Genomic DNA, 72089 nt, shown 5'->3' on the forward strand with positions numbered 1-72089 from the left:
TCTCTGTCCCAGCACTCATGGGAAGCTTTCCTTCCACTTCATAAGGTCATGTTCATGTGTTATAGGAGCAGAATTAGGCCATTTGACCCATTGAGTCTACTGCACCATTCAATCATAGCTGATCTATCTTTCCCACTCAACCACATTCTCCTGCCTACTCCCCATAACCTTTGACACCCTTGCTTATCAAGAACCTGTCAAATTCCACTTCTCTGAGTGGTTCCTGATTCACTATTCAACTGTGGAACCATTGGTTTGAGAGCTGCAGCCACGTTGGTGAAATGGCTAGAATTTTACTGACGGGAAATCGGGTGGTGAGATCAAACTGCTCGCACCAATCCCGTGCTTTGGTGACAGAGATGGTTCCTTGGACGTGAGGTGGTTCCGATCATCAATTGGCCGGTTTGTGTTCTTCACCTCTGCGCTACCTCCTTGCGTCCTCTCCCTTCTGTACCCAGGTTCTAACCCTATCAATAATTGACCTAAAACCTTAAATGTTTCATTTTCTTTGAAGTTGTTGGTCATTACTTTACATTTTCTGTTTTTAATTCAGATTTCCAGCAAGTGCATTTTTTTGTTGATTTTCGTTGTAATACATATCATCTTAGCATGTGGTATGGCTCAAGTCCTGAAATTATGCCCGGGTATATGTGCAAAAGGCACGTGAATTACCCCAACACACCTTTAACATTGTTTATGCATCAGAATTGCTCCCTTCTCCATACGGGTGGGCCTTGCATAACTCAATTACCAGCTAATACTGCCATCTATTGTTCATTACTATGCATTTCATTCTAGATGGGAATGTTTGCAAATACATATCATAAAGAGCACAAATCTAAACGACTAAAAATGAATAAACTCCAGCTAGTACAGGCTCAGAGATTTCAAAGGCTCCTCTGCATCAATGAAGAAACAATGACTTTTCCTCATGTCAGGATGATGTGCTGCTTGAAGGGAACATGGAGGCAGGGAGGATGTCCTATTGTTAATAATTAATAATCCTGTGAATCATTTACACTACACCATTAACATCGGATGGTAGAATTAAAAAGGGAGATATATACTGAAAATCTAAATAGAAAATGTTGGAAATAAGCAGTACAGTAGATTAAGGAGCAATCATGGAGAGAGAAAACATTCCACTTTCTATTTATTGGTTAATCTGCATCTTCTGTACATCCATTTTATAAGAAATGCACCAACGTAAGAGCAAATATTTTTCTTATTGTGTGCATATAACACAAACATTTTATTGAGAACTTCTGTATAAAACTATTAATAATAAAATATAGTGACATTGTATTTACAAAGAACAACTGCATTTCTTTATTTAGTTGCAGACAATTATGCTTCATATTAGTTTTGTTTACAGATAGAGCTGGAAACAGGCCCTTCTGCCCAGCGAGGCTGCGCTGACCATTGGTCACCTGTTCATATTAGTTCCATGTTTTCTCACTTTTGCATCCTCTCCCTACACACTTGGGGCAATTTACAGGGGCCAATTAACCAACAAACCGGCACGTCTTTGGGGTGTGGGAGGAAACCGGAACACCTGGAGACAACCCACGCGGTTACAGGGAGAACATGCAAACACTACATAGACACCACCTGATGTCAGGATCGAACCCAGGTCTCTGGTGCTGTGTTGGAAGACAGTTTGGAAAAATAGAGAATGTTTACATAAAAAATGATCTTCTGATGGATTCTTAATATTCAGTCTCAAGTACTCCCTCTGAAGAAATATGTAAGGGGGAACTGCAGATGCTGGAGTTAGCCAGTTGGCTGAGGCATCAGTTCAGTCTCCACTGTTGGAAATACAAACTGGGAGCTTTCTTCAGTCCTCACACGATTAGGATCATTCCCCATACCAAATTACAGTAAAAATAATTATGTCAGCATTAATTTTCTGAAATAAACGTTAATAAGTATGCTCAGATTAATTAAGGGTTTTTCCAGGAAATTGACAGGCATTTCCTCCCCATTATTTAGCCTGAGTTATTGATTCGTCCTGCGTGAGAGTTCCTGTATTAATCTTCCTGTTATTCCACTTGGCAAGCCCTATCCTAAACCCACTTAGTGACTCCCAACGATCTTCCCAGTTATGGTGAGGAATAACAGCAAAGTGTTTGAGCAGGAACCCTAGCTGCCTTGTGATGCGGTCTCCTGTGTCATGAAGCCAATTTGAGGGTCCTACTTCTTGATGGATAAACCCAGTGATATCCAGCCTAATCTATGGCTGGCCGGGGACTTGAGACCGAAGCTGGGCTCTCCTCATCCAAAAAAAAGATTATTCTGATCTTATGCCTCCTGAATGTAAATCTTGTCAACAAACCATTTGCTACCCCCACCTTGTAGAATTCATGCATCTAATCCCTCTGATGATTAACCTTTTTCCCCTCACTATAACATCCCCCCCCCCCAAAAAAAAACCCATTCACTTGAAGAACAGAAGGTTGATGCGTCTCCAACGGTACAAGCTGCTACCTCGAGACTAAAGGCAGCATCTCATCACCATGAGACACCGTGTAATGTCCATGCTTTTTTCATGTATGTTGTTTAAATTCAGCATTCACTGTTGGTTCTGGGCATGAGGGAAAAGTCGATGAACTATCACTTGGGAATGCCATGTATCTGCTCTTGAGCAGCATTGTTCTCTCCAGTGCCTGGAGGCTGGCAGGGACAGTGCTTATGATTGGAAGCCGGGCAGTTGCAGGAACCTGGACATTCTATGCAGTGAGGATTTGGAGGTGTCTGGCTCACTGCTTCGCCTGTGAGGGATGTCTTGCTGTTTCCTTTTCCGCGCAAGCTCTTCTTCCAGGACCTGCACAGACGGAACAACCACAGTCAGCTTCAGCGAAGGTCAAGAACTGATCAATGTTGTCATTTAGCTCCTCAAGCCTGTTCTGATAGTCAGTGACATTTTAGCCAAACAGTAACCTACATATGGACAGGACCATAGCCCATCAAGTCTACTCCATTCAATCATGGCTGATCTGTATCTTCCTCTTAACCCCATTCTCCTGTCTTCTCCCATAGCCCTTGACACCACTACTTATCAAGAATCTATCCATCTCTGCCTTAAAAATATCCATTGACGGCCTCCACAAATAATTCCACAGATTCACCACCCGCTGACTAAAGAAATTTCTCCTCATCTTCCTAAAAGGGAATCTTAGATTGTCATTCCATTTGAACAAAGACTCTTGAATCATCGTTAGATCCAGAATGAGACTTTTTATTAAATAGCATTATTCGACAACGGTTGAGACCAAGCCATATAAACAAAAGAAAAATTGTACTCAATATTGAATTCTGACTGCCTACCCTTTTTGTAAACTATTATCTGTAGTCCCTTATTTCTCCATTGAATTCTACAGCTTCAGGAACTTAATTTCTCAATCTGCATCAGACATCCATTGTATTAGTAGTTTGGTGTGAGAATGATGAACCAAAGAATGGCTTTTTGCAGATTCTTTGGCGTGAATCTTATGGAGGTTGGAAGTGGGATCCTGCAGCAATCTCCAACCCAAAAGCTACATCCCTCCATTCAACATTTACCTCTTTGCGAGACGTAAGACGATCCTTCCATTCCTTTAGCTCCATCGTGTGTTCCTCATCAAGTGCCTTTAGTTTTTCTTTCTCACAATCCACCAGAAGATGTAATTTCTCATTCTGGTAAGAGATAAAATAGTGTAGTATCTCAACATTTATCTGGTTCACATACAACTTTAATTTAAATGTAGTTAATTTTTCGGAAAAGTTAGGAATCAGTAGTTTATACTTCTATCTTCCTTGAGCATGGGTTAGATCCTGATGGGGTCCGGAATGCCACTGAGCTCCCAAATTCCAGATGCCAACAGTTTGGGGAATTTGGTCACTTTTAATTTGCAATTCAAGTATTGAAACACAAAAGCTCTCCAAAAGATGCAGTACCAATGTTTTGTCACTGCCAAGGCTAGTAACTATCTTTCAAGCAACAATATCTGTCTTGAAACAGTGCAGTCCTGGCAGTGAAGCTATTTTCACAGTGCTTTTAGATAAGGAGTTCAAGAATGTTGATACAGTAACAATGAAAGAACTTCAAAATACTATTCAGAAAATTAAAATTATGATAGAGTGGGTACAGAGAAAAAGTGTTTAACTTGAAGCCAAAAATATACAAGTTTTGAGGAAATCTAAAAGGGAGTTCAGAAGAAACCGCCCTAGGCAAAGAGTGATGAGCAAGTGGAACTTTCTCCCAGAGGAACTGGTTGAGGTGATTAGTATAGACGCCCTTCATGGGAGACTGGATAAGGGAAAGGGAGATACAGTAAGCTAGAGAATTCACATGAATTCATACAAATGGGGAGAGGTTCAAGTGCATCATAAATGCCAATATACTTTGGTTGGAGTGAATGGCCTATGTGCCTTCTATCTTATGTCAACCTGTGTAAAATTGTGTACAGGAGTCTGTTCCTATTCTGACAGATTCTTTATCCATTTGTTTTTCTCAGTCATATTTTGGCTCCCTCCCCTTCTTATCCCGCACCACACCTGCTTCAGCCTCTATCTGACTGAAGTGCGGGACCTGGAAGAAAAGTAGATGTGAAGATGCTGCAGGCCTCTGGCCAGACCTAGACTGGAGGTGTAGATAATTCAAAAAGGTGGTGAGCTACCTGGAGCTGCTGTAGTTCTACATGGTTGTTTTCACACTGCTTCAGCCGATCCTTGAAATGAGCTTCGTGTTTTTGCTGCTGGTGCTGCTTTTCTGCTTTCTGTCGAGCTTCTTCCTGGGCCATGAACTGGAGAGAAATCACCACCATTAACTAACAATGTTTTTAGTTCAACAACATCAGAATGGAATCAACATCTTATGGGTACCCTCCAACTGTGGATTTCATGTTTATAAGTTATAGGAGCAGAATTAGGCCATTTGGCCCATCAAGTCTACTCTGCCATTCAATCATGGCTGATCAATCCTTCCCTCTCAACCATATTCTTCTGCCTTCTCCCCAATGTCATAACCCCTGATCATGACATTTGTATTCACATTATAAGGCATATGAGTGCAAAGTGAACTGAATAACCTGTTTGATGAGCTCCCTTTGCTCCACTGAGCCAATTGTTCGGTTCTTCAGGCTCTGTTTGAACATATTCAGTCTGATCTTGGCTTCGTTGCGTTGTATTTTTGGCAGTCGAGCCCGCTCCTGTGCTTGCTGGCTCTTCAAATCTTCTATGAGGCAGTGGTGATCGTGGGACATTCTCTCCTTCTCCTGTGAAAAGGATGGAGAAAACAGCTTATTGCACAGAGAAATCTAACATTATGGAAATTAAGAAAAGCTTGATAATAGAACATAGAACAGTACAGCACGGCAACAGGCCCTTCGGCCCAGTGTTTGTGCTGAACATGATGCCAAGTTAAACTGATCTCATCTGCCTGTACAAGATCCATAGTCCTCTATTCCCTTCACTTCCATGTTAAAAAGCCTCTTAAACATCACTATCGTATCTGCTTCCACCGCTATCCCTGGCAGCGCATTCTAGGCCCCCCACTACTCTGTCAAAAAACGTGCCCAACACATTCTCCATTAAACTCCACGCACCCCACCTTATTAAATGTCCGCTAGTCTTGAACATTTCCACCCTGGGAAAAAGATTCTGACAGTCTACCCTAGCTATGCCTCTCATAATTTTCTACACTTTTATCAAGTCACCACTGAACCTCCGACAACCATCTCTTCATTTTGATGTCTTCAACCCTTTTTGTTACCTGCGTGGGCTGCATGAAATTCCAATTCCAAGGAAACCTAATTTCCTTTCTGGTCTGGTCATAATAGGAATAGGAGAGATGGGGCGGGAGAAGATCATTCGGCTCCTCATGGCCATCTGCCGTTTACATATTCTTGCTGAGCACATGTGTTTCCCCCAGGAGCTCTGCTCCATCGTTCAGTCAGAACATGGCTGACTATTTTACCTCAGAGCTATTTCCTTCCAACACTTTTTGTTTTGACATAGGTAACCATTCAGGTTTAAACTGATCAATTAGCACACGCAAGCACACACGCACACACACAAACATGCATGAACGAACACACACACACACACACAAGCAAAATACACTGCATGTTGAAAACAAATAAAATGAAGAGAATGTTGGAAATATCATTTGTCATATAAGCTCTCTTTCATGCCATCTTATGGCACATCCCTTTTTCTTTCCTTTCTCCCCCATACGTACAACTCTCCCCTCATCTCCTGCACCTCCTCCCAAAAGTTTAAAATCTTGACCCTCTTAGGGTTTTGACAAGATGTGATCAACTGAAACATTAATTTATTTTCTCTCTCTACATGCATTACTTGACATGTTGAGAAATTCCAGAATTTTAAAGTGTTATCACTAAGACTCACAAACAAACAAATGTACAGATATACATACTTAGGAAAGGTGACCTTAGCATGGAGATTTACACCTTAGCATGTAGATTTTTAATGTGATTTTCACTCACCTTTTCATGTCTTTTCATCAGCTGTAGTCTCTGTAGTGAGAACTGCTCCTTCACTTGCTGCTTGAACAGGTAATATTTTTCATTGAGATGTCGCTGCTCAATGTCCCAGACCACTCCCTCACGGTCTAATGATGAGACCAGGGACCGAAGGTGCAACAAAAGACAACCAGCTAGTTAAATGGTGCCTTTGACATGGCGACATTTTACAGTGTTGTTGAAAAAGTCACAAAATTGAGAGAGAGCAGTAGTAATCTAGTCTTGATGTTTTAGATCTGTGTGGAGGTGGTGCTGATAGAGAAAGAAGGAGGATTTGCACTTCCAATGTTATGTGTAAAAAAAAAACCAGAAAATGTTAGCAACATTGGCAGATCAGTCAGCAGAAACAATTGGAGTTTCATGTCTGGAATCCTCCGTTGGAATGCAAAAGAGCGAAAACAAGTTAGCTGAGAAGATGAGGCAAGGGGTGGGTAGAGCAAAGAGAACATCTCTGGTAGAGTGAAACCACATGAGTATTTGAAGCAGTATGATTAGCAGATAGGAACAGATTATGTGTAAGAAGAAACTGCAGATGCTGGTATACCCCAAAGATCGACACAAAATGCTGGAGTAACTCAGCGGGACAGGCAGCATTTCTGGAGAGAAGTAACAGATTGTGCTTCTTTATCTGTGTGATGTGCTGTAAATAGCAATTCCATGAGATATCACAAGCAGGCCAGGCTATATAAATTGAAAACGAGAAACTGAGCTGAAATGAAGTCAAATTGTGAGAAGAAATTAGTTATCATAAATTGCAGAATTTGATCATGAATACTGAAGGCTACGATGTTGAGGTAGTGGTGGAAGATGAGGTGATGTTCCTCAAGTTTGTGGGCCTTATTGCAGATGAAGATCAGCGTGGGAGTGAGGTGAGGAACTAAGGTAGTATGCAACAGGCAGTCCCAGTGATCAAACGCACGTACTCAGTGGAGCAATAACCCAACTTGAGTTAAGTCTCTCTAACGTACAGGCACCAATCTGTGAACACCAAATGCAGTACACTGGACTGAAAGAAATCCAAGTGAATCAGTTCTCCTGGAAAAAAAACTGTTTAGCCCTGGATGGTGGGAAGGGAGGAGGTGAAAGGACAAATGTTGTATCCTCTATGGAGGATATCTATCGTGTAATCAGATCTGATTGTGGATTAGATCAGGTGCATGCGTAATGTCACCTCAGGTCGTGGTTCACTCTCTGAACCCATGCTTAACCAAATTCATGACAAAGCTAAGAATTGCTGTTTCTTGTGAAATACGCAAGGACAATGATGAGGAAAAGAAAAACTAAATGGATCTTCAATTACCTGCACTTTCATGTTTTTCTTTAATGTCCCAGAGGGTCTTCGAGAACGACAACAGGTCACGAAGCAATTAAACTACATTAATTTTGTAGCTGATTTGAACACCATAAAAGGCATTTAACTGCAAGATTTTGAGCCAAGGCTTTACAGAATACATAACAGTAGAAGATATATATATTTATTTCTCTCATAGAACCTAAAACCAAGCCATGATGAAAAACATCTGAGGTTTTTGTACAGGTGAGGTTTTCAGACTGGGATATTGCTTTTCTAACCATGACTACCAACTGTGTCATTTGTCTGTGTTACAAGGGCAGATCAATAAAAGCTCTGAAGGTCTATCATGCAATGTTCACTTGGCGTCAGTCAAGGAAGAACTCATGGTTTCAAGGCCAAGTTCTATATTCATTTGTTAATGCAATGATGTTAAACCTCAGACTGGCAATATATGATGTGGATTTACACATGGTCTGAATGCAGTTGAACTTGAGCTCTCACCTCTCTTAAGTTGTTGCACTTTCATCAACCGCTCAAAATCAGTGGAGGCTATTTTTGATTTCCGCTGCTGAACAATCCTTTGTAAAGCCTCGTTGAGCTTCTGCTGTTGTTTCTGGATGAATTCCTGTTCCTGGGTAAGAAGGAAAGATATCCCAAAGTATTTACAGTGTATTGTGATATTAGTTACAGTCATAGGGTGGAGAAATAGTAACACAAAATGTGCACAACTATCAATATTAAAGGTTTCACACTTTAGGTTGCTAGTGAGAACAGAGCAAGGTTGTGGTGTGAAAAATAAACTGAATCACAGCATAAGCATCAGTATTCAGTAGGGCGGTCACGGTGGCGCAGAGGTAGAGTTGCTGCCTTACAGCAAATGCAGCGCCAGAGTCCTGGGTTCGATCCCGACTACGGGTGCTGTCTGTATGGAGTTTGTGCATTCTCCCCATGACCTGCGTGGGTTTTCTCCGAGATCTTCGGTTTCCTCCCACATCCCAAAGACGTGCGGGTTTGTAGGATAATTGGCTTGGTAGATGTCAAAATTATCCCTAGCGGGTGTAGGATAGTGTTAATGTGCAGGGATCGCTGGTCGGCGCAGACCCGGTGGGCCGAAAGGGCCTGTTTCCGCAGTGTATCTCTAATCTAAACTAAACTAAACTATTCTGTCTCGTTTAAAACTCTGGGGTAAATGAATGGAATTCTGGCCCAGAAGACCCTTCCTGCTGTATTGAATCCTGACCTAAATAAATGGGTTTACTGATGATGATGAAAATGTTCTACAGGACCACAAACACAAATGAAAAGCAGTTTCCAACTAATCTGATGGATTAATAAAGCCACTGATTGTCCATTCACAATAAAATCCAGTTATAGCTTGAATATGACAGGCCTTGATGATGGTTGGAAGTATTTTGTTAGTCTTTTAGAATATCAAAAAACTTAAGTTACTGCTAATAGTTACACTTGGGAAACATCAGTGTATGTCAGACACTGGAGACATTGAAGAGGAGGGACACTAAACAGAAGGGAGCATGTTATGCAGAGGGTATACAAGGAATGAAGGGATGTGGATTATGTGTAGGCAGATAAGAGTTAGTCTTAGCATCTTGTTTGGCACAGACATCATGGGCCGAAGTACCTGTTCCTTTGCTGTACTGTTCTATGTCTCATGGTAAGAGAGAAAATTGTAAATCATAATCATGCTGAAGGCTCTTTGAATAGAGACCAAACAATGCAATGTTGAGTGGATCTGTACGCTGTAGGAAAGGGTGGTTGGGGACACATTTCGTCATGACTTTCAGAGGGGAATATCCTGGACAAAATGTTTTCAAGAATGTGAGGGAAATGCTAGGGAATGGGAGTGACTGCATCACTCTTTTGGAGCCTACAACACTGATAAAGATCACAAAGTCTGTGCGCTGGCACAGACTCCACAATGACTGCGATGGCGGTGGCCTTATCATGCCATAGGACTTGATCACGGCATGGGCCTGAATATGGCACAATACCCAATCATGGCACCCTCTACGTTTTGGCATTGGACCTGTTCCTGGGAAGAGGCTCAAACATTAGCACACAGCCCCAACCCGGCATTTGGCCCAAACATGGGGTCTGATGACAGCAAGGGGCATTTTATCAGGTTGTTTCACACCTGGGAAGCCCCATTACACAACCATTTGTTTCCACAACACTGATTTCCTCCCCAGCTCATTACCTTAATAATAATAATAATAATAATAATAATAATAATAATAATAATAATAATAATAATAATAATAATAATAATAATGCATTACATTTATATAGCGCTTTACAAGGTTTACTAAAACATAAAAGAAAAGAAATAGATAAATAAGTAAACGAACAGAAAAGGAAAAAGAAGGTGAAGTGACGGTCAGTGATTGAAGGCAGTGCTGAACAGATGAGACTTCAGTGATGTTTTGAATGTGGTGAGTGAGGAGGAGTCCCTGACGGTTTGGGGTAGTGAGTTCCAGAGTGTGGGAGCAACGATGGAGAAAGCCCTGTCCCCCCAGGATCTGAGTTTGGTCCGGATGGGGGGGGACAGGAGGTTAGCAGCAGCAGAGCGGAGGTCCATTCTGTCCATGGACCTTCTGTCCATTGCCCGAGTCCCTCTCCATGTCCCACCCTCCCAGTCTTGCTACGTCTCTCCACAGCCACTACTGAGAAATTATGATCATGGGTTTCTGCAGCAGCACTGTTTGTAGCATAATAAACTGGTAAAGCTAAAAACAGAATAACCCTCATTAATGGCAATAACTCTTAACTTAATGGCAATGTGAGGATACAACAAAGCATCAGGAAATATACCAGTTTTAAAGGAACACCACACATACATACAATCTTTAACAATACTGACCAAAAGCAGCATGAGAATTAAAGATAGTAACCATAGCTTGTGTGGCTGCTGAATGTTAACATGTAAGTTATTCTCTACCACTTTTCAAGGAAAGACAACTGGCGCAACAATTTCATAAAGTCAGACATCCCACCGTAGCAATTATTTTAGTGGTCCCAAAATGGATGAAATCTATTTCCAGGAAAATTCTACATGCCTGGAAAGTTTTGAGGGGGCAACAATGAACTCACAGTGCAGCTAGCCTAGTTACTGTTGATGGCTGTTCATAGTATACCAAAACAAAAAGAAACTGTTTTTAAACACATCTTACTTGCTTCTTATCCTTCATTGTCCGGCGCTGCTTTGCTAACTCTTTTGCTTGTTCTGCTTTTAGCCGTTTTGCCTCGGTTTGCAATAGGTTTGTGTATTCCATTTCCAGACGATCAATGGTTTGAGTACAGTTTCGCTCCAAGTTCTCGATCTCCTGATCATAGTATTGTTTCTTGTTCTACTCACAAATTAATGACACAGGTAATTTACAGAGGTTTCTTGAACAGTTTTATATGGTAATGTTGAACAGTTTTATATGGTAAGTATACACTGTACCATCATTTCCCTATTTTTTCCACAAATAATGATATTTTAAGGGCTGGCCCCATCAATATCAACTGCCCTCAACCTTCCAAGTCTAATCAATAAAACTTAATATGTACTTAAAATGTGATGTACACTTGGGATTTTGTTGCACTTTCCCTTGTCCCTTCCCTTCGTGAAGCATGGTGGAGTACATGTCCCAGTCAGTATCAATGGTGCAAAAATGGAAATGGTTGAAAGATTCAAGTTCCTTGGCGTTAATATTACCCATAATCTGTCATGGACCAACCACATTGACACGGCAGCTAACACATCTACTTCTTGAGGAGACCGAGGAAATTCGGCATGTCTCCAATGACTTTTACAAATTTCTACAGATGCAACCCTTCAGAATGCAAGAAACCATACTGTCAGGTTGCATCACAGCTTGGTTTGGAAACAGCTCTGCTCAAAACTGCAAAAAATTGCAGAGAGTTGCAGATGTAGCCCAGTCTATCACTCACACCAGACTCAATCTACATTTCATACTGTCTCGGAAAAGCAGTCAACATAATCAAAGATTTGTCCAACAACGGTCATTCCTCCTTCCTGCTCCTGTCCCGCAGAAGATGCATGCACCTCCAGACTTCTTCCACTCAGTTATCAGGATTCCGAATGGTCCATCCATAAGCTAGGGTATTGTTTGATTCACCTCAACCCCATTGCGGATATTAGATTGTCTATAGTCGAATATCCTGATTTATGGTCTAATATAGTCTGATGTGCTACAATGCTGAGAACTACATTCTGCACATTGGGTATTCCCCTTTGCTCTGTCTATTGTGTTTGAGTTTGACCTGTTTGCATTTATGTATAGTATAATCTGATCTAATGGATAGCAAGCAAAATAAAGTTTTTTCACAGTATCTTGATACACATGACAGTAATAAACCTAAAACTAAGGTGACTGGATAGTATTTGGTCATTCCAATTACTACCCTAGAATTTAGGTTATTGCCTAAATTTAGCATAAAAGACTGGTTACTGATCATAGGATTTTACCCATTCCTTCTCTCCAGAGATGCTGCCTGTCCCGCTGATTTACTCCAGCTTTTTGTGTCTATCTTCAGTTTAAACCAGCATCTGCAGTTCCTTCCTACACATAGGATTTTATGATTTTTGTTCTTATCCCTAATTCTTATTATTGTGTTTGGGATACAGTGGAGTTATTTTCCAACAACTTAGGCTTGAATGCCAGCATAACAGTGTGGACTTTACCTTCTCTTAATAATTGGAAAAAATCCAAATCAGGTTCAGTAATGATGATTACAAAATTACTGCATTATTGTGATAACCCAGTTAGTTCACAAACCCAGTTTAGGTGCTGGGAAGGTGTATGTCAGAATGACATATTGATTTGACACAATATGTGTCAAATATATTTGATGCACAAATATACAAGCAACTATAACATGGAAACAGGCTGTTGAACCTTAGTGATGCTGGCACCCATCTTCCATACAATGAAATACTTCTTAACTCCTTTATTTATTTTGTTACCCCATCCTTTCACTCCTGATATAATACCATCCTTACCATCATTTCTAGTTCGATTTGTCGGAACATTTGCTCCCTCTGTTGCTGCAGCTTTAGGTCGAGCTGAGTCTGTGCTCGCTGTTCCTCCTTCTGCAGCAGTCGAAGTTCCCGGAGTTCCTGACGCCTGTAGAAAATCCCTCAGATCATTCAAGCCTCACTCATTGTAACACATATCCATGTCTGACAGTGAGGGCGAGGAAACACCATGGTGTGGGCGTGTGATACAGGGTCTTGTTTAAGTTGACCGGCCAATGGCATCCAAGTCAGATAGGTGGCAGGAAATGAGTAATGATGTGAATTCTAACATTTCCTTTACTGATGAAAATCACCTCAAAATCCAAACAGAATTACAATTGTGGGATATGTGGCACAGAACAGGCCACTCGGCCCAACCACCCTGTGCTAGTATTTATGCTCCATTCCAGCCTCCTCTCATTCATTATCTTACTCTACCCCCCTTAACTTCTCCCTCACACTCACAAACATCTCCACATCATGGGATACCCATCACTATACAAAAGAACAGCAAGTGGACAAACAACAGCTTGTTGAATGAAATTCAAGATTTCCACCTCCCTTTGTGTGAAGAATTGCTTTCCGAGCTCATTCCTAAATCACTTGGCTCTCATTTTAAGATTATATTTGGTTTTCCTTCTCTTCTGAGTCATGCAAGTGAAGGTGGACCACTGGATTTTGGGGAAACATAATAACCAAACCCAAGTCCTGGTCACTCTCTGACATCTGAAGGTATGAGCGATGAGATGAATGACCTCGTTCAGAGGTGTAGGGTTCTATCTCTGGATGGTTCTGGAAAGAGGATGTGTGGAGGATAGGGATGGAGAGAAGAGTTTGATCGATGATGAAATGGGTGCAATTGGAATTGCAGTGAACTCTTACCTGGCTGACCGTATGTCCTGGTCTTTCTTGTCATCCTTGCAGACGACCTTTGATGTTGTGACACTGACTTCCACTCCATCTACCACAAACTTTCGGGTCTTCTTTAATGTCATTCGCTGTGCTGGTCTGGCCTGGAATACAAACAATATTCTTATAAGCATTATGAAACATTCCTGTTATAATAGTATTGAGTGACTTTATAACCCACTTTATAGCTCTCATGCACCTTATTTTAGCAGGGAGTGCAAGAATTGGTATTTGCTCACTTTTACCATATTTTATATAAGCCCATTTGCTGTAAATCTCAACAAATCTCATTATAGAGAAGCAGAGTGATAGAAGGACAATAAATCAACTATAAAGAAGACACCAGAGAATGCAGACGCTGAAATCGTGAGCAAAACTCAAAGTGCAGGACGAACTCAGCTGGACGGAATGGACAGACGATGTTTCATGTTGGGACTCTTTTTCAGTCTGTGTCTCCTTTGTAGCTGATTAATTGCCTCCTCATCACTCTGTTTCTCCATAATGAGAGCATTTGTTGAGCTTTACAGAGAGGGGTTTAGATAAAATCTTATGATAAAAGTGTGTAAATACTACCCCTCACATTCTGTGGTGAAGTAAGCTGCAAGGGAGGAGAGCAAGTGGGCTATAAAGTCTGAAGATGGGTCCCAACCAAAAACATTGCCTTTCTATTCGCTCTACAGATGCTGCCTGACCCGCTGAATTCTTCCAGCACATTGTTTAAAAAAAATATCAGATATAAACTTTGTTTATTCAGAAAAGGCACATGTACAATGTCAGGAAATGCTTGGTAATGTGGTACCACTTGAAAAAATTGACTTAAATCAGAAAATATTCCTGGAATGTAAATATAAAAGTCAGGGAAATTGTTCAGTAAGGAAATGAATTGTTTATGTTTTGGTTCATCGATATGCTTAAAGATACAGACAGAGTGAACTCTGATGAAAAGTGGTCACCCAGAAACCATAACTCTGTTCCTCTCACCATAAATGTTGTCTGACAGGCTGAGAACTTACAGCACATGTTATTGTTATTTAGGATGCCTACTGTTCATAGTAATTAGCTTTGCATTAACCATTGTATTATGTATTTAATGGTCTGCTATGTTCTGCGCTTGCTTTCTCTCTCTTGTAAAGTGTGTTACACTGAACCTGAGTAATAGACTGCAATGTTAAAAATGAAATAGTCAAATCAGAATATTACTTACCCCTTCTTCATACTCTTCAAACTGCCCCTGGAAATAAGCAAATGAACGGCATTCAAGGTGTCACCAAATAGCGCATAAAAAGGCAATACAAGGTTAAAAATGTAATTTAAGGAATTAAAATGTATTAAATTGAGGTACCTGTTTATGAAATACATCTTCTGTGCAAGGATGCAATGTATCTGATTCAACATCTTCAATGGCGCATTGAACTCTCCTTTCTCCAATCTCACCCTCCAGTGATTGTTGCTCTAAAGGTAGTCCGACGTCAAAAGAATGACATGTTGTACTCTCCACTTCTTGCAGCCTTATGGTTTTTGTGCAAATGTCTGGCTCTGTAATCTTAAAAAATAAGAGCAAATTATTTCTTGTTTTGTAATTCCTCGATCCTTTTAAGTTCATTTGCTGACTCGGCCCATTTACAGCCCTGATGGAAGAGAAGTGGGAGATGGGATAGTTTACTCTATGGCAATCCGTTTCAGTCATAAACTTCGGACAAGACCAAAGATCCATAGTTCAGGACACTGTCACTGTCAATGAACAGGAAGATAATTGGTAAAAGGGAAGATAGAAAGAGGAGATACAGAAGACTACAGATGCTGGAATCTTGAGTCTGAAAGAAGGTCCTACCTGAAATGTCATCTATCCATTTTCCTCTGGTGACTCTGCCTGACTTACTGGAGTCCTCCGGTGCCTTGTGTTTAGAGGGAAGACAGGTAGTTCCTAATTGTGGGCAATGGCAGTTAGAAAGTGAGATTTTGCCAAGATGTTTGAATTTGATACCATGAGAACACGTATGTGTGTGTGCTTGTGTGCGCGCGTGTGTGTTTTTATGTCTAGGGGCGGTTGGGCGCTGACTGGCTGGTGAAGAACACTGAGAAAGAGAATAGGAAAGTTCAGAGGAATGCTAGCAGTGGAATAAAGAGAGGACTGAGGCAGAGGAAATTATCATTGATGTACAAGTTGGGGGGCAGAATTGTTTACCATTACTCAGTGACAATATGCCTGACTAGAACTAGAAGATTATGGGTTCCAGTCCCATTCACTAGCACCCAGCACCAAATCCAAGTGGACTCTCCGCTGCAGCACTGCAGAGTCATTGTACTGTCAGAGTTGCCATCTCGTAGATCAGATTAAACCCTGACCCCATTTGCTTGCTTAACTGAAGACTGCATGACATATTTCAAAGATCAGGGAACGCTTCCACAAATTGTGAGCAACATTGATCTCTCAACCAGCATCACCAGAACAGATTATGTAGTCATTACCACAATGCTGTTAATGGGAGCTTGCTGTGCCATGATTATCTGCCCCATTTCCAACATATGAGAGGGGATCTTATTGAAACATATAAGATTTTTAAGGGGTTGGACACGTTAGAGGCAGGAAACATGTTCCCAATGTTGAGGAGTCCAGAACCAGGGGCCACAGTTTAAGAATAAGGGGTAGGCCATTTAGAACGGAGATGAGGAAAAACTTTTTCAGTCAGAGAGTTGTAAATCTGTGGAATTCACTGCCTCAGAAGGCAGTGGAGGTCAATTCTCTGAATGCATTCAAGAGAGAGCTAGATAGAGCTCTTAAGGATAGCAGAGTCAGGGGGTATGGGGATAAGGCAGGAACGGGGTACTGATTGAGAATGATCAGCCATGATTACATTGAATGGTGGTGCTGGCTCACCGAATGGCCTACTCCTGCACCTATTGTTTATTGTCTATAGCAACAGTGATCTGTAGACACAAAATGCTGGAGTAACTCAGCGGGACAAGCAGTATCTCTGGAGAGAAGGAATGGGTGATGTTTTGGGTCGAGATACATCGGGTCGGGTATGAAGAAGGGTCTCAACCCGAAACGTCATCCATTCCTTGTCTCCAGAGATGCTGCTTGTCCCGCTGAGTTACTCCAGCATTTTGTGTCTACCTATAGCAACATTGACCATGTTCAAAGTAAATCATACAAAATTTGAAATCGACAAAAGTGCTATCAATAGCATTTTCTATCTATTTTCTTTCAAACTGTTAAGAACAATCCGGATCTAGTGAATATTAGCTGTTTCCGTTCGAAAATATGTTGCCTGGCATTAACTTTTCATTCATTTGTATACTCTACCTTATTTTGAGGAACTGTGGATGTATCATTGTCCTGGTCACCAGCAACATCTTGAACAGATGTTCCTGACACATGATTGCTGTCTATCTGTTCTCTCTGGCTGTGCACCTCCTGTCCTTTCTGGTTTTCACATGGTTCTTCCTTCTCCTTCCCAACATCACCATTTGCAAAGCATTTCTCTAAAGGTTCACTTGGAGGTTTCAGCTTTTCAGAGGTGTCACGTTCATCTGCAAATTGAACAGAACCTTCTTTGGTGAAAGAACTATCTCCTTGCGGTTGGGGTAGTGTGACATCTAGCTTGTGATCTGTAGCGTTACTGACCTCACAAACCTTTTCATCTGCTACTATCAGGTCGATCAGTTCATTTACAACACAGATTGCTGTGGCAACCGTATCATTTATTTCCTTTTCTTCTACCAAACAGGTAACTGTCAGCAGTGTGTTGTCCTTGCTGACTGCTTGAGTAGTGTTTCCTGTATTTCCAGCAGTGTGTGGTGCTACAGTTTCTTCATGTTCTAATTGCTTATGTTCTTCAGTCTTGCTGCTTTCTTTATTAGTGTGTAGAACCTCTGTCCTCTCTATTGATGGCCTTGTTTTATTCACTTCAGGAGATTTTATCAAGTGGTTTTCTGTTTCTCCGCACTGCATTGAATCTACAGAATTTCCATCCCTCTCAGAAGCAGGTTCCCCATTCAGCCTTTCTGACTGATTCTCAATAAAATTTGTTGACTCGTCATTTAAAATCACAAAGTTGTATGCTATTTCCTTTGACTCTACCTCTGTGCTCCTGGATAGTGATAACCTTGAGTTTTCATCGACCTTTATTATATTTTCAGATATCTGTACAGCACCATTATTAAGAGGATAATCAATAGTTGAATAAGATTGAGAAATTGTCTTATTTTTCTGAAGATCCTGCTTATTTTTTGTGCACAGTTTGGAAGTATCCATTACTTCCACGTCAGAAGAAATCTCACATTTCATCTCACAAATCTTCTGATCCTTCACTACAATTGCATCAACCTCTATGGCTCCCAGGGAATGGACAGCAATTTCTTGCTCTGTTGACTCAGCATTGGTTTCTTCAAATGTTTGACCCATTTCTGCTTCTGCTGGGCTCTCCTCTGGAAGCACCGTATTTTGTTCCAGTATTGTGGAATCTTCCATTTCTACAAGCTTTGCAATTGATTCTGTGTTTCTAGTTAATGGGTCGCCCAGTGTCCTGAGCACTTCAATCCCAGCGTCTTCAAATGGTGGCACAACTTCAGTTTCTGTCGGACCATCTTTACACAAAGGTGATGCATCAGTGGATTCTGACCCTATCTTCTCATTGCTTATCTTAATCTCATCTTTTGGTGTCACACTAGGCACTATAAGACTACAGTCTTCACACATGGAATGTACCTGCTCTTTCAGATCAGTCTCCAGGTCTTTGTTCTCCACAGGTTCACATTCATCAGTAATAGTTTCTGGTTGATCATTATTTTGTTCCTTTTCACTTATGTTGACATTATTTTCCTCTGGTTGTATCTCTGTCGGCTCTTTCAAATGTATCAGCAGCTCATTATTTGTGATTTCTTCACCTCTATTAACATTGGCCACGAGGTTAGATCTTGCATTTGGTGTTTCTAAATGAGTCCCGTCATCTACCACTGCCAGTTGCTGTTGCTTAAATGCTTTGCTACCCACAACTACACCCACTCCCTTGCTATCATCAAAGTTCTCTATTGATTCAGTAGCTTTGGTTTTATCTTCTTCTGCACTGCTAAAGTCTGCAGTGACACCATGGTTATTATCAACATATCCACCAACGTTTGGCTCTTCCTCCAACAAAGCCTTGGTGAATTTAATTGACTGTTCCTCCTCCTCATTGAGCGTATTAATGGAACCGTGATCATCTGTGGAGACCTGACAGAAAAATAAAGTCAGCACACCACTTGAAGTAGCAGGAACCACATTCCTGCAAATGCACAGCACAGCCATTAACATCTGAAACATTACCCAAACATTTGGCTGGGTGCCGTTTAATAGAAAACTACTGGGTGCCTTCAAGCTGGCATCAGTGGCGGATGAAGGAGAGGGACGGTGCTGGTGAGCAGGCTTGCGGCTCACCTCTTGCGCCTTTGGTGGCAGTCTGCCTATTCCAAGGGTGGCTGCAGGAGGTTCCCAGTGCACAGAGTTTGGACCGGTGGCTGTGGGAGGTGAGGGATGGCACCTTTGCAGGACGTTATGTCCTGTCGATGTATTGGTGGAGTAGGCCACTGGAGGCCCTGCAGCAGCCGAGGTGATCAATTGGATTAGGTGTTGTTGGAGCCCCTCAGAGGTTAGAAGAGTGCACAGATCAGATGTAGCCTGCAGCAGTACGGAGCAGTGGTAAAGGACTCTGACATCAGTACCTGGCCAGGCCAACCCTTGCAACTCTGACCCAGTGCCATCACCAGGACAATGGCCCTTTAAGGCGAAGTTGATAGTCAACATTTTTAAGAACTTTGAAACTTGAAGGATACAAGGTGGCACTGGAAATGTGGTGATTTTTGCGCACTGCTTTAGTGTAATCTACTATTCTTACACTCTTGGTCTTAAGTCTGATTGTGCTTATGTAAGATATTTCTGAATTGTATGCAAAAAAAAGGAATTCCACTGTACCTAGTTACATGTGATGATAAAGTACCAATGAACCATTGAACCATTTCACCTTTCAGATCTTGTTTTTTTTTAAATTTGGCGTTCTATGTTTTTGTTTTGTGAAGAGAGTAAAGGACAATTGAATTTATGGTGTTGGTGATAGTTTAATGAGAACTGTATATTAAAGCAGATAAAGTGGTTGGATTTTGGGCTATTTTGGGGCCAGAGATCTGTGATGGCTTTTGCCGTAGTTACAGCATAAGGGTCACATTCCCTACTGTAAGACAATAACTAGAGAGCAGCTGCCACCAATCACTCTTGGACACTTGTTGGCATCCAAGTTTGGAACATGTTGAACTTGAGCTTGGTCTCCTGAATGGCCTTGTGGTTATAGACACAAAGTCAGGTAACGGAGATAAGGATACATTTTATATTTCATTTGCAAGCTGGGAAAATTGCTGTATGTAGCCAGGAACACTCAGTAATAGTACCTCCTGATCTTCTTCCTTCCTTTCTTCAATCTCCTCCATTACTTCTGCCTTGGCTTCGGCAATCAGTTCTCTGATTGGTTTGTTGCTCGAAACGGAAGCCACAAATGGATGCTGAAAGAAAGACACGTTTTAATGGACAGAAGACCCAAGGAGCTGAAGCCGTCCAACTGCTCTGCAGAATCCTTGACTATCATGGAGAAAGTAATTTATTCACAAAATGCTGGAGTAACTCAGCAGGTCAGGCAGCATCTCAGGAGAGAAGGAATGGGTGACGTTTCGGGTCGAGACCCTTCTTCAGACTGATGTCGGGGGGGGGGGGGGGGGGCGGGACAAAGGAAGGATATAGGTGGAGACAGGAAGATAGAGGGAGATCTGGGAAGGGGAGGGGAAGAGAGGGACAGAAGAACTATCTAAAGTTTGAGAAGTCGATGTTCATACCACTGGGCTGCAAGAAAGTAACAACCTTTGGATGCTTGTCCTTCACAAGATAGCCACACAATCAGGGTAATTCACTATGTGGGACATTTGTCAATGTTAGATTCACAGCAATTATTGGGTGCAATGATTTGTGCTCAGTGCCATGCTGAGGAATATCTCAAGTTTTCTTTAATCCCTCAGGAGCATGTCCATATTTATGCCCATGGTTTTATATTTCAGCTTTTCCTCTGTAACTTCTTATCCTGTCTTTGCTCTGTTTCATGTTGTCTTTATTTCCAAGTGTGCGCTCTGTATGTACTGGCCTCATGACACTTTACTAAACATAATAATATTGGGTTATTATTGGCACGTGTACTAAGATGCAGTGAAAAGCTTCTGTTTGCATCATGACAATCAAATCAGATAATACTATCCATGAATACAATCAAGTCATACACAAGTAAAAGTACTTAACTGGCAGGAGGCTATTTAAGGAAAATAGAAGACGTTATTAAGTTTTCATATATAAAGGAAATGTGTGTTTCATTGATATATTTAAGATGAAGCCAAATGAAAAAGAAAGGAAGAGAGGGTCACATTAACAGTATGGGAGCAAGTTTGCACGGAATGTAAATATTGGTATGGATCAATTTTGCTAACATTTTGAGTTGCCAAATGTCACAATAAATTATTAACTTCCCTCTTATCTACTTCACAAAACAACTTAGGTGCTGCATTAAATGTGGGGAAAGCTAGTGATTGAAAAAGTGAATCATTTCCTGAAATTCTGTCAACTGAGGCCAGCTGGTCTGCGATCAGTGGTGACCATTTTGCCTGAAGAAAGTCAAGCTGTACAGGGTGATGGACATGCACACATGTGGGGAATAGTAGGTGACTATGTGACTCAACCCTATCAATAACAAACCCAAAGATAAAACATGGAAACACTCAAAATCTAGTGATCACCTGTAGAAGCTGCTTCACGCACCATCGAACATCTGCATTTTTTTCCAAAGCCTTTCTTAAGAAGTCTTTAAAGTTCAATGACCTGAAAATTGAATAGTTGAGAAGTTCATTTTTAACCCATTCAGAAACTGAGAAATTGGTGAGAAGCTGAGTCAATATTGCCCCTTTACACTGATGAAAATGTATTCCTTCTCTCTCTATATAGTTTAACACTATCACTTTTCCCAAGTGTGAAAAGCTACAATATATTAAAACTCTGGTAATTCAGCAAGCTTGTGTCGCCAAAGGTGCCAGTGGCAGATTTTCTAGATTATTGGATGTTATTTTTACAAGTATTCTGATACATTTTAAAAAAAGATTACACAGTATTATAATATAATACAAATGAACCCGGTAAGTTTAAAGGGAGCACAGCGGGAGACAGGGAACTGGGACCAGCTGAGTTGAAAGGCCAGATGGCAAACATCACCTGGTGAGCCAGATGCCAAAGTATCACTATTTTAGAATAGTCACATAACGGATTAATAGAGTTTTATTGTATTACCTCCTCTGCTGCTCGGAATTGTTAGTGAGAAAAGATGCAAAGTTGATATAATTTGCCAGTTACCATTGGGAGGGGAGTGCCAGAGTCGGAGGTGGAGCCTTTGTGATCTTGAGGAGAACCCTCATTGGGTTCAGTTCATGGTGAGGAGGTTCCATCTCAGCCAGCTCTAGGAGTGTAATTCCCAGAGACCAGATATCAGCCTTGTGATCGTATGGTGCATCTTTTGTGGTTTCACACCGGATCACCTCAGGAGCCATCCTAAACGACAGAAAGACAAATTGTGAGTGTAACATACTGCTCACGTTCATCATTGGCAACTCATTCAAAACAAAGTTCAATTCAGTGAAGAGCTCTCAGATTTCTTTGTTATTGCAACTCCATTGCAGATCAAGTATAGCCACAACCATACACACATGGTGTGGGACTAGTGTAGATGGGTCATGTTGGTCGGTCTGGGCAAGTTGAACCAAAGGGCCTATTTCCACGCTATATGAATCTATGACTCTATGAAGGCAGATCGGATATCGGTGCATTTCGTCACCATCCAGGAACTCGGCTGACAACAATGAACAGTGGGAGGAGTTGGCTGCGCCTAACGGCTGCGGCTCTCTGGCAGTCTGTTGTCTTTTTTTCTTTTTTTTTGTTTGTGTCGGTGTTGGGATGGTTTTTGTTTCTGTTTTTGGCTGTGTATGTGTGGTGGGGGTGTGGGGTGGGGTGGGGTGGGGTGGGGCGGGGGGAAACCTTTCTTTTATTAGGTCTCTTCCCCGGGGCGCAGCTCGCCCGCGGGGCCTTCCATCGCCCGGCGCGGCTCGGCTGCGGGACTTAACATTGCCGGCGCGGCTCGGCCGCGGGACGTTTCAGTGCCCGGTGCGGCTCGGCCGTGGGACGTTTCAGTGCCCGGTGCGGCTCGGCCGCTGGACTTAACATCGCCCGGTGCGGCCGCGGGACGTTTCAGTGCCCGGCGCGGCTTGGCCGCTGGACTTAACATCGCCAGCGCGGCTCGGCCGCGGGACGTTTCAGTGCCCGGTGCGGCTCGGCCGCTGGACTTAACATCGCCCGGTGCGGCTCGGCCGCGGGACGTTTCGGTGCCCGGTGCGGCTCGGCCGCGGGACGTTTTGGGTGCCCGGTGCGGCTCGGCCGCTGGACTTAACATCGCCCGGTGCGGCCGCGGGACATTTCGGTGCCCGGGGCGGCTCGGCCGCGGGGCCTTCCATCCTCTTGCGGGGGCTGTGTGTGTCGGTTGCCGCGGTAGGGGTCGAGCTGCCTGTCCGTGGGTGCGGGGGGAAGAGAGGGGAAGTTTTGTTGCCTCCATCACAGTGAGGGGGTGTTTGGAGTCACTGTGATGGATGTTTGTGTTGGGGTCGGGTGTCCTGTGTTCTTTTCTTTTTTGCTGTGTCTTGTGACTGCTGAAATTTCGTTCGGTGTTGTGCCGAATGACAATAAAGTGTTGTTATGTTATGTTATGTTATGGTGCATCCTACAGCAAGGATCCATTGATATTTGAAGCCTAGTTTTATATTTGAAAAAAGACCACAGGAATCTTTAAGGTTATCCCAAATTTTCAGGAGCAATGGGGAGGCAGGGACTTGGGGGAAATGGGGAGAAAGGAATAGAACCTACCAATAAGGTGTCCCAATAAATGATGTTCTCCGTTGGTTGGTCTGGGTATTGTTTGCCGACACTCCAAAATCAGCTGGGAAGGAGAGGAAAACAACAATAATTCAAACCTCATTTTCAGCGTAGTTAGCAGTTTAGTTTAGTTTAGTTTAGAGATACAGCGTGGAAACAGGCCCCTTTGGCCCACCGAGTCCGCGCCAACCAGCAATCACCTATGCACTACTTCTACCCTACACACCAGGGGAAATTTTTACAGAAGCCAATTAACCTACAAACATTCACGACTTTGGAATGTGGGAGGAAACTGGAACACCCAGAGGAAACCCACAGGGTCACAGGGAGAACTTACAAACTCCGTACAGACAGCACCCGAGGTCAGAATCAAATCCGGGTGTCTGGCGCTGTAAGGCAGAAACTTTTCTGCTGCACCATTGTGCCACTGGTTAGCAAAGGTTACTAAAAGTTAACTACATTTTGGGTCTGTCAAGGTCGGACATTATTAAACAGGCACTTAGTTTGATGAGGAAATAAAACCAATTTGATGAAAGGACTTTAACGTATAACGGTTCAATGAGTTGCAAGGAATGAGGAAAAACACCCATAGACTATCCCAAAGTTTAAGAAACATTTAGACAGTTACATGGATAGGTCAGGTTTGGAGGGATATGGACCAAAAGCAGGCAGGTGGGACTAGTGTAGCTGGGACATGTTGACCGGTACGGGCAAGTTGGGCTGAAGGGCCTCTTTCCACGATGTGTCGCTCTGTGGCTCTAGATTGTAGATTGTAGGAAATGGAGCTACATTTGAACCACTCATTGATTTGTTTTGTATCCATCACATTTCAATATTGTCTTTAAAAGCCAGAGGAAAAGCGGGATTCAGTAAAACACGGATAATCCTGTGCCCTTGGGACTTTTGAAATACTGGACTAGCAAATGTTCTGCACTATTGGATGTGACTCCACTTAATACCCAAACACACTTTTATGTCACCTTTTCTTTTAACATTTTACATGGCAGTACGACAACATCTCCCAGTGGAGCTGTAAGTTTATAGGAAGTGGAAAATTTATCTGGACTTCGGCTCCGACAACAAACCTACCTACTTTCCAGATATCTGGTGCTCCAGACCTCAACACACCCGACCCCCAACTCCAGACACACATCATGCTTGCGTTCTGGACCCCCAGCTCACACTCTGGGCTATCGACTGAGCCTGATGAGGAACCATCTGGATTTCCGAACAATCAGATGGCAGCTTTTCAAGTTTTAGTTTAGTTTAGTTTATTGTCACGTGTAACGAGGTACAGTGAAAAGCTTTTGTAGGACGATCCATGTTCGCAAGAGATGCTGCCTGACCTGCTAAGTTACCCCAGCACTTTGTGTCCTTTTTGGCAAACCAACATCTGCAGTTCTTTGTGTCTACATAACTCAGCCCTTTCTACTCTCTCATTCTTTATTCTATTTCCTTTTTCTTACCTAGTTTGATGTCTCCCTCCAGAGTCAGAAGGACATTCCCGGCTTTCAGGTCGCGGTGTATGATCTGGTTGGTGTGGAGATAGTCAAGTGCTTCAAGCATCTGCCTGCAAATAACACGAATCTGTGGCTCCGTCAGTCCTCTCTCCAACTCTGCACCGAACCAAACCAAGGTGAGACCAATAGCGATCATTAATATTTCAACATAAATGAACGCCTGCCACTCATTGGAATCTTCCTCTCCAAATTTAGGCCAGATCAGAGTAGCAGTGTTGCATCCTTACAACCAGTTTCTGATGTTGCTTCCTACCATGCAACTGGTACCCCTGCCAAAGTTAAAGGTTTACGGTACCCTACCATATCTCTATTTTCCCCCTCCCCTGACTCTCAGTCTGAAAAAGGGTCTCGATTCAAAACGTCACCATTTCCATCTCTCCAGAGATGCTGTCTGTCCCGTTGAGTTACTCCAGCATTTAGTGTCTATCTGAGATCATGCCCAGATTATGCCATGAGCATCTCTAAATGGTGACATGACCACACAGTGGAACTGCCAATCCAATAACCGAGCTTATCTATGTTGCTGGTGCTTTATTAAATATGCAGAGCCCATGGAACTCTTTCCAGGAATCCCCCACGTTTAGGATTAGGAGGCATTAACTGGAAGTGGGGGGAGAGGTGGGTGGCAAAATAATTAGATTTCATTTCTAACTTTACTCACCCAACATTATTGCATCTATGGCACCCCCAGCGCAAAACTCAGTCAGAATCTGCAACGTAAAAGAGTGGGGTTAAGAGATTGTGGTGTCTCACATTGCTCACATTTACATTAGAATGCAGGGCTTGGGAAGCATGTGGAGCTCACCTCCCACTGGAAAGGCTGAAATAAGTGTTGCCTGCATGGAAATTAGGTGCTGGACCTGTCCCCAATTGGAATCGTTGTTCACGGTCACCACACACCTGGTTGTGTGCATATGGATGGTCTACTGTGCTGGGTCTAGGAACATTTACTAGTCTAAGAGCATCTCTCAGCTTGGTCTCTAGCACTGCACCCTGGACAACCCTTGGAAAGCCTTCAAAGCTAGAGTTGGATCTCTTCATCTGTAGAAACTATAATTGAATATTTAATACCTTTGACCTTTTTGGGCAGCACAGTGGTAGAGACCCGGGTTCGATCCTCACAATGGGTGCTGTCTATATGGAGTTTGTACGTTCTCCCCGTGACCTGCGTGGATGTTCTCAAGGTGCTCCAGTTTCTTCCTACACTCCAAAGATGAACAGATTTGTAGGCTAATTGGCTTGGTATAAATGTAAATTGTCCCTAGTGTGTGTAGGATAGTGTTAGTGGGTGGGGATCGCTGGTCGGCGCGGACTCGGTGAGCCAAAGGGCCCATTTCCATGCTGTATCTCTAAACTAAACTAAACTAAATCTGGCGCAGAATCCAATGGGTAATTTGTCAGCAATATACTGTGGTGTCCTCACAAGACTGAGCTCCATGGGGAGACTAACAGCAGAATGAATTGTCAGATGCGGCCTGCTGAGTCTAACACTCTTAGTAGAGCCAGAGTCATACAGCATGGATACAGTCCCTTCATCACAACTTGCCCTTGCCAACTAACATGTCTCACCTGCGTCCATTTGGCCCATATCCTTCTAAACCTATCCTATCCATGTACCTGTCCAAATGTTTTTTTAAACATTGTGATAGTACTTGTCTCAACTACCTCCTCTGGCAGCTGATTCCATATGCCTACCAACCTTTGTTCAAAAAGAAATTGCCCCTCAGGTTCCCATTAAATCTTTTCCCCCTCACTTTAAACCGATGTGCTCCGGTTCTTGATTCCCTTACTTTGGGTAAAAGACTCTGAACATTTATTTACCTTATCTATTCCTCTCATGATCTTGTATATATCTATAAGATCTTGTACACCTCTATAAGATCACCAGCGCCAGAAACCCAGGTTCGATCCTGATTACAGATGCAATCTGTACGGGGTTGTACATCGGCCCTGTGACTGCGTGGATTTTCTCCGGGTGCTCCGGATTCCTCCCACATTCCAAAGACGTGCGGTTTGTAAGTAAACTAGCTTCTGTAAAATGTCCCTCATGTGTAAGATAGAATTCGTGTACAAGTAACTGCTGGTCAGCACGGACTCGGTGGGCCGCAGGGCCTGTTTCCACGCTGTATCTCTAAACTAAACAAAACTAAGAACCTGCATATTAAAACAATCCCAGTAGAGGGAAGAGCAGCCCGAGGTGCTTTCACAGAATGTGAGCTTCTGAAGTTTCATGGAACAGAGTGTGACTGTCTTCTTTATTAAGCATTGTTTCCTCGAATTGGATGCAACATAGTTAAAAAACCTGCCGTGTTTTTCCACTAATATATCTGCACCCATAATGGTTTGTTGTAGTCACTAGTAAGTGTACCAAATTAGACTGAATTAAACCTTGAAAATGAAACAAAACGATGAATTGGCATATCTCAGCGTTAGTGCTGGAGTATTTCTGATACTGTAACAACTGGTGCTTATCTACTTTAGGAAGCTGAGGGATCAGTAGCTTTTATTTTGTAGCTCCCTCTTCCATTTATAACTCACCCAAAGGCTGTTGTCATAGTAGAAAGAATCGAGCAGCTTTACAATGTTGGGGTGATCACAGGAGCCCAGGATGCTAATTTCCACCATGTAATCTTCCAGCTCTTCCTCATTCAAGGGGCTTATCACCTTGGCAGCTGCGACAGTCCCAGTCTCCTTATTCAGTGCCTTTTAAGCAGAACATAAAATACAAGAAACGTCACACTTTCAGCCACACAGTACCAAGCCAGTATTTCACATGTGAATGCATGAACTGCTAGGTGAACCACCAACTTCCGAAACGAACTCATCATTATCCAACATTTCCATCAGCTAAAATGCCATTCCACCACCAGTCCCATCTTCCCTTCCCCACCCCTTACAGCTTTCTGCAGTGATCACTCTCTCCAGAATTCCTTAGAGGTTCACTCATTCCTCACCACCCATCCCTCCTCCTCCCCAGGGACTTTCCCTGCAACTGTTGGAGGTATATCACCCGTCCCCACACCACCTCCCCACCTCACCTCCATTCAGGGACCTAATCAGCCCTTCCAGGCGAGAAAGAGATTCACCTGCACTTCCTCCAACCTCGTCCATTGCTCTTGTTTTTTTCCCAATGAAAACCAAGATGGGACATCTAAGCTAGTCCCATTTGCCTGGGCTTGGCCCATATCCCTCTCAACCTTTCTTATCCACCTTTTTAATAGAAATACCAGAATGTGCTTTCTCCATTCTTGACTTGTTACTATGATATTTTTTCTTTTTTTCGGCTCAAATAAATAAAAAGGTTTTAAAAAATATGTTGATGAAATTGAAATCAAATTTATGGTACTTTTTCATTGTTAGAACCCAACAGTGTAGTTTAGGTTGCATATTGAGTAATAGAGGAATCTTCTCCAAAATGTTTGCAGACTAGGAGAGCGGGGAACTGACCTTGTCCAGCTCCCTGCCGCAGGGCAGCTGCTACACCTGTTGTGTTGTGAACAACAGGCTGCAGTCAGCCTCTGCTTCTGATGTTGTCCTTCCTGCAGGTGTGTGGGAGGGAGGTGTTTAGTTTAGTTTAGTTTAGAGATACAGCACGGAAACAGGCCTTTCGGCCCACCGAGTCCACACCGACCAGCGATCCCCGCACATTAACACTATCCTACGCGCACTCGGGACAATTTACACATATACACGCCAAGTAACCTACACACCTGTACGTCTTTGGAGTGTGGGAGGAAACCAAAGCTCTCAGAGAAAACCCACGCAGGTCACGGGGAGAACGTACATATAGCACCCGTATTCGGGATCAAACCCGGGTCTCTGGCGCTGAAAGTGCTGTAAGGCAGCAACTCTACTGCTGCACCACTCTAACCACCACTCTGAAGAGATGGTTGGGAGTGTCCACTCTCCACCGCTCTGATCATGGAAGGAAGCACAGAGAGTGAGCTCTGTTCACACTGATGTGGACAAGGGGGTCTACTTGCAAATCACAATTTCATATAGCTTCAAATACTACCTCAATTGTCACTAGGCCGGGAAATCAAACACTGCTCAATGTCTCCACTATCAGCATTTAGTTGTGTTTACTGCTTGCTGTTTCCACTGCCCTTCCTCACTCCATTTTAACCCCCTCCGCATCTACTGAGGACCAACCCCTAACATTGCCGTCAAACCTGTTGACAAGGCTGATGTTGTTGTGGTTTGGCGAACTGACCTCTACCTCACAGAAGCAGAATATGAAACCTCCTCATTACTTCCTCTGGGCCATGAGGCCACCACAGAACATCAGGCCATTGACTCCCACTCGGTCACTGATCTCATTTCCTTTGAAGATCTTCCCTCCACAGCCACCCACCCCACTCACCCCAAATCTGCACAGCTCACTTCTACCTCTATCCTGTGATCCACAAACAGGATTGTCCAGGTATTCGAAGATAGACACAAAACACTGGAGTAAACTCAGCGAGACAGGCCGCATCTCTGGAGAGAAGGATTGAGTGACGTTTTGGGTCGAGACCCTCCGTCCAGGTACTCGATTGTTTCAGTCTCTTCTTATCCCAAAGAACTCCTTCCGTCCCACCTTGACTTTCTTTCCTTGCCCAGTCTTCTCCTATGTTCATCTGCAACACTTCTCGATGCCCTTCATCACCCAACAAGGGGACTTTCATGATGAATGTCCAATCCCTCTGCACCTCCATCCTACATTCAGATGGTCAGAATGCTTTTCACTTCTCTGTTGATCAGAGGTCCAAACAGTCCCCCTCCATCACCTTCTTTGCCTGAACTCAATCTCACCCTGAGAATGAGTTTAACTCACTCACTTTCTGCAAAGAGTGTAACTATAGATACACTAGATATTAATCCTACACAAATCCCATTTTCTTCCAACATTCCCACTCAATCTATCATCCATCTAAACATCAGGAACAATTTACAATGACCAATTAACCTTCCAACATGAACATCTTTGGGACGTGGAATAAACCAAAGAAGCCAAGGAAAGCCAAATTTTGCCATTTGTATAAACAACATAGAAAGCATTGCTGCAGGAGTAACCAGCATCACATTCACTCACTAAGGCAGCAATTATATATCTATTAAACTAAAGAACTGAAAAAAAAAGTTAAATAACTTTTCTCTACTAATCTCATCAGCACCCAAAGAACCAAAGTGGAAGTAAGTGATCAATAAACAATAAACAAAGTGCTGGAGGAACTCAGTGGGTCGGGCAGCATCTGTAGAGGGAACGCACAGCCAAACTGTCAGGTCAAGACCCTTCTTCAGATCCTTGATCTTGTGGGACAATCAGTTGAGAGGAGATCTGGTACAAGTATATAACTTTATGAGTGGCATAGATATGGTAGACAGTCAGAACCTTTTATCTCCAGGATGGCAATATCAAATACTCAAGGACAGATATTTAAGGTCAGAGGGGCAAAGTTTAAAGGAGGTGTGAGGGGCAAGGTTTTTACACAGAGGGTGGTGAGTTGGCTGGTACTGCCTGGGGTGATGGTGGAGGCAGATACGATAGTGGGGTTAAAGAAACTTTTGTGTAGGCACATGGATATGCAGGGAATGGAGGGATATGGATCATATGCAGACAGATAAGAGTTGTTGGTATCATGTTTGGGACAGCCATTGTGGACATAAAAGCCTGTTCTTGAGATGTACAGTTCTAAGTGTACTACCTACCAGGAACAGGCAGGCAACTTCCCTACAAAAAAGATCAACTTTCCAGCACCTCATCGCTAAAAGGTTTGGCAGTAAAAACGCAGGGTGCTGTTGGTTGCACGTTGTAAGATATGTGCTCAATGTTATATAAGACAAATGTGTTGTAGATAAAGTAATAATAAAGAGTAATAGAGTCTTATGGCATGGAAACGGACCCTTCAGTCCAGCTTGCCCTCACCAACCAACATGCCCCATCTACACTAGTCCCACCTGCCTGCACTTGGCCCATATCCCTCTAAACCTATCCTATCCATGTACGCATCCAAATGTATTTTAAATGTTGTGATAGCACCTGCCTCAACTACCTCCTCTGGCAGCTCGTTCCATATACCTACCATCCTTTGTGTTAAAAAATTGCCCCTCAGGTTCCTATTAAATCTTGCCTGCCCCACCAACTTAAACCTATGTTCTCTGACTTTGATTCCCGTACTTTGGGTAAAAGACTGTGCATTTACCCAATTTATTCCCTTGCAAGATCATCTCCACCTCTATATGATTACCCCTCTGCCTCCTGCACTCCTAGGAATAAAATCCTAGCCTGTTCAACCTTTCCTAATAGCTCAGGGCCTCGAATTGTGGTAAAATCCTCGTAAATTTTCTCTGCACCCTTTCCATCTTAACAACATCTTTTCTATAAGTGGGTGACATAAACGTGAACTCTGTGCAACTGAGGCAAACTGTGCGGTTTAGTAATGGTTGTCCACACCCACAAGGTTTAGCTGCCTTTGTGCATTTCAAGGCTCTTTTGCAATGGTCTAAAACACGTGAACATGAAGAGGAGTGAATTTATATCCCAATTTCTATCTCAATGAAATCACTCAAAATCAATAATGCAACTTTGAAAATGGGGCTGCCAACCATTTTATGCCCTTACAGACAAAGTGAGATGGGATACACTGAACCCTTTTGGCTGTTACTCAGAGACATTTGCAGCACAGGAAGAGGCCAGTTTTGGCCCACCATATCCATGCCTACCAAAAATGACCTATTAGCACTCATCCCACTTTGCAGATCTCTGTGGGTTAGGCACATCAAGTGGTTTTCCAGGTAGTGTTAAAATTAGGGAATGTTTCTGCCCTCAACTAGCAAGTTTCAGATCCATACCACTCATTAAGGTTGAAATAGTTTTCTCAATAGTTTTCTCAATTCTCCTCTATCCATCACATCACGTGTTTCTCGAGCCTCCTTTCATAAGTCCCCAGTTGAGTGAGCACCAGTGGAGGAGGATGGGGCAGTGAGGTGAACTCCTTATTGGGAACGGGTTGAATGGAAGGTGCGGCAGGGTCGCACAAGTGTGCTGACACTGTTTCATGAGCCCTGGAACATAGGTCATATTTCCTTTGAAGTCAGACAGAGAGGATGTCGCAGTGCGTTTTAGTATTATGACTGAAGACAAGCAATCTTTGCTTCACTTCCTGCCCTTGAGCTATGAACGTGTGGCTAGGTACTCCCGAGTGCCACTACTCCTGCACTCCAACCTAGGTCAACTTTATTAACAGCTGATGAGTCCTATAAAGTGATGATAGCAGAGATAGTGGTTACATGGGTGATTATCATCCCAAATTTCCTCAACTCAGGAACAATCTCTGCAGATGGACACAAAATGCTGTAGTAACTCAGCGGGACAAGCAGCATCTCTGGAGAAAAGGAATGGGTGACGTTTTGGGTCAAGATCTTTCTTCGGAATGAGAGTCAGGGGAGAGGGAGACTAGAGATATGGAAGGGTAGGGTGTGAAAATTACAGATCAAAGCAAACGCTGGTCAAGGAAATGTAGAATGGTTCAAAGATAGACATAAAAAGCTGAAGTAACTCAGCGGGTCAGATAGCATGATCGACCCATGCATTGTATACTTGTTTTTATATTCATGCATTTTAAATATGTATGATGCAATGTTCTATACTTTGGCAATATAATGATGTATCTTATCATGCCAATAAAGTATTTTAAATTGAAAAATTGAAAAGAATTTCCGGAGAAAAGGAATAGGTGGCGTTTCGGGTCGAGATTCTTCGGACACCAGGTTCAATGTTAGTTGAGAGGAAGATCACAACGAGGCATACAATCAGTAAAATTAATCAGGAGGACTATAAAACTAGTCGGAGAACTAGGGTGGAGGAGAAATGGAGAAAGAGGCAAAGCAAGGGTTACTGGACATTAGAGAAATCAATATTCAACAATCCCTGCAGTTTGGTAGGAAGTAGGTGCATGTCAAAGAGGGAAATAAGGAATTATAGATTGGTTTAAGATAGATAAATACTTGAGTGCATCATTATCGATGTGCTAACATACTACTGTACTTAGAAAATAATAATTCGGTAGAGTCAGCATCATTTTATAAATGAAAATAATGTCTTAAATTACAGAAATTCAACAGACTTTGTTGACCAGAGTAAATAAAAGGAAACTAAAAGATGTAGTATATCTAGTTATACAACTGAAACCTGATAATGTATCATACAAAAGCTTGTTACATAAAGTAACACACAAGATTAGACATAATAGCGTAGGAAAGAACTGCAGATACTGGTTTAAATCGGATAGACACAAAATACTGGAGTAACTCAGCAGGACAGGCAGCATCTCTGAAGAGAAGGAATGGGTGACGTTTCGGGTCGAGACCCTTCTTCAGGCTAAAACGTCACCCATTCCTTCTCTCCAGAGATGCTGCCTGTCCGCTGAGTTCCTCCAGCATTTTGTGTCTATAGTAGACATAATAGATTTGCCTGGATAGAAGATTGCCCGAAGATCAGAGAACAAATTATGTTCTAGGACTTGGCTGTCTGGTGAGTTTAGAACTAGAAGCCATTGACTCACAGTGAAGGATCGCCCATTTTGTACTAAGATTCATTATTTTTAAATCCAGAGATGTAACTCTTTGGATGCTGGAGTAACTCAGCAGGTCAGGCAGCATCTCGGGAAACGTCACCCATTCCTTCTCTCCCGAGATGCTGCCTGACCTGCTGAGTTACTCCAGCATTTTGTGAATAAATCGATTTGTACCAGCATCTGCAGTTATTTTCTTATGTAACTCTTTGGAGTTCACCACCCCAGGGGCAGTCGGTGCTCAGTCCTTGAGCAGATTCAAACCGAGATCGATGGGAAGTTGAAGGGAGCTGGGAATGAAGAGAGGACCAGAAGTAGAGAAACCTATCTGGGCACCAGTTTCAAGGCACTGACGGGCGGCCGACTCCTATTGTGACCACTCTGCGCGCTTGCCCCAGACATTTCATGAACAATGTACATGGCCGAAGTAGCCATGCACACAGTCTCGACCCGAAACGTAACTCCAGGGATGCTGCCTGATTCGCAGAATTACACCAGCGTTTTGTGTCCATCTTCAATGTACATGGCTTCCTGAGTCTCTTAGACCTTCTATTGCTACTAGCCATTCAGCAAATAGAAGTCTATGTTTTCAGCCCAACACAATTCCTCGCCAATTGAACTTTTTTTAAGCAGCCACTCACGCACACAGACACCCGCTCTTTGCCGCCGTGATGCTGAGGATGTGGTTTTGACTCCATTATCTTCAAGCGCAAGTGTGGCGCTTGTTCCGCCTTCTTACCTTGAACACTTTGCCAAAGGCTCCATCCCCCAGCTCCCCGACGATCCTCCACACGTCCTCGGGGTCCACGTCTCTCCTCAAGTTCTCAAACTGTTTCACCTTCTTCTTTTCCGGACCCAACTTGAAACGCTTCATGAAACTGAAGAAAGCCATTTGGATCTCGAGGTCGCCCCAGATCCGCCCCGGCGGAGGATCGAGCCGAGAAGGAGACCCAGAGAGATTTCAGCAACAACCGAGGCAACTTGAGCGAAACATCTCTGGCAGGTGTATCTACTCCATGGTCCAAGAGTAATGTTGCGTCCACTTCTGAATTTTCAACAAACCTAGCTGAAACCAGATATGTTTGGAGATAAATATATCAACAAAACATAGTCGTGAATCTCAAGCAGATTTCCGCTTGGAGATGACAGAGAAATATCATCTCCGAGTCCTGGCTGCGCGGTTTGCACGAGTGCTCTGCTCAGCGCAACTGCACATTCGAGCTTGCGGCCGGAAGAGATCAATTCACATCGACAAGTAACGAGCGACGCGTTTCTGACACACGGCTCTTAAAATATGTAGTTCTCCAGAATGAAACTTCATCCCCTCTCCAATGCACGTATTCAACCCCAAACAGCTCAACTTAAAACAAACTGGCAGCAACTCACATTCAAAGAAGTATACTTTAATGATAATAACAGGTTTCCCCCACCCCCACTCCTTTAAGTTGCAATTACTGATGGCCCCTTGCATGCTGCAGTTACATTTGGTGTTCAAGGGTTTTCACACGAATGGCCCCAAAGTTAATGTTCACAAAAGCTGGGCATGTGTATGCAAGGGGCGAGTTGGGTACAATTGGTTCAAAAGTGGTGAAGACCATCACAGGCTTCCATGCAGTCCATCTCCTTGGTGTTTTGCATCAATGGCTGGAAGTATTTTCTATGATGCCTGATTTTGTGGCATTCCCTATTCTCTCCCATGGTTCTATTTGAGGGCTGCATATGCTCTTAAATAAATGCAGTGAATATACCTCCTGAAAGATACAGGACCTTCTGTGCAGGGTATGTGCACAAAATATGCATATGTGCATATATGTGAACGTTTCCAGATGAGAAATGTAAACGTTTACAGGTGAGAAATTTAGATATATGCACAAAATATGCATAAATGCACATATCCACTATGCATTTCTCACCTGTAAACTTTCAAATTACATTTTTAAATCCAACTTAAAGATACAGGGTAGGCACATTAAACAAACATCAGAGGGTTGTTAAACTTCTTTAATTTGATATTATATACACTGGACAGTTAAATCAACTCTAAACAGAACAAAAAGCTGCATGAAGATTTCACGGTACATCTATCAAGTTTACTTTCTTATCACATAAATTCAGTCAAAAGCAATGTAGTTTTTAAATGGAGACACAAGAGACTGCAGATGCTGGAACCTTGAGCAAAAATAATCAAACTGCTGGAGGAACTCAGCGATTCAGGCAGCATATGTGGAGGGAATGGACAGATTAATTTTTGGGTCAGGACCCTTCTTCATACTGATCTGTAAAAGTCTGAAAATAATTCTGACCTGAAATGTCATCTGCCCATTCCATCCGCAGATGCTGCCTGACCCACAGCACTTTGTAGTTTGCATGTAGTTTTTTTAAACTGGCCTGTACCCAGCTGGAGGCTTTTTTAGAAGTGGTAGGGTCAGACATAATGTGGTTCAACTGTGGCAACGGGCAGTGCTGTCACCCAAGTTAGGAGCACCAGGCCCACTCATACAACAGCCCTTGAGCATAGCAAAATTAGCAGCTGATTTAGCTTTTCCATGAAACAAGATATAAATTGTAGAAGGATCATAATTCTTTCAGAATATCACAACAGATTACAAAATGAACTCCTCATCCTAAATGTCCAATTGATTTTGGGTGGTGGGGTAGAACAGCAAACCAAAGACTGAGGTTTGGACAGCAGCAGATCACAACAGTTCAATCAACTACATAATCAGAGCACTTATATTTTATCCAGTCAAGCTGTGCCTACAATGCACTACATGTGGGAAATATTCAAAACATTCTTACTGAGATTCAACAACAGAACTTCATTTTGAGGCAAGTTACAGTAAAACTCAGTTAATCCATGAACCAAATAGTTGGAAGTCACACCAAGAAAGACATAAACTGCTAAGAGTAATTCAGCAGGTCAGGCAGCATCTCTGGAGAAAAAGGATGGGTGACGTTTCGGGTCGGAACCCATCTTCATAAGCTATAGGAGCAGAATCAGGCCATTCGGCCCATCAAATCTACTCTGCCATTCAATCATGGCTGATCTCTTTCTCAACCGCATTCTCCTGCCTTCTCCCTGACACCCGTACGAATCAATTGGAAGTCTTCAGTTGGAAGTCACCTTGGTTTAGCACTGCTCTGCAGGTGAATTGGCTGCATTCCCTCGCAACACACTAGAGCCCAGAACTTTTTGTGTTCGATTATTAATCAAAATAACTTTGATATTCCTGAGAGTCTGCCAATTCAGCACCAGAGTTATAAACACACGGGATTATCTGAGTTTTACTGCATGTACAAATAATAATCCTGGGATAGAAATCTTGGAGGGGGAATTCTAAACCTTGAGTGCCTCCACCCCACACATATCTGCAGCTCTAGCTGCAAAGACACTTCAGGGCATAGGGAAAGGGAAGGGAGGACACTCCTGTAATACTGCTCAATGCTTGGCATCTTTTCTGCTACCACTTACCAGTCTGCTCCTCATTAACCTTCATTGAAATAGGTTTGAGCCAAAAAGGAAACAGTGGATGGACAAATCAGAAAATATTGGGTGCAAGCAGAATCTGCTGGTGCGACTGACAGAGACAAACTGTGCAGCTCAGGCTGGGGAAGGACTGATCCAAGAACAATCCAAACATTACAGAGGGAGGTGTTTATTAATATCTTGTGAAATACAGTGCCATTTCCTGTCTACTATTGTGTGCGATACTTTATACCAAATGTATCAGTGTAGCAGCATTTACATGACATTCTTCAGTCAGGCCTTGTATTTACCACACTTCCTGTGTACACTCCGCTCGGTAAATAACTGATGTCTGAGAGGCAGGTTATTGTGCATTTAAAACTGAGATGCCACTTTATTGACTTCATTTATTAAAGCATATTTTCAGTTATCAGAACCGCTGTCAAGTTAATTTATTTTTTGCAAATGCAGCTGATGTTTGTCCAGACTATTGCACAAATTCCTAAAGCTACATTGAAAATTAACTTTGCTTCTCCCTCCACAGATGCTGCCTGACTTGCCGAGTATTTCCAGCATTCTCTATTGTATTACAAGTATATTTTTCATGTCAGACTCCATTGTTGTTAACCTTGAGCTAAGATTCCTTGCCCTGTTAGGGGGACTGGTGCAGTGCCAAGTTTGTGTTCAGTCACGAATCCCACTGAGGCAATGACTTTGTTGGGGTGACTCTGACCTAGGCGAGTCTGGAAGTAACTTCTCTTTGTGGCAGAGAGCAGCAGACTTTATATTTCCAAAATGCAGATGAATCCATGTTCGTTGATCTCTCTACTTCATGTACTTGATGCACCCTTGCTTCATCCTCTAACTTCAACCTGATTCAGGATCTTTACAGAACGCAAAATGCTGTCTTTCACCTGTGGCAGCTTTCACTTACACTCCTCTTTAAAGCCAAGATTCTGTGACAAAATAACTTCACGTTATCAGTGAAAAGCATGGATGTTATGTACTGCCATTCGCAAACTAGACTGGTTTAGTTAACAGATGAAAAAGGCCACAGACACATTTACAATATCAAAAAAAGTTTGGACAACTATCATCATCAAAGACACAGCACAAATTAAGGGGTGACAGTGAAAGGATCATCTGCTTCACGAGTCTGCTCCCACCGTAACCCTCATGGGTGGCAACAGAGACTGCAGTGGCACAGCAGCACACAGCGTGACTCCGGAGAGTCACGTTACCTCAGCCAGGTCCATCGACGAGGAGACGGGGTGAGAAGAGTGGAGAGGAAGAGAGAGAGAGAGGAATCAGCCAATTCTGCTGGTGGAGGGGGAGAAAAGGAAGGTAGGGGGGAAAGCAGGCAGTGGATGGGAAAAATAGGAAAGGGGAAGGAGGGAAGTTTCTCATGCTGCAGATTCTGCTCACCACCCAACATTAGGTGACAAGGTGACCAGGCATTGGTTACAGAACATAGACAGAAAAAGCTGGAGTAATTCAGTGGATAGTCTAGTGGATGAATCAATAGAACGTGATGGTGCTGGCTCAGCAAGAGTCAGTGTCTAGATGATGTAGTTGAAGCGATTAAATTCTAGTCTACAGCCCCAGAATGATTTTCACTGTACAGCAATAACAGAGTCGAGTGCGTTGTGAAATGTACTGTAGACTCTGAGCCGAGAGGTCGTAACCCCACCCTAGCCGAGAGGTCGTAACCCCACCCTAGCCGTGCTTCCTGTACCTGGACTGTTAACCTTTGCCACTGGTGTGCAGCAGCAGCAGAGGCCACCCTGCCATCAGTTCTCGTTGCCTTTGCTCTAAAGCCTAGGGTCCACAGCTGTGTGAGCTGTCGTCTCTGGTCACTTGAGTGGACTGCACTGGAATATTTGGTTCATTGCAACGGTCCTGCATCGGTGCAGCAACTGCTCCTTAACCGAAAATTATGCTTCAGGGGCAAGGCACGGCTTTACTTTGCTATCGATATTAACGAATCCTTCAGACCCTTGGTCATGCTTGGGATCAGCACTGCATGATCATCCACACATTTAGTGACGCAGGATTCTGCCTTCTGCTTGACGTCCTGCTCTTTCACTCCTGAATCAAAGGCATCCTTTGCCCTGTCGTTGCAGTCCATCATGCACCTCTGCAGACGGTTCTGTAAGGAGAGAGCAACTAGTCAGTCGGAAATACTTTCCCCTCCTTTGCCTACTCGAGAACGGGTGTTCAGTGTTGAGAAATAATCACTCTTATGTATAGACAGACACAAAACGCTGGAGTAATTTAGCAGTCCGACAGCATCTTGAGAAAATGGATGTGACATTCTGGGTTGTGAAAAATCACCTTTCCATTTTCTCCAGAGATGCTGCCTGACCTACTGAGTTACTCCAGCGTTTTGTGCCTATCTATGATATAAACCAGCATCTGCAGTTCCTTTATATTACATGGATAGGAAAAGTTCAGATGGATATGGGGCAAATGGCTTGGATGGGACATCTTGGTAGGCATGGGCAAGTTGGGTCGAAGAGCCTGTTTGCGTGCTGTATGACTCGGTGACTCGTCCATTCAGATACCAGTGTCTAGCTCACCCGGATTGGACAGATGCCAGTGAATATTGTTTCAGAAGGGTCTGTTTGATAGAAAGATACAGCATGGAAACAGGCCCCTCGGCCACCGAGTCCACACTGACCATCGATCACCCGTTCACACTAATTCTATGTTAACATATTTTCTCATCCTACTCAACAGGGGTAATTTAGAGGGCCAATTAACCTGCAAGTCCATGAGATGTGGGAGGAAATGGAGCACCTGAAGGAACCCCATGCGGCACAGAGAGAATGTGCAAACTCCACACAGACATCACTTGAGGTCAGGATCAAACCCAGGTTACTGACACTGCGAGGCAGCAGCTCTACCCGCTGCGCCAATGTGCCGCTATTCCTCTCCTGCTTCCACCTCACCTCTAAAAAAACTACCAGTTCACTGAGTCGAAGTAGCCGACCATTTATTTCAGGAGTATTTGAACATAAGAGGTTGAACTCAGTCTGACTGACGAACTAACTCTTGCCAGTGAAGACGATATGGGACCTAACAAGTAGTGCAGCTCATCATACTGATGTGGTTTCAAACTGACTCAAAGAGAAAAGGTACAGCATAGAAACAACTGCTACTACCAGTCTAACTCTTACCAGTCTGTGCTAACCTTATGGGACCACTACCCAAAATCTGAATGCTCGTATTTTGGCCATATTCCATTATTCTATTTTCCTTCAGCCTCCTGCCCACTGCTACTAATAATGATGGGAGATCTGTTTCAATCAATTGCCTCACAGTATAAGTTGTAGACTGGTAACTCACTCTGGTGTCAAAGTTTTTTTCCTAAGCATTATCTTGATCTCCTCACCCTGGATACCCCCATCATTGTATCAAACTCTTTCTATCTAAACGACCTCATTCAATCATAATTTTCAACTCCCTCGGTCAAATCCCCTTTGCTCTAATGTAAGCAAGCCCCCTTTTCCTTATTTGTGATTCCTCAGGCAGTGAATCCATGCCATATGCTGCCTGTTCCCTTTGGCAGGAGAATGGGGCTAAGGGGGAAAAATTGATCAGCCATGATCAAATGGCGAAGCAGACGCGATGGGCCAAATGGCCTCATTCTGCTCCTGTGTCTTATGGTTATGATTTTTGCAGCCCAATCCACTTGCGATCGTGATCCCACGAATCCTTCCCTTTCACACTGCCCGTCGCTCCCCAAATCCAAAGCAATTTATTTCATTAAGTTAGCCAAACCTCTCCTCCCACAGATGTTACAGAGACATACAACTTCCCGAGTGATCTAACAAACCCGTGCAGAGGTGTCTTGTCCTCACCTGGAACCTCTCCAGCTCTCCGGTGACCGCAGCCTGTGCCTTGGCGAGAGGAGTGTGGCACCGCTCAATACAATGATGAACCTCTTCCATGGACGAGTTGCCATTGTCGCAGCAGTCAGCACTGCACCGGAACATTCTTCCCTGGTGAGGCAATGCAAACACACAGTGATAACATTCACTGATTCCCCACACCGTACATGTACCTCAAGATAGACCCACAAGTAGACGACCCTATGGAAAGGACAGTCATAATCGCTTCGAGTGACCGCTGATTACCTCAGTCTGAAGAAGGGTCTCGACCCGAAACGTCACCCATTCCTTCTCTCCTGAGATGCTGCCTGACCTTCTGAGTTACTCCAGCATTTTGTGAATAAATACCTCAAGGTACATCTCATCTGTTTGGTTTATTATTGTCACTTGTACCGAAGTACAGAGAAAAGCTTTTTGTTGCGTGCTATCCCGTCAACGAAAAGTGGCGTGGTAGAGCTGCTGCCTGACAACGTCAAAGACCCAGGTTTGATCGTGACTACGGGTGCTGTCTTTATGGAGTTTGTTCGTTCTCCCCGTGACCTACATGAGTTTTCTCAGATCTTCGATTTCCTCTCACACTCCAAAGACATAGTTTGTAGGTTAATTGGCTTTGTATAAATGTAAAAAGTTGTCCCTAGTTTGTGTAGGGTAGTGTTAATGTGCAGGCATCGCTGGTAGGTGCGGACTCAGTGGGTCAAAGGACCTGTTTCCGCGCTGTATCTCTAAACTAAACAAAACTATACATGATTACAATCAAGCCATCTACGGCGTACGGATACAGGATAAAGGGAATAACGCTTTGTGAAGAAGAGCATAGTTAGAGTAAGAAATGCGGCTGTTAAAATAAAGATGTAAAAGAGAGGAGCAATTGCAATGAATGATTGCAGATCAACCTCTGGGACCAGCACGCAGTGTTGCCTGGCTTCGGCGCCCTCTATGTGCAAGGCAACTTATTACAAATGCTTCTTTCAACCACCTTGTGGCTTTGCTGTTGACTTGTAAACAACCTTCCCACCTCTCCTCCACCGTGGCTTGACAAATGGGTATTTAATGCAGACACAATAGGCTGCAGATGCTTAAATCTTGTGCAAAAACACCAACTACTGGAGGAACTTAGCGGGTCAGACAACATCTGTGAAGGGAATGGACGGACGACATCCCAGTCTGAAAAAGGTTCCTGACCCCAAATGTCATCTCTCTATTTCCCTCCACAGATAGTCATACGTCATGCAAACAGGCTCTTCGACCCAGCGCGTCCATATTGGCCAAGATGCCCTATCTAAGCTAGTCCCATTTGCTCACTTTTGGCCCACGTGCCTTTAAACCTTTCCTGCCCATGTACCTATCCAAGTGTCTTAAATGTCCAAGTGTCTTGTAGTACCTGACTCAACCACCTCGTCAGGCAGCTCGTCCCACAGACCCACCACAGTTAGGGTGAAAAAGTTGCCCCTGCAACCTGACCTATTGAGTTCCTCTAGTATTCCATGCAAACTGGATGACATCCTTACTCAATGTTAATACACAGAGCTAGGAAGAGGGGGCTGTTCGTTCATTCAATTAATTTATGGTTTGATACTGTTTTTTGCTTCATCTGCCTGACAAAGCCATCAAACAGCTCAGGGCAGGAATGGAACTACAAATTACCCAGTTCGTACATATGCTGAACAAAGGAAAACCCATCTACCCCTCTGCTTCTCTTCCCGACACCTTTCCGAAGTAAACACAGAAACAGGCCCACCACGTTGATGCCAACCATCTACTTTTTTTAAATCCCATTTACCAGGACTTGATCCAAAGCCAGTTTTGGAACTAATTTGACAATTCGACCTGGATCCCATGTGGTCTGTCTAACCTTTTGCACCAAGTGAATCCTTGTCTGGGGGTTTGGTAATGTCCATGTTGGCTACACCAACCACACTGTCCTCACCAATCCATTTTGTTACCTCTTCAAAAACCTCAATAATATAAGTCAGACAGGATCTTCCACTATCTAAATCACGCTGATTATCATTAATTAACACTTTTCAAGTGTAGAAATTCTGTACCTCAAAATTATTTCCAAAAACTTCCATACGTTGGAATTAGACTTACTGGCCTGTATCCCCGCTGCACCATGTAAATTTACAGGTTATACTTATTTCTAAACTGAGATTACAGCACCAAGAGGACAAAGTTTAGACTGGGGCACCATCCGATGCTCAGGACTGACCTTTGTCCTGCTGTGGTATAATGCAACACCGGACTGCTATCATGGTTTTAATTCAGTGTAAATAGAGTTGACGGGGAGCACCATGGGAGAGGGCACCCACTACACCCATGGGAGGCCCCTACCCCCCATCCATGTGAGAGGCCGCTACCCTACCCATGGGAGAGACCTCTACCCCGCCCATGGGAGAGACCCCTACCCCACCCATGGGAGAGGCATCTACTACACCCATGGGAGAGAGCACCAACCCCCCCACCCATGGGGGAGGGCACCTACCCCACCCATGGGAGGCCCCTAACCCCCACCCATGGGAGAGGCCCCTACCCCCCACCCATGAGAGAGGCCGCTACCCCACCCGTGGGAGAGACCCCTACCCCACCCATGGGAGAGGCACCTACTACACCCATGAGTGAGAGAACCTACCACCCCACCCCACCCATGGGAGAGGGCACCTACTGCACCCATGGGAGAGGCCCCTTCCCCACCCATGAGAGAGAGCATCCCCAGCCTCCCCCACCTGTGACAGAGAGCACCTCAGGGTGCCCGCACTGCCCTTTGCCCTCTGTCCCTTTCACCTTGAGCCCGCCGCCTCCGAGCGGCCCCCGCGTCCCGTCCCGTCCCGTCCCCTCCTCCCCGGCCCGGCCCCGCCCCGAACCTGCATCTTGCGGATCTGCTCCTTCTCCAGGCCCTGCACCATGGTGTCGACCGCCCGCTGCAGCCGGCGCTGCTGAGGCTCGGCGCCCGCCATCGCTCCACGCTGCTGCCCTGCCCGGCCCGCGGTCCTCCACCGCCGGCGCCCCCCTCAGCCCGGAGCTGGAGCTGGAGCCGCAGCTAAATGTCCCCACCTCAGGTGAGCATGTCTCAGGATTGTCACCTCAGGTGAGCATGTCTCAGGATTGTCATCTCAGGTGAGCATGTCTCAGGATTGTCACCTCAGGTGAGCATGTCTCAGGATTGTCATCTCAGGTGAGCATGTCTCAGGATTGTCACCTCAGGTGAGCACTCATCTCGCCCTCCCATGGACAAACCAAGCAGGTGCGACCACTGGCTGTATGGTTCAGTCAGTTCGATAAATTCAGTCTGTTCAGTCCTCTCTCCGACGAGAATTCTGCAACCTTTCCATATCTGTCTCCCTCTCCCCTAACTCTCAGTCTCTCGACCCAAAACGTCGCCCATTCCTTCTCAAGTTCACAAGTTATAGGAGTAGAATTAAGCCATTTGGCCCATCGAGGTTACTCCGCCATTCAATCATGGCTGATCTCTGCCTCCTAATCCCATTTTCCTGCCTTCTCCCTGTTAACCCTTGACACATGTTCTAATCAAGAATCTCCAGAGATGCTGCCTGAGTTACACCAGCATTTTGTGTCTATCTTCGGTGTAAACCAGCATCTGCAGTTCCTTCCTGCACGTCAGTTCCATTGCGAAATCTCCTCAAGGTATGCCTACTTTGGAGAAGTTCTCCTCGTCTCTCCGACGAGAGTTCTGCAACCTTTCCATATTTCTATGTCTTTATCTTCCCCAACTCCTAAAGATTCTTAGAGATAGGATTTACTCACATTTAGAAGAGAATGGGCAAATTAGGGACAGTCAACATGGCTATATTCAAGGTAGTCATGTTTTACAAACTAGATTGAGTTTTCTGAGGAGGCAACAAAGTTGATCAATGCAGTGGATGTCTGCATGGACTTTAAGAAGGCATTTGGTCAGGTCCTCGTGCTAAGCTGATTAGGAATATTAGGATGCACTGCATCTATGGTGACTTATTAACATGGATTCAGAAGCGGCTTACTCAAAGAGGGTAGTAGGGGAAGGATCTTACTTTGGCCGCAGTTGTGTGGATCAGGGTTGGGACCTCTGCTGTTTGTGATATATATATATAAATGACTTGGTTGAAAAAGTAGACACATAGACAGCAGAGGCTAGAATCTTGAGGGAAAAAAAAGTGCTGGAGAAACTCAGCAAGTGCTGGAGAAACTCAGTGCTGGAGAAACTCAGGCAGTCTCTGTGGGGGGAAATAGGCAGGCAATAATGAGAAATCTCGGGTATTTCCCCCCCAGCCCCCGGCATTGACTGTCTCTAATGTACCCATGTACCCAGTTTCCCCATCCCACCGCACAGACCTTTCTTCTCCTTTCATCTGTCGAATGGAGGTAGAATCTGAAGATAGGTCCCGACTTGAAACATTGCCTGTCCTACTCTACCTATTCCATTCTCAGTGGTGATTTGTGAATTCCTCAAGGGCAACTTCTTGTTACCTGGCCCACTGAAACACTGTCATGCGTTAAATTACAGGTGCTGCTCCAATCTCCAGAGAAACAAAAACTTTGTGGAAATAAATTTAGTTGTAGTTCAGAACCTGTACACAAGGTGGCATAAGTACTCTTTGCTGCCAAACTGGAGAAGGTTTGTCACCAATATTTAATTCATAGACTTTTAAAAGTTAATCTTTCTTCCTGCTCATTCATATCCACATCCTGACAGCTCCTCGCCTGTGGCATCCCACTTATCTTATATATTCATCTTGGTTTCTCAAATTAAAGATGCACAATAGTTTTTAAAGGCAGGATTGTGTACTCCAACTCTCCAGGAAACTCAGACAAGAGGACCAAGTGGTAGAATTATGAAAGGAAGATTTGGGTTTGATATCAGGAGCATAGAAATGGGAGGATCGCTTCACTCCCTCTTCTATTATATCATTGACACCACGGCGAAGAACAAACACCAACAACTCTACTTCCTCAGAAGGCTAAGGGAATTCAAGGCGGGACCACTGATGGAGTAGAGGGAAAGAATTTTGTCTCCTTTTCACCTCTAGTATTTGTCACTTAATTCAAAGATCTGCATTCAACCCCCCCTTCCCCTCACCTGTGTCCATCTATCACAAGGAAGCATGCCTTCCAGCAGGCAGTGAAGAAAGCCAATGGAATGTTGGCCTTCATAACAAGAGGAGTTGAGTATAGGAGCAAAGAGGTCCTTCTACAGTTGTACAGGGCCCAAGTGAGACCGCACCTGGAGTACTGTGTGCAGTTTTGGTCTCCAAATTTGAGGAAGGATATTCTTGCTATTGAGGGCATGCAGCGTAGGTTTACTAAGTTAATTCCCGGAATGGCGGGACTATCATATGTTGAAAGACTGGAGCGACTAGGCTTGTATACACTGGAATTTAGAAGGATGAGAGGGGATCTTATCGAAACGTATAAGATTATTAAGGGGTTGGACAAGTTAGAGGCAGGAAACATGTTCCCAATGTTGGGGGAGTCCAGAACAAGGGGCCACAGTTTAAGAGTAAGGGGTAGGACATTTAGAACTGAGATGAGGAAAAACATTTTCAGTCAGAGAGTTGTGAATCTGTGGAATTCTCTGCCTCAGAAGGCAGTGGAGGCCAATTCTCTGAATACATTCAAGAGAGAGCTAGATAGAGCTCTGAAGGATAGCGGAGTCAGGGGGTATGGGGAGAAGGCAGGAACGGGGTACTGATTGAGAATGATCAGCCATGATCACATTGAATGGCGGTGCTGACTCGAAGGGCCGAATGGCCTCCTGCTGCACCTATTGTCTATTGTCTATTGTCTATTGTCTATCACTTGCCAGGCTTTGCCCCACCATTACCTCTCTTTTCTAACTTTCTTCCCCCTACTTCATCAATCTAAGGAAGGATCCCAACCTAAAATATCGTCTGTCCATTTTCCTCCATAAATGCTGCCTGACCCACTGACTTCCTCCAGCACTTTGTTTTTTGCTTTGTAACACACTTGACTGTCAGTTCATAAACTGGCTTAAGCTAAGTTTGATGAGTTGAAAGACGCAGGAGAAAAATGTATTGAATATATTTTCAAAGGCATTAACTGAATTTGCTGAATTTCTTGAACAGTTTCTGAGCTGGAAAGAACAGAGAGAAGATTTACAAGGGTGTTGTCAGGGCTTGAGGGTCTGAGCTATCGGGAGAGGTTGAGTAGGCTGGGACTCTATTCCTTGGAGCGCAGGAGGATGAGGGGTGATCTTATAGAGGTGTATAAAATCATGAGAGGAATAGATCGGGCAGCTGCACGGAGTCTCTTGCCCAGAGTAGGTGAATCAAGGAAGGTGGACATAGGTTTAAGGTGAAGGGAAAAAGAGTAGGTGGACATAGGTTTAAGGTGAAGGGGAAAAGATTTAATAGAAATCTGAGGGGTAACTTTTTCACACAGGTGGTGGGTGTGTGGAAGAAGCTGCCAGAGGAGGTAGAGGCAGAGACGACCTCAACATGAAAGCAACAGTTAGACAGGTACACGGAAAGGACATTTTTGGAGGGATTTGGACCAAACGCGGACAGGTGGGACTAGTGTAGCTGGGACATGTTGGCTGGTGTGGGCAAGTTGGGCTGAAGGGCCTGTCTCCACGCTGTATCACTCTACGAGTCAATGGCACTCTTTGAATGTTCAATTTTGTGCATCATATTATCAAGCACTTGAAAATAATTGCATTCAAGATAAATGGAGAAACATAGTCACATAAATTATATCACAGCACTCTCTTACCATGAGTCATATTTTATTGCAAACTCTGGCCAGAAATAATGCCCTTTTTATTTCACAAAATGCTGGAGTAACTCAGCAGGTCAAGCAGCATCTCAATAGACAATAGACAATAGACAATAGGTGCAGGAGTAGGCCATTCAGCCCTTCGAGCCAGCACCGCCATTCAATGCGATCATGGCTGATCACTCTCAATCAGTACCCCGTTCCTGCCTTCTCCCCATACCCCCTCACTCTGCTATCCTTAAGAGCTCTATCCAGCTCTCTCTTGAAAGCATCCAACAAACTGGCCTCCACTGCCTTCTGAGGCAGAGAATTCCACACCTTCACCACTCTCTGACTGAAAAAGTTCTTCCTCATCTCCGTTCTAAATGGCCTACCCCTTATTCTTAAACTGTGGCCCCTTGTTCTGGACTCCCCCAACATTGGGAACATGTTTCCTGCCTCTACTGTGTCCAATCCCCTAATTATCTTATATGTTTCAATAAGATCCCCCCTCATCCTTCTAAATTCCAGTGTATACAAGCCTAATTGCTCCAGCCTTTCAACATACGACAGTCCTGCCATTCCGGGAATTAACCTAGTGAACCTACGCTGCACGCCCTCAATAGCAAGAATATCCTTCCTCAAATTTGGAGACCAAAACTGCACACAGTACTCCAGGTGCAGTCTCACCAGGGCCCGGTACAACTGCAGAAGGACCTCTTTGCTCCTATACTCAACTCCTCTTGTTATGAAGGCCAACATTCCATTGGCTTTCTTCACTGCCTGCTGTACCTGCATGCTTCCTTTCAGTGACTGATGCACTAGGACACCCAGATCTCATTGTACGTCCCCTGTTCCTAACTTGACACCATTCAAATAATAATCTGCCTTTCTATTCTTACTTCCAAAGTGAATAACCTTACACTTATCTACATTAAACTGCATCTGCCATGTATCCGCCCACTCACACAACCTGTCCAAGTCACCCTGCAGCCTTATTGCATCTTCCTCACAATTCACACTACCCCCCAGCTTAGTATCATCTGCAAATTTGCTAATGGTACTTTTAATCCTTTCATCTAAGTCATTAATGTATATCGTAAATAGCTGGGGTCCCAGCACCGAACCTTGCGGTACCCCACTGGTCACTGCCTGCCATTCCGAAAGGGACCCATTTATCCCCACTCTTTGCTTTCTGTCTGTCAACCAATTTTCTATCCATGTCAGTACCCTACCCCCAATACCATGTGCTCTAATTTTGCCCACTAATCTCCTATGTGGGACCTTGTCGAAGGCTTTCTGAAAGTCGAGGTACACCACATCCACTGACTCTCCCCTGTCAATTTTCCTAGTTACATCCTCAAAAAATTCCAGTAGATTTGTCAAGCATGATTTCCCCTTCGTAAATCCATGCTGACTCGGAATGATCCTGTTACTGCTATCCAAATGCTCAGCAATTTCGTCTTTTATAATTGACTCCAGCATCTTCCCCACCACTAATGTCAGACTAACTGGTCTATAATTACCCGTTTTCTCTCTCCCTCCTTTCTTAAAAAGTGGGATAACATTTGCTATCCTCCAATCCACAGGAACTGTGATCCTGAATCTATAGAACATTGAAAAATGATCTCCAATGCTTCCACTATTTCTAGAGCCACCTCCTTAAGTACCCTGGGATGCAGACCATCAGGCCCTGGGGATTTATCAGCCCCATCAGTCTACCCAAAACCATTTCCTGCCTAATGTGGATTTCCTTCAGTTCCTCCATCACCCTAGGTTCTCCGGCCCCTAGAACATTTGGGAGATTGTGTGTATCTTCCTCAGTGAAGACAGATCCAAAGTAACGGTTTAACTCGTCTGCCATTTCTTTGTTCCCCATAATAAATTCCCCAGCTTCTGTCTTCAAGGGACCCACATTTGCCTTGACTATTTTTTTCCTCTTCACGTACCTAAAAAAACTTTTGCTATCCTCCTTTATATTATTGGCTAGTTTACCCTCGTACCTCATCTTTTCTCCCCGTATTGCCTTTTTAGTTAACTTTTGTTGCTCTTTAAAAGAGTCCCAATCCTCTGTCTTCCCACTCTTCTTTGCTATGTTATACTTCCTCTCCTTAATTTTTATGCTGTCCTTGACTTCCCTTGTCAGCCACAGGTGTCTCTTACTCCCCTTAGAGTCTTTCCGCCTCTTTGGGATAAATTGGTCCTGCAACCTCTGCATTATTTCCAGGAATACCTGCCATTGCTGTTCTACCATCTTCCCTGCTAGGGCCTCCTTCCAGTCAATTTTGGTCAGCTCCCGCCTCATGCCTCTGTAATCCCCTTTGCTATACTGTAATACTGACACTTCCGATTTTCCCTTCTGCCTTTCCATTTGCAGAGTAAAACTTATCATGTTGTGATCACTGCCTCCTAATGGCTCTTTTACCTCTAGTCCCCTTATCAGATCACGATCACTACACAACACTAAATCCAGAATTGCCTTCTCCCTGGTAGGCTCCAGTACAAGCTGTTCTAAGAATCCATCTCGAAGGCACTCTACAAACTCTCTTTCCTGGGGTCCATTTCCAACCTGATTTTCCCAGTCTACCTGCATGTTGAAATCTCCCATAACCACCGTAGCATTACATTTGTGACACGCCAATTTTATCTCCTGATTCAACTTGCACCCTATGTCGAGGCTACTGTTTGGGGGCCTATAGATAACTCCCATTAGGGTATTTTTACCCTTACAATTCCTCATTTCTATCCATACTGATTCAACATCTCCTGATTCTATGTCACCCCTTGCAAGGGAATGAATATCATTCCTTACCAGCAGAGCAACCCCACCCCCTCTTCCCACCTGTCTGTCTTTTCTATACGTTGTGTACCCCTGAATATTCAGTTCCCAGCCCTGGTCCTCTTGTAGCCATGTCTCAGTGATCCCTACAACATCATACTCGCCCATGACTAACTGAGCCTCAAGCTCATCCACTTTATTTTTTATACTACGCGCATTTAAGTACAACACTTTAACTTCTGTATTTACCTCCCCTCTCACATCGGTCACAAATGGCCCTGCCCTTAATTTCTTTTCCCCTCTAGAACTTCTGTTCCCATTCTTCCGAGAGTCTTCTGCAATATCTCCTGTATTCCCTTTAACCTCATCTTCATATTCACAATTTGTTAACCCCTCCCCCCCACTACTTAGTTTAAAGCCACAGGTGTCGCACTAGCAAACCTGCCTGCCAGAATGTTTGTCCCCCTGCTGTTAAGATGTAACCCGTCCCTTTTGTACAAGTCACCCCTAGCCCAGAAGAGATCCCAGTGGTCCAGAAATCTAAATCCCTGCTCTCTGCACCAGCCCATCAGCCATAAATTCATACCCTCTATCTCTCTGTTCCTGGCCTCACCAGCACGAGGTACCGGTAGCAGTCCAGAGATAACCACCTTCGACGTCCTACTTCTCAGTCTTTTTCCTAACTCTCTAAACTCCCGCTGTAGCACCTCCTTCCTCTTCCGCCCGACGTCATTCGTGCCCACGTGCACAACGACTTCAGGTTGATCGCCTTCCCTCACTAGGATTTTCTGAAGCTGGTCCGTGATGTGCCGAACCCTGGCACCAGAGAGGCAACAGACCATCCTCAAGTCCCTCCTGCTGCCACAGAATCTTCTGTCCGTCCCTCGGACGATGGAGTCACCCACCACTACGGCTCTTCCTGACTTCGGTCTCCCTGAAGATCTCAGACTGAAGAAGGGTCTCGACCCGAAACGTCACCCATTCCTTCTCTCCTGAGATGCTGCCTAACCTGCTGAGTTACTCCGGCATTTTGTGAAATAAATACCTTCGATTTGTACCAGCATCTGCAGTTATTTTTTTACTCTAGAAATAATGCCCTGATGTGTCATGTGTACTCCCGCATGACTTTGATAGTCATTGTACATTATTTTGATTATTTTTGATGCTTGCAAATATTTTTATTCTCCCAGTCTGGCTCATATTTTTAATTTCCTATTCCTCAGATCTGCAAGTGCCTTATACCTAGGCAACTGGGTGTGCATTTACAGTTTCCGTTCTTTGAAATGAATAATTGAAGAGCCTAGTGTTTCATTGATAGTTGTGGCACAGAAGGTTGGTATGGCTTGGTAGCACTGTGTAAGGTTTGGTAGTGTTACAGAGTATGCTGGCATCACATAATGTGGTGGAAAAGTGTAGGGTCTGTGGCATTGTGCTAGGGATGGGTAACATAGTGTAGGGTCTGGTGTATTGGGTCTTCTAACATTATGTAGAGTATGGTAGTGCAGAGTATAGTAGTCTGTTAGCATATTGTAGATGGGGTCTTTAACATGGTGTGGAGTGTCTGATAGCCAGTTATAAGTTATTTCGTGATAGGAACAGAATTAGGCCATTCGGCCCATCAAGACTACTCTGCCATTCAATCATGGCTGATCTAACTCTCCACCCCAACCCCATTCTCCTGCCTTCTCCCCATAACCCCTGACTCCCTTAGTAATCAAGAATCTATCTACTTCTGCCTTAAAAATATCCATTTATTTGGCCTCCACAGCCTTCTGTGGCAACAAATTCCATCGATTCACCAACCTCAGGCTAAATAAATTCTTTCTCATCTCCTTGCTAAAGGAACGTCCTTTTATTCTGAGGCTGTGCCCTCTGGTACTGGACTCTCTCACTAGTGGAAACATCCTCACCACGTTCACTGTTTCCAAGCCTTTCACTATTCAGTAAGTTTCAATGAGGTCCTGCCTCATCCTACTAAACTCCAGCGAGGACATGCCCAGCACTGTCTAACGTTCATCATATGTTAACCCACTCATTCCTGGGCTCATTCTCCTAAACCTCCTCTGGACCCTCTCCAATAGCGAGCACACCCTTCTTCAGATATGGGGATTCATGGAATGGTGCCATGTCTGGTGTAGAGTCGAGGGTTTAGTTGAGTGTGGGATCTGGTAGTGTGGTGTAATATAGTGTCTGTTAGTGTGGTGTTGAATCTGATAACATGGTCTAGGGTCTGGTACTGTATGGAGGGTCTGTCAGTGCAGTACTTCTACTTCGGGTAGCATGGTGGCGCAGTGGTAGAGTTGCTGCCTCACAGTGCCAGACTCCCGGGTCCCGGGTTCGATCCTGACTATGGGCGCTGTCTGTACGGAATTTGTACGTTCTCCCTGTGGGTTTTCTCTGAGATCTTCGGTTTCCTCCCACATTCCAAAGACGTACAGGTTTGTAGGTTAATTGGCTTGGTATAAAATGTTAATTGTTCCTAGTAGGATAGGGTTAGTGTAGGGGAATAACTGGTCAGTGCGGACTCGGTGGGCCGAAGGGCCTGTTTACGCGTTGTATCTATCAACTAAACTGAATTTCCTTGCACCAGAGTTGCCGTGGACGGCTCCATTGGCGATCGCAGAAGGTTAGTGTGTTTTCCAAGGGCATGGAAGGTTCACAGCCGCCGACATTCCCCTCCACCTTCCTTGGATTCAACGGGTACGGAGAGGGGTGGACAGGACAAAGGGAACGCCCTCGACAGGATTAAGCCTGGTGATTCCAATGTTTATGAAACCACCTGGTGAACATATCAATGAGCGCAGTTGGGAAAAGGCGAAACAAAGAGAAGATAAACCAGTGAAATGTAGGTCTGAGATGTTTCTGAAACCTGAGACCAAAACTGATGCGAGGGAAATGTCCAGCAGATCACAACGTATCCCTGGAGAGAAAACAAGGGAGTCGATATTTCAGATGAATAACCTTCTGGCTAGTCCTGATACAAACTGGAAAACTGAGCACTCTGCAGTCAGGTTTATTTCTGAGTCCATAGTGCAGTGCGTGTGGTTGGAAAATGAGGTGCCATTCTTCAAGCTTCCCATTAGACCTTTTTGGAACCATGTTGGAGACCACAGAGGTATAGTTCAGAGTGAGTCGTTATTGAGGGCTATTGAGGGCGTGCAGCGTTGGTTTACTAGGTCAATTCCCGGAATGGCGGGACTGTCATATGTTGAAAGACTGGAGCGACTAGGCTTGTATACACTGGAATTTAGAAGGATGAGAGGAGATCTTATTGAAACGTATAAGATTATTAAGGGGTTGGACACGTTAGAGGCAGGAAACATGTTCCCAGTGTTGGGGGAGTCCAGAACAAGGCGCCACAGTTTAAGAGTAAGGGGCAGGCCATTTAGAACTGAGATGAGGAAAAACTTTTTCAGTCAGAGAGTTGTGAATCTGTGGAATTCTCTGCCTCAGAAGGCAGTGTAGGCCAATTCTCTGAATGCATTCAAGAGAGAGCTAGATGGAGCTCTTAAGGATAGCTGAGTCAGGGGGTATGGGGAGAAGGCAGGAACGGGGTACTGATTGAGAATGATCAGCCATGATCACATTGAATGGCGGTGCTGGCTCGAAGGGCCGAATGGCCTCCTCCTGCACCCATTGTCTATTGTCTATTGTCTATTGAGACGGGCCGGCCACTGGGCGTTCAGGGTCAATGTTTTGAAGTGAAAGGGTTTCCTTGTTAATATTTTTCTTCACTCAACCATTTTTCATTGACATATTCTGGCACGCAGAATCTTTCCCTCAGCCACCTGTTAGCTGCGTGCCCTTGAATTCTGAATGGAATCGGCGCCTATTGTTCTTCTGTCCATTTGACAAGGGGAGAAAATGCAAGGATATTTATCAAGACTGTCAAAATATGAAACCTGGCCGATCTTTCTTTCAAAATACCGCATTGCAGCTGTGTTGTGCAATTTGTGCAACAAGAAAGTGTGTGTTGGCAGAATAATAGAGCCTAATCATACCAGCTATTGTGATACCAGGACTGCAGTTCAATTAACAATATATTCCTTTATTTGTCCCACACCGGGGAAATTTATAGTTATTAAATTTACAATTTAATGTTATTGCACAAAGATAGGGTTGCCAACTTCCTCACTCCCAGATATGGGACAAAGGGTGACGTCACCGCCCCGCGCCCCACGTGACCTCACCCAGCCAGCGGCCACATGCTCCCGCTCCACCAATGGCGGCCGCTGGCTTGGTGAGGTCACGCAGGGCACGGGGCGGTGACGTCACCCTTTGAGGTCACGTGGGGCGCGGGGCGGTGACGTCACCCTTTGAGGTCACGTGGGGCGCGGGGCGGTGACGTCACCCTTTGTCCCTTATTTGGGAGTGAGGAAGTTGGCAACCCTACTAATACGGGACAAGGGCGGTCCCGTACGGGACAAACTAATTTCGCCCAAAATACCAGATGTCCCTGCTAATACGGGACAGTTGGCAACCCTGCACATAGACTAGTTTGCGTCTTGACACCTGGAGCTGCCCTACTTGGAAGATCTAATGAACAATATTATTCGGTACCCAGTTCTCTCTCGATCCACAATAACATTATTTGATGCATTTCTTGGTCTATTTATATTGAAACTGCTCATGGATTTTTGCTTATTTATTTCTGACGGCTGACAAGATCACTTCAACTGTTTCAGATCCGATGACTAAATTCTGTATTACAAACCGCAGCAGTGCAATAAAATATCTCCCCTCTTTGGAGCTATCGGCAGCCCATCCATGTGATTGATGACAAGTTGACAATTAAAGGTGAATCTCTTTAGAGCGCGGTGAGCTGAATTTTGTTTGATCTACTGTGGCGGCTTGCTTCAGCATCAATTTCCGAGGACAGAAACATTTTAATTAAGTCTTAATTTAGTCTGATAATAACTACCATGCAAACGATTGCTTTGCAAATCTCCATGGTAACAAATGGATAATTGTTGTAAAGTAGGAAACATTTTAGTGCCCTTTGACCACTATTTGTAAGTAAGGGAGTGAAAAATTACTGTTATTTATGCAACGCTATATGGCAATTGTAATGCACATTTGTACTGCCTGTTGTACAGATTTACACCTGCACCTTTAGAAATGCACTTCTTTTTCTTAAGCCCTTGGCTCCTCTAGGGAGCATAGGCAATTGACAAATGTCCTCCACCTCACTCGGTTGTTGGTGGTTCTTTCGTGATCTCCCCAGTTGAGCCCACTCCCAGACATTTCTGCCTGGACACCTCTTCTCCAGCTGTTCCTGGGGCGACCGCTTTTCCTTTTTCCTTGGGGGTTCCATTTCAGGGCTTGGCGGGTGATGTTTGTGGCAGGTTTTCTGAGGGTGTGTCCAATCCAACTCCATTTTCTCTTTCAAATTTGTAAGTCAATAGGATCCTGGCTTGTTCTTTTCCACAGGTCCACATTGCTTACTTTGTCTCTCCTCCAGATGTTTAATATTCTCCTGAGACAGGTGTTAATGAATGTTTGCAGCCTGTTTGTTGTGTGTTTTGTTGTTTTCCATCTCTCTGATCCATACAGCATTACCTGCTTGACATTTGAATTAAAGATGCGTATCTTGGTGTTGATTGAGATGTATTTTGAGTTCCAGATCTTCCTGAGCATGTTAACCACCACCCTAGCCTTATTGATTCTGTTTTTTAATGTCTGCATCTGCCCCTCCTGTGGTAACATTAGAAATGCTACACTCCAACAATTGCCCTGATTTCTACAGAGAATCTGTGATTCCATCTGCCGCCCTTTAATAAAGTGTGATTATTTTGCTTACATTGCAAAGGATTAAAGGGGAGATTTCATCCAGCTGTTAAAAAGCCAATGGGGAGAGTATTTTTCTGCTGGTAGGATAATCATTTCCCATCAGATGCAGATTTAGGGTGATTATGGAAGAAGCAGAAGGAGAGAATAATTGTTTTGAACACTGTGAGATATTGCGATCCCAATTGACTGGTTGATTTGGAGCTTTCAAAGGGAAATTGGATAAACCTTTGGTGGATAGGTTGCAGGTCCATGGAGAAACAGCAAGGAAGTAGGACTGATACAATACAATACAACACAATACAATATATCTTTATTGTCATTGTACAAGGGGTACAATGAGGTTGGGAATGCGCCTCCCATACGATGCAATAAATTAATTAGCTAGTCAGTATTAATTTAAACAACCCAATGAAACAAATTGTAACAGTTTTAAAACAGAATAAAGTGCAAGTAGATCTGTGCCGGATCACTGTGCGATGTGACCATCCGGCTCAGCAGGACCGGTTCATAGCAGCTATGGCCCTGGGGATGAAGCTGTTCCTGAGTCTGGAGGTGCGGGCGTAGAAGGCCTTGTATCGTCTGCCTGATGGAAGGAGTCCGAACAGACTGTTGCAGGGGTGTGAAGAGTCTTTGTGGATGCTGGTGGCTTTTCTGAGGCATCGTGTGTTGTAGATGCCCTCCAAGACTGGTAGCTGTGTTCCGATGGTCCTCTGAGCTCTATGGACTACCCGCTGAAGAGCTTTCCTCTCTGCCTCCGTGCAGCTGAGGTACCACACAGGGATGCCATGTGTTAGGATGCTCTCTATGGTGCAGCGGTAGAATGTCGTCAGCAGCTGTTGGGGTAGACCAGACTTCTTCAGTGTTCTTAGGTAGAACAGTCGTTGCTGTGCCTTCTTGACCAGCGCAGCAGTGTTATTGGACCATGTTAGGTCCTCCGAAATGTGAGTGCCCAGAAACTTGAAGCTGGACACTCTCTCCACACTGTCCCCATTGATAAAGATCGGGGCTTATTCCCCGTTGTGTGTCCTACGGAAGTTGATGATCAGCTCCTTGGTCTGATTCAAGAGCTCTTAAAGAGCTGGCCGAGGGAGATGGTTTCTTGCGCAAAGCACAAAGTTCTGGTGGAACTCAGCGGGCCAGGCAGCATCCATGGAGGAAAAATTTGAAGTTTGCATATATTAAAATATTAAATTCATAGCACTCAATTCAAGTGCATTTTACAAAGACAGTCTAAAATTAGAACAATCTCTACGAACAGTGCTGTTCTATCTGTTGAGTGGATTTATATTCAGGGAAAGAAACGATAGACAAAATATTCTAGACTTGCTCAATAAATGCTAGAATGTGCGGTTGAGTGGTGCAATGTTGCATTACTTACGACATTGAGAGTTGGTTTAATAACCCAGAGTAATTTTCATCCCGCCATGACATCTGGGGATACTAAAAAACCAGGGATTCATAGCAGGTCTGGAATAATTACATTGAAGCTACTAGGTTGTCATGAAAACGTTGCTGGTTCATAGATTTGTGGAGTTATACAGCATTGAGACAGGCCTTTCGGCCCATCTATGCCAACTAAGGTGCCCCATCTAAGATCCTATTTGCTTGCATTTGGCCCATCTATATACTAAAACTCTCGTTTGTTATCTTGTTTGTGACTGAACTTCAGCCAAAACAGTACACGATAGCGCGACAATTTTAGGCCCACCTTACTCACCGTTGCCACTTTAGTGATAATGCAAGTAGTTTTATTCAAATCGGTGTTATATTTTTAAAGTTATTCACATTTTAAAGTTTAAAAGGAGGGGAGGGGGAGGGGAGGAGGGAAGGGGGGAGTGGGGGAGAAGGGCGAGGGGAGGGGGGGTTGAGGAGAGAGGGGAGGGGGGGGAGGACAGGGTGCTGCACCAATGCAGGAGAGGTTTGGGCCCAACAGGTCCACTTTGTCTAGTATCCCTCTAAACCTATTTCATCCACGTACCTGTCCGAATGTTTTATTAAATATTATCATTACACCCACCTCTACCACTTCCTTTGGCGACTCATTCCATAGGCCCACGGTCTCTGTGTGGAAGATTTGTCACTCAGATCCCCTTTAAACTTTTCCCCTTATCCTTAAACCTCTGATTCTACTTCAAGACAGCCCAACCTAGGGAAAAGGTCTGTGTCTATCTACCCTGTTGGCTATAATAACTAGATAATATAATGGCGGAGTAATAATGAATGGCGGAACAGACTTGATGGGCCGCATGGTCTAATTCTGCACCTATCACTTATGAACATGAACGTTTCATGTTTATCTTGAACATTTAGATATATTCCTTCCTTCACATTTCATCTGCTCAACTGTGAAATCTCCTCAAGGTATACGTACCATGTCCTCTTCTTCCCATTTCCACACTGACCTTTCTGTTCCTGGACCTCCTCCATTGCCAGGGTGAAGCCACACGCAGACTGGAGGAACTGCACCTCATATTCTGCTTGGGTAGCTTACAACCGATCAACATGAACATTGAATTCTCCAATTTTAAGTAACTTACCAAATCCACCCTGCTTCTCTCCCCCTCCCCCCCCCCTCTCTGTCCCCTCCCACCACCCCCCTCCCCCCCTGTGTCCTACCTAGACTCACACCCATTTCTCCCCTCCCCTTCCACCTACATTTCTTCCTCTGGCTTCCGGCTTCACAACTCACATCTCCTCTATCCTTATCTCATACCTTTAGTCTTTTCATCAATGGCCTTTGTCCAACCATCTATCATTTGCCAGGCTTGTCCTGCCCCTCCCATCTTCCAACTTTTAACGCTCCCTCACCCCACCCCCACTACAATCTATCCGAAGAAGAGTCCCAACCCGAAAGGTCACCTGTCCATGTTTTCCACAGATGCTGCCTGACCCGCTGAGTTACTCCAGCACTCTGTGAAACGTCACCTATCCATGATCTCCACAGATGCTGCCTGACCCGCTGAGTTACTCCAGCACTCTGTGAAACGTCACCTATCCATGATCTCCACAGATGCTGCCTGACCTGCTGAGTTACTCCAGCACTTTGTGAAACGTCACCTATCCATGATCTCCACAGATACTGCCTGACCCGCTGAGTTACTCCAGCACTGTGAAACGTCACCTATCCATGTTCTCCACAGATGCTGCTCTTTGATGCTGCCTGATCTGCTGAGTTACTCCAGCACTCTGTGTTCCCTTTTATCTCATTGCTCTGTTAGTACCAGTGATAGTATTACATCCCAGACAAGTGGAAACATTGATTTGTCATGTGTAAATTGTTTAATTAATTTTTTGTCTGTTTTTCTGTTGCTCATTTCTCCGTGTTATTTTTCTATTCTGTTTCATTTGCACAATAGACTTGTGCTCCCAGTGGGATTAATCTAGTCCAGCTCTGCTTGCTGTTCACAAATTGCTTTGATCAGAACAAGGAACAACATGACAGCTGTGTAATGGGTTTTAAATTCATTGCAATTTATCTTTTCAATTACTTTTTTTGACGAACTCCATTTTCAATGCAGATTTCTCTCCCTCAGTCCACAACTGAAGGTTTGCTCTTCTCGATGCCCTCTTCATCTCAGGTAAAATTCCCCTTGCAAAAATCCTGCAAAGAATATTCAAAATCTGAAATTTAGATTGTTAATGTCACATGTACCAACACACGTTGTTTGGCGTGCTGTCCAGACAAATCAAACCACAAATTAAAGATTGGAACGATTGTAGTGGACAATAGTCGACCTTCTTCTGGGGGGGAGGGGGACAGAGAGGGGTGGGGGGGTGGTGGTGGGGGGGGGGGGGGAGAGAAGCAGGATGGATTTGATAAGTTATTTAAAATTGGAGAATTCAATGTTCATGTTGATGGGCTGTAAGCTACCCAAGCAGAATATGAGGTGCTGTTCCTCCAGTCTGCATCTGGCCTCACCCTGGCAATGGAGGAGGTCCAGGGCAGAAAGGTCAGTGTGGAAATAGTTGACCTTCTTCAGGCAAAGTGTAACCACCCTCCAGGGATATCTTGCATCACTCAAGTCTCTGAAAATATCAAGTCTGATCTTGGCTTCAGGAGATAAGCATTTCTCACTGGTTCAATGGTACTTTCTTGTCACATGTACAGGTACAGTGAAATTCTTTTTTTGCATACAGTTCATTAAAACCTAAATTAATACATCCCACCCCTTATTGTATGTATGAATGAGAAACACTCAAATATAAGAATTACCACCAATTATATGTTCTTCACTGTTTATTTGTGCATTTAACATCCCGGTGATTTAATTTAATCTCCTTTCAAACAAATTGATACAATGCCCTAATCCCAAATACTTATCGTTGAACAAATCTCTTTTTTCTCATTCAGGCTCAAATGAAAATACAACAAAACTTGTTTGTGTTACCTTTGTATAACATATTTTTTCTTGGTCAGAGAAGAACTATAGAAAGATGCTTACGCACTGCAACTTTTGTTAATGTGACTGATGTAAGTGCTGCGTTGAAAATGTTAACAAAAGCATTCTACTTTAAGAGGACCATTGAGTGATGTTAATATTCTCCTTCTAAAAACTACAACCCATGTTAATAACTTTCACCTCTCCTCTTTCCCACACAGATAATAGGCCATAAAGAGATGGCATACAGGGGAGAAGAAAAGAGTTTGCCTTAAAAGCAGAGAATTAAATCATCCTACGTCAAGTCTAAAGAAAAATATAATAGCGAATAAACCAAGAGACATCATCCTACTTTGCTTTTCAATTTTCCATTTAGTTTTCTCTTTTTTTTTGTCATTTTTTGCTTGGCCTTTGAAATCTGTACGTAACATACTTTCAAGTATGTAGTTTTGCTCTAAGATATACAGAATTTGAAAGTTTTCATTGAAAGAGACACTTATGGAATTCGTGGATAGGTGCCAATGTGTGACACTATCGAGCCTCAAAAGATCCCAAAAGTGAATTTAGCTAAAGATGAAAAATTACCTTCACTCCTTCTCCACTTCATCAGGGTGAGGCAATCCATCACACGTAGAATATCGAACAGCACGAATATCAAACAGCCTGAATCCATCACACGTAGAATATCGAAGGATCTGGCCCTTCAGCCCACAATGTCCTGATATCAGGCAACTGAATCTTCCTACCACAACCAGAGAGCAGTGCTGAACTACCATCTACCTCATCGATGACCCTCAGACTATCCTTGATCGGACTTTGCTGGCTTTACCTTGTACTAGACGATATTGTTTTATCATGTATCTGTACACTGTAAATGGTTCGATTGTAATCATGTATTGTCTTTCTGCTGACTGGATAGCACATAACAAAAGCTTTTCACTGTACCTCGGTACACGTGACAATAAACTAAACTGTCCGTGCTAAATATGACACCATATTAAACTAATCTCCTCTGCCTGCACGCGATCCATATCCCTCCATTCCCTGCATATCCATGTGCCTATCTAAAAGCTTCTTAAACGCCACGATCGTAATAGTCTCTTGCATCATCCCTGGCAGTGCAGACCAGGCACTAACAATCCACTGTGTAAAGAAGTGGCCCTGCATATCTCCTTTAAACTTTGTCCCCTCACCTTAAAACTTGTGGACTTTAAGTTTACTGTCAATACATCAGACCCATTGCAATATCTTAGCAGTAGAGTTGGTAAGGTCCTGCTAAATTCTGAGATTAGGCAGCAAAATTTGTAATTGGTATCAATATTCACAGCGTTCTCAGTCAAGTTCAATTTTAATTTATTATCACGTGTACCGAGGTACAGTGAAAAGCTTTAGTTGTGTGCTAACCAGTCAACGGAAAGACAATACATGATTACAATTGAGCCATTCACTGCGTACAGATACGTGATAAGGGAATAACATTTAGTGCAAGGTAAAGCCAGTAAAATCTGATCAAAGATAGTTCAACGGATATTTTTTAAATTGATATCATTGCTTCGATGTTCTTATTTCAAACTTTTCCTCCTCTTGTGCTAAAGGTATTGAATCATCGTGACACTTCGTTCCAGAGGAACATTGGATTTGATATTTTAGCTGTAGGTATTGATATTTTAGCTGAGATAAAATCTCTTCTGCAAGCAACAACAAGCTTATAAAGACCAACCTTCTGTCTGATTCTGTTTGCAAAGCCCATTGAAAGCTTGTTGTCATGTTGCATGGACACTGCAATCTTCTCCTCTTGCCCCGGATTCTCCAACTGGCCGCTCCTCTCATGAGTAAGGTGGAACTGCAGATGCTGGTTTAGACCGAAGATGGACACAAAATGCTGGAGTAACTCAGCGGGACAGGCAGCATCTCTGGAGAGAAGGAATGGGTGACGTTTTGGGTTGAGACGCTTCTTCAGACTGGTTAGTTATAAGGGAAACGAGAGATATAGACGGTGATGTGGAGAGATAAAGAACAATGAATGAAAGGAAAATGAACGATAAAACTATAAAACCCGCACTCCTGATTAATATCTCCGCAAATCACGACCCAAAGGCATGAATATTGAATTCTCCAACTTCAAGCAAATCCTCTTTACACCCTTACATTAGTTTAACTTGCCATTATGTCCAGAACAGACATTGTGGGATGAAGGGCCTGCTGCTGTGCTGTACTCCTCTTGCATCCACATATACTAAACTTCGAACTTCCAACTTCGAACCATAGCTGAAATCAAACCTTTCCTCCAATTCGACGACACAGAAAAAATCATTCACGCTTTCATTTCCTCCCGCCTAGACTACTGCAACTCCCTATACACTGGGATCAGCCAATCTTCCCTGTCCCGCCTGCAACTGGTCCAAAACGCCGCAGCGAGACTCCTGACGGGTACCCGTAAAAGGGACCACATCACCCCGATTCTGGCCTCTCTCCACTGGCTCCCTGTACGGTACAGAATCAACTTCAAGCTCCTCCTATTCACGTATAAAGCCCTAAATGGACATTCCCCCCCTACATCAAAAATCTTCTAACCCCCCTCTCTAACTCCAGGTCCCTCAGGTCGGCCGACTTGGGGCTACTCACTATCCCGCGGTCTAGGCTTAAGCTCAGGGGTGACCGCGCTTTTGCGGTTGCAGCTCCTAGACTGTGGAACAGCATCCCTCTCCCCATCAGAACTGCCCCCTCCATCGACTCCTTTAAGTCCAGGCTCAAAACCTATTTCTACTCCCTAGCGTTTGAGGCTCATTGAGGAGGCGCTGTGAACTGTTTGCGTGCTACTGTATGTTTCATTTTTTTTCCTTAGTACCTAATCAGATGTACAGCACTTTCGTCAACGTGAGTTGTTTTTAAATGTGCTATACAAATAAAATTGACTTGACTTGACTTGACTAAATGAAATGACTGGTTTCTTATTTTGGAAAAATGCCCCTTTGATCGTGACTCTCTCCTGATGAGACAGGGCTGCTGGACGTCAGTCCTGTCTCATCAGGAGAGAGTCACGATCAAAGGGGCATTTTTCCAAAATAAGAAACCAGTCATTTCATTTAGTTTATTCACAAAATGCTGGAGTAACTCAGCAGGTCAGGCAGCATCTCGGGAGAGAAGGAATGGGTGACGTTTTGGGTCGAGACCCTTCTTCAGTCACGATCAAAGGGACACTCTTCAATGTGATCATGGCTGATCATTCTCAATCAGTACCCCGTTCCTGCCTTCTCCCCATACCCCCTGACTCCGCTATCCTTAAGAGCTCTATCTAGCTCTCTCTTGAATGTATTCAGAGAATTGGCCTCCACAGCCTTCTGAGGCAGAGAATTCCACAGATTCACAACTCTCTGACTGAAAAAGTTTTTCCTCATCTCCGTTCTAAATGGCCTACCCCTTATTCTTAAACTGTGGCCCCTTGTTCTGGACTCCCCCAACATTGGTTTCGGGTCGAGACCCTTCTTCAGATTGAAGAAGGGCCTCGACCCGAAACGTCACCCATTCCTTCTCTCCCGAGATGCTGCCTGACCTGCTGAGTTACTCCAGCATTTTGTGAATAAATCGATTTGTACCAGCATCTGCAGTTATTTTCTTATATTTCATTTAGTTTAGTTGGGGTCAAGGAAAGAGCGTTCAAGTTGCGGCCCTGTTGCCACCAATCTTTCCACCACCACACACAAGAAGCGCAAGACGCCATTGTATGCAGATGCAGAGTGTGTTCAGCTCTGGCTGAACAATTTCTAATCTTGTGATGTGGACTCGATAAGAAGAAGATTTAGTTTAGTATAGTTTATGAAAGTATGGCCACATTATGGAGCGGCACAATGTCTTACAGCGTCAGAGACCCAGGTTCAATCCGAACTATGGGTGCTGTCTGTACGGAGTTTGTACAATCTCCCTGTGACTGCATGCTTTCCTCTGGGTGCTCCGGTTTCCTCCCACACTCTAACAACGTACAGGTTTGTGGATTATTTGGCTTCTGTAAATTGTAAATTTTCCCTCGTGTGTAGGATAGTGCTAGTGTACGGGGTGATGGCTGGTCAGCGCGGACTTGGTGGGCTGATGTGCCTGTTTCTGCACTGTATCTCTGAAGTCTAAAATCGAGAGAAAAGGGCCACGTCCTGAAACGTCACCTGTCCATGTTCTCCAGAAATGTGGCCTGACCTGAGTTACTCCAGCAATAGACAATAGACAATAGACAATAGGTGCAGGAGGAGGCCATTCGGCCCTTCGAGCCAGCACCGCCATTCAATGTGATCATGGCTGATCATTCTCAATCAGTACCCCGTTCCTGCCTTCTCCCCATACCCCCTGACTCCGCTATCCTTAAGAGCTCTATCTAGCTCTCTCTTGAATGCATTCAGAGAATTGGCCTCCACTGCCTTCTGAGGCAGAGAATTCCACAGATTCACAACTCTCTGACTGAAATTTTTTTTCCTCATCTTAGTTCTAAATGGCCTCCCCCTTATTCTTAAACTGTGGCCCCTTGTTCTGGACTCCCCCAACATTGGGAACATGTTTCCTGCCTCTAATGTGTCCAAGCCCTTAATAATCTTAAACTTTGTGTCTTTCTTCATAAACCAGCATCTGCAGTTCTTTGAGTCAACTAGGGCAGAAAGCTCTGAGTGGCTTCCAAATTGGAACACACTTTGCCGGCAAAACAGCAAATGCCTATCTCAGTCAGGTCCGTGAGGAAATTTGCATGTAAGAGAAATTATAACTGCATTCACAGCTTTTGTAAAATAATTTTAAAATATCCCAATATTCCCATTGTATGTGGAGAAGAGCCTGAGCAATGGTAGATTATTCACATCTCCATATTTGTGCTCTTCACCTGCATTATGATAAGTACATGTGTCAAGGAGAATTACTGTCATTTCAGAGATATTTGAGAGCAGGTCTGCATTTTTTATCAGAGCATTTCACAGAGAAAGTAGGACAACACATTTTTTTTATATTTCCAGCTTCCATCTCGGTGCCACTTCTGTGGTTGGCAGCGATTATCTTTGATGGTAATGGACGATGATTGTCAGAAACATGGGCGATGATTCTTTCTTTGTGACAGAGGAGAAAGGGCACAGTTTGGGTTAGGTCCTTTGCAGCAGGGCCTCTGCTAAAAGGTTTTATACAAGTGGAATAATTCCTGATTCAATGCAGCAAATTGCTCACATCTCTCCTGCTGGAGTGTGGTTCTGGGTCATGCGTTTGTCCACTGGATCCACAACACATCCCTCTACCTGGCACTTAAGAGTAAGATCTTTCTTCTATTTTTTAGTATTTATGGCGTTACGGAGAATTTATAACACAGAAGAGGACATGTGCACTAGGGTTGCCAACTGTCCCGTATTAGCCGGGACATCCCGTATTTTGGGCTAAATTAGTTTGTCCCGTACGGGACCGCCCTTGTCCCGTATTAGTAGGGTTTCCAACTTCCTCACTCCCAAATACGGGACAAAGGGTGACGTCACCGCCCCACGTGTCCTCACCCAGCCAGCGGCCACGTGCTCCAGCTCCACTAATGCGGCCTCCTGGGCGGGGTGAGGTCACGTGGGGCGCGGGGCGGTGACGTCACCCTTTGTCCCATATTTGGGAGTGAGGAAGTTGGCAACCCTAATTTGCACATGGTATCCATGTTGATTGGGCAAGAGATTCACAGTGTAATTCCATCTCCACAGCCTGCAGGTCAATGCTCTGCAAGTGAGCTACTCTCCTACCCTCATGTTTCAGGATCTGACCAACCATTGTGATGTCTGAGGAAGGGTCCCGACCAGAAACGTACGGGGTGATCGCTGGTCAGTGTGGACTTGGTGGGCCGCAGGGTCTGTCCCCATGCTGTATCTCCAACCTAAGCTAAAACTACCTTAAAGCAGTTTTCTGCATTCAGTTTAGCTTATTAGACAATAGACAATAGACAATAGGTGCAGGAGTAGGCCATTCGGCCCTTCGAGCCAACACCGCCATTCAATGTGATCATGGCTGATCATTCTCAATCAGTACCCCGTTCCTGCCTTCTCCCCATACCCCCTGACTCCGCTATCCTTAAGAGCTCTATCTAGCTCTCTCTTGAATGTATTCAGAGAATTGGCCTCCACTGCCTTCTGAGGCAGAGAATTCCACAGATTCACAACTCTCTGACTAAAAAAGTTTTTCCTCATCTCTGTTCTAAATGGCCTACCCCTTATTCTTAAACTGTGGCCCCTGGTTCTGGACTCCCCCAACATTGGGAACATGTTTCCTGCCTCTAACATGTCCAACCCCTTAATAATCTTATACATTTCGATAAGATCCCCTCTCATCCTTCTAAATTCCAGTGTATACAAACCAATTCGCTCCAGTCTTTCAACATATGACAGTCCAGCCATTCCGGGAATTAACCAAGTAAACCTACGCTGCACGCCCTCAATAGCAAGAATATCCTTCCTCAAATTTGGAGACCAAAACTACACACAGTACTCCAGGTGCGGTTTCACTAGGGCCCTGTACAACTGCAGAAGGACCTCTTTGCTCCTATACTCAACTCCTCTTGTTATGAAGGCCAACATTCCATTGGCTTTCTTCACTGCCTGCTGTACTTGCATGCTTCCTTTCAGTGACTGATGCACTAAGACACCCAGATCATGTTGTACGTCCCCTTTTCCTAACTTGACACCATTCAAATAATAATCTGCCTTCCTATTCTTACCACCAAAGTGGATAACCTCACACTTATCCACATTAAACTGCATCTGCCATGCATCCGCCCACTCACACAACCTGTCCAAGTCACCCTGCAACCTCATAGCATCTTCCTCACAGTTCACACTGCCACCCAGCTTTGTATCATCGGCAAATTTGCTAATGGTACTTTTAATCCCTTCATCCAAGTCATTGATGTATATTGTAAATAGCTGCGGTTCCAACACCGAGCCTTGCGGTACCCCACTAGTCACTGCCTGCCATTCTGAAAGGGACCCATTTATTCCCACTCTTTGCTTTTTGTCTGTCAACCAACTTTGTCACGTGTACTGAGGTACAGTAAAAAGCTTTTGTTGCGTGCTATCCAGTCAGCGGAAATACAATACATGATTGCAATTGATCCATTTACAACAAGATTCAATCTGCGATTGAACCCGCCGTCTTGAAGTGTTCATAAGATCATAAGTGATAGGAGTAGAATTAGGCCATTTGGCCCATCAACTCCACCACTGGATCTTAAGGCCACTCACCACAAGGTGACTACCTTCATAAGTTCATAAGGAATAGGAGTAGAATTAGGCCATTCAGCCCATCAGGTCTACTCCGCTATTCAATCATGACTGATCTATCTCTCCCACCGAACCACATTCTCCTGCCTTCTCCCCATAACCTCTGACATCCGTACTAATCAAGAATCTATCTATCTCTGCCCTAAAAATATCCACTGACTTTGCCTCCACAGCCTTCCACAGATTCACCTTGTGTTTGCAAGTGGAACGTAGTTGTATTTGTAGTGGAATCCCTAACATGCATGGGACTCCCACCCTCCTTGATATTGAAGGCAGCGTCTGTAAGGGCTGGTTTTGATTTCGGGAGGAGGCGTTAAGGAGGCCCGGTCGCTAATCATTTCATGCCCTGATGCTTCATCACTCACTTAACATTTGTCAGAGCTGATGCAATTACACAAAATATTTCCATTTCTAACCCGTCTATTGTGTTATAAATGCTGCACAAAACTCTTCTAAAGATTGTGCTTGAGGAAAGTTCCGTGAAATAAATCAAAGAAGGTGAAGTGTGCCATTTAATAGGGAGAGGGAGGTACTTTCATTTTGGTTGTTGAAGGAATCCTGATAAACAGCACCTTTCATTGTGAGCAGCTCCATCCAAGGCCGCACAAAATTGCAGTGAATTGTGGACCAACCAACCTCTCTTCTATTGACTCCATTTATACCTCACGCTGCCTCGGCAAGGCCAGCAGCATAATCAAGGATGAGTCACACCCTCTTCTCCCCTCTCCTATCAGGCAAAGGTATAGAAGTGTGAAAACGCACACCTCCAGATTCAGGACAGTTTCTTCCCAGCTGTTATCAGGCAATCCGATCCCCGGGATCATTCTCATAAACGTACTCTGGACCCTCTCCAACACCAGCACATCCCTCCTCAGATAATGGGTCCAAAACCGCTCACAATGCTCCCAAAGCAGTCTGGCCGGTGCCTTATGAAGCCTCAACATTACATCCTGTTTTCATATTCTAATCCTCTTGAAATAAATGCGAACATTGCATTTGCCTTCCTTACTACTGATTCAACTTGCAAATTAACCTTTTGGGAATCCTGCACCAGCACTCCCATCCCTTTGCATCTCCGATTTCTGAATCCTCTCCCCATTTAGAAACTAGTCTACGCCTTTATTCTTCAACCAATGTGCATGACTCTACACTTTGCTATGCTTCATTCCATTTGCATCTGTTTGTGTGTGTGTATCTGTGTATCTATGTGTGTGTGTGTGTGTATTTATGCTTGTGTGTATCTATGTGTGTGCCTGTGTGTATCTATGTGTGTGTCTGTGTGTGCGTGTGTATCTATGTGTGTGTGTGTATCTGTGTATCTATGTGGGTGTGTATGTGTATCTATGTGTGTGTGTGTATCTATGTGTGTGTGTGTGTGTCTGTATCTATGTGTGTGTGTGTATCTACGTGTGTCTGTGTATGACTGTTTATCTGTGTGTATCTATGTGTGTGTGTGTATCTATGTGTGTGTGTGTGTATCTATAAGAAAATATCTGCAGATGCTGGTACAAATCGATTTATTCACAAAATGCTGGAGTAACTCAGCAGGTCAGGCAGCATCTCGGGAGAGAAGGAATGGGTGACGTTTCGGGTCGAGACCCTTCTTCAGACTGATCTATCTATGTGTATCTATGTGTGTTTATCTATATGTGGGTATATTTATCTGTGTGTATCTATGTGTGTGTGTGTGTGTATCTATGTGTGTGTGTGTATCTACGTGTGTCTGTATCTATGTGTGTGTCTGTGTTTGTGTGTGTGTTTATCTGTGTGTATCTTTGTGTGTGTGTGTATCTACATGTGTCTGTGTGTGCGTGTGTGTGTGTGTTTATCTGTGTGTATCTATGTGTGTGTGTGTATCTATGTGTGTGTGTGTATCTATGCGTGTGGGTGTGTGTATCTATGTGTGTGTGTGTGTGTGTGTGTGTGTGTATCTATGCATGTGGGTGTGTGTATAAGAGTGAAAGTAACTTTGAGTTTTTACTGATATGATTGTTCCATTATCTCCATTGATTTAACCCATTTTAGTGATTACTATTGAGTTACTATTGTGGGTTGTGGTCAGTGTACTTAGTGGCTGTATCCATATATGTGTGTGCTACGTCTGTGCATCAAGATTCAATCTCTAATCGGCGTGGACCAAGATCTTACTCTGTCAAGGTAGAGTCATAAAGTCATACAGCCCAACTTGTCCATGCCGACCAAAATGGCCCATCTAAGCTAGTTCCATTTGTCTACGTTTGGCCCATATCCCTCTAAACCTTACCTATCCAGGTCGCTGTCCAAATCAAGACCATGTAGCCGCTGATGCACGATGACCATCTTACGCAGTCATCCCCTGATGGAAGGTCACCAACCCAAAACAATAAATCTGTTCCTTTCTCCACAGACGCTACCTGACCTGCCGACCATTTTTACCAGTCTCTGTTTTTATTCCACTCATCGAGTCATCGAGTCATAGAGTGATACAGCGTGGAAACAGACCCTTCGGCCCAACTCGCCCACACCAGCCAACATGTTCCAGCTACACTAGTCCCACCTGCCTGCGCTTGGTCCATATCCCTCCAAACCTGTCCTATCCATGTACCTGTCTAACTGTTTCTTAAACGTTGGGATAGTCCCAGCCTCAACTACCTCCTCTGGCAGCTCGTTCCATGCACCCACCACCCTCTGTGTGAAAAAGCTACCCCTCGGATTCCTATTAAATCTTTTCCCCTTCACCTTGAACCTCTCTCCTCAGTAAAGGAGTGGAAACAAGTCATCGTCAGCCCCAAGAGACAGCTGAGAAGAAGATTTATAGTGTGTGGATCTGTGTGTTTCTGAAGGCAGCATTTTAATAAAGTCATGATCCACAGATTTGTGGAGGCTGTGAAATGATGCCCACAGGAAATCGGCTCATGTCAGCTCACCAATGGCAATGGAAAAAACAATTTAAAACTCATTAGATGTTAATAAAATTGGATTATGCACGATATCCCTTGCAAAATTGCATGATTGCACGAAGTAATTCACCTTCCTGTAACTATTTCTTCTTTTTATCTGTAATATATCTGATTAGACCATGGTTTAAAGTGAAGCAGCGATGGCAGGAAGGAGGTACATGTTGTTGCACCAGGTTGTTAGTGGGGTGACAATGGCCTGCACAAGCGATGCCTCTGATCCTTGTGACCAACGTAGGCCCTTGGACAAGGCCATACTGACCACTGTCCAGGAAGTTTCCGGCACACCAGATTTCCAAAAATTCCACTTTATTCATGAAAATCTAGTTGTGCCTCACAGAGTATCGCCTTGCCTTAATTCCCTGCAGCATCGGGATGTATCACAGCACGGTTTGGGAACATCTCCGTCCAAGACCGCAAGAAATTGCAGAGAGTTGTGGACGCAGCCCAGACCATCACACAAACCAACCTCCCTTCCATTGACTCCATCTACACCTCACGCTGCCTCGGCAAGGCCAGCAGCCCAGACCTTCACACAAACCAACCTCCCTTCCATTGACTCCATCTACACCTCACGCTGCCACGGCAAGGCCAGCATCATCATCAAGGACCAGTTTCACCCCGGTCACTCCCTCTTCTCCCCTCTCCCATCAGGCAAGAGGTACAGGAGTGTGAAAACCCACACCTCCAGATTCAGGGACAGTTTCTTCCCAGCTGTTATCAGTCAACTGAACCATCCTCAACTGAACCAACTAGAGATCGGTTCTGACCTCTCATTAACCTCATTGGAGACCTTCAAACTATCTTTAATCAGACTTTACTGGACTCTATCTTGTGTTAAATGGTTTTCCTTTTATCCTGTATCTGTACACTGTAGACGACTTGATTGTAATTATGTATATTCTTATCGGAGCCTGGGTAGCACACAACAAAAATTAATTTCACTCGGTACACATGACAATAATAAACGAAACTAAACTGTTCATCCAAGGTTCTGGATAGGATAGATCATGATAGTCTAGTTGTTAATACATTTCTTTATGAACCGGTG

At 44.1% G+C, this 72089-nt stretch overlaps 2 protein-coding genes across 2 annotated transcripts; both read right to left on the bottom strand.

Annotated features, from left to right (window-relative positions):
- Positions 1 to 2598: 2598 nt before the first annotated feature.
- Positions 2599 to 34714, bottom strand: LOC144610168 (STE20-like serine/threonine-protein kinase). The gene is made up of 20 exons (XM_078428718.1): positions 34562 to 34714; positions 27806 to 27970; positions 25929 to 25977; positions 25214 to 25363; positions 23739 to 23811; positions 22182 to 22376; positions 21575 to 21656; positions 20192 to 20302; positions 17076 to 18983; positions 15111 to 15311; positions 14973 to 14999; positions 13742 to 13872; positions 12845 to 12968; positions 11007 to 11183; positions 8320 to 8449; positions 6489 to 6613; positions 5070 to 5255; positions 4659 to 4784; positions 3562 to 3675; positions 2599 to 2824 (listed from the first exon to the last, which is right to left on the bottom strand). Exons 1-20 carry the CDS (start codon positions 34712 to 34714, stop codon positions 2690 to 2692), a joined length of 4362 nt encoding a protein of 1453 aa, XP_078284844.1. The 3' UTR covers positions 2599 to 2689.
- A 1100-nt stretch (positions 34715 to 35814) lies between these two features.
- Positions 35815 to 44161, bottom strand: fam136a (family with sequence similarity 136 member A). Its single transcript, XM_078428944.1, has 3 exons — positions 44043 to 44161; positions 41152 to 41292; positions 35815 to 39437 (listed from the first exon to the last, which is right to left on the bottom strand). The coding sequence occupies exons 1-3, from the start codon at positions 44133 to 44135 to the stop codon at positions 39249 to 39251; spliced, it is 423 nt and encodes a 140-aa protein (XP_078285070.1). The 5' UTR covers positions 44136 to 44161; the 3' UTR covers positions 35815 to 39248.
- Between the last annotated feature and the right edge of the window lie 27928 nt (positions 44162 to 72089).

This window comes from Rhinoraja longicauda, chromosome 36, assembly GCF_053455715.1.
Source record: "Rhinoraja longicauda isolate Sanriku21f chromosome 36, sRhiLon1.1, whole genome shotgun sequence".
Lineage (NCBI taxonomy): Eukaryota > Metazoa > Chordata > Chondrichthyes > Rajiformes > Arhynchobatidae > Rhinoraja > Rhinoraja longicauda.

Coding starts and splice junctions, on each gene's coding strand:
- LOC144610168 (XM_078428718.1), bottom strand. CDS start 34,714: ATGGCTTTCTTCAGTTTCATGAAGCGTTTCAAGTTGGGTCCGGAAAAG. Junction 22,377..23,738: donor TTTATTGGGACACCTTATTG/GTAGGTTCTATT, acceptor TCTGTCGTTTAG/GATGGCTCCTGAGGTGATCC. Junction 4,785..5,069: donor AAAGGGAGCTCATCAAACAG/GTTATTCAGTTC, acceptor ATTTCTCTCCAG/TTCATGGCCCAGGAAGAAGC.
- fam136a (XM_078428944.1), bottom strand. CDS start 44,135: ATGGCGGGCGCCGAGCCTCAGCAGCGCCGGCTGCAGCGGGCGGTCGAC. Junction 41,293..44,042: donor AGCAGATCCGCAAGATGCAG/GTTCGGGGCGGG, acceptor TTGCCTCACCAG/GGAAGAATGTTCCGGTGCAG. Junction 39,438..41,151: donor GAGAGCTGGAGAGGTTCCAG/GTGAGGACAAGA, acceptor CTCTCCTTACAG/AACCGTCTGCAGAGGTGCAT.